General features: G+C 32.4%; 6 protein-coding genes and 1 long non-coding RNA gene across 8 annotated transcripts in view; 5 read left to right on the top strand and 2 right to left on the bottom strand.

The window, feature by feature from the left end:
- Positions 1-4,629: 4,629 nt before the first annotated feature.
- Positions 4,630-6,659, top strand: LOC18604850 (uncharacterized). The gene is made up of 3 exons (XR_001926945.2): positions 4,630-4,844; positions 4,920-4,981; positions 6,364-6,659. It is a non-coding gene; the product is annotated as an uncharacterized LOC18604850 (long non-coding RNA).
- A 5,417-nt stretch (positions 6,660-12,076) lies between these two features.
- On the top strand, positions 12,077-17,357 carry LOC18604848 (Nuclear transport factor 2 (NTF2) family protein with RNA binding (RRM-RBD-RNP motifs) domain-containing protein). Of its 2 annotated transcripts, none has more exons than XM_007037524.3 (9): positions 12,077-12,211; positions 12,916-13,101; positions 13,531-13,828; positions 13,916-14,142; positions 14,241-14,415; positions 14,662-14,783; positions 14,886-14,945; positions 16,191-16,254; positions 16,830-17,357. In XM_007037524.3, the coding sequence occupies exons 2-9, from the start codon at positions 12,916-12,918 to the stop codon at positions 17,054-17,056; spliced, it is 1,359 nt and encodes a 452-aa protein (XP_007037586.1). In that variant the 5' UTR covers positions 12,077-12,211; the 3' UTR covers positions 17,057-17,357. The 2 variants fall into 2 exon arrangements, with proteins under 2 accessions (XP_007037586.1, XP_017973494.1); XM_018118005.2 differs by having other exon boundaries at positions 14,883-14,945.
- Positions 17,358-17,734: 377 nt separating this feature from the next.
- LOC18604847 (wiskott-aldrich syndrome family protein, putative (DUF1118)) lies at positions 17,735-18,817 on the bottom strand. The gene is made up of 2 exons (XM_007037522.3): positions 18,544-18,817; positions 17,735-18,171 (listed from the first exon to the last, which is right to left on the bottom strand). The coding sequence occupies exons 1-2, from the start codon at positions 18,709-18,711 to the stop codon at positions 17,743-17,745; spliced, it is 597 nt and encodes a 198-aa protein (XP_007037584.1). The 5' UTR covers positions 18,712-18,817; the 3' UTR covers positions 17,735-17,742.
- Positions 18,818-19,219: 402 nt separating this feature from the next.
- On the top strand, positions 19,220-21,712 carry TOM5 (mitochondrial import receptor subunit TOM5-like protein). Its single transcript, XM_007037521.3, has 2 exons — positions 19,220-19,457; positions 21,355-21,712. The coding sequence occupies exons 1-2, from the start codon at positions 19,371-19,373 to the stop codon at positions 21,430-21,432; spliced, it is 165 nt and encodes a 54-aa protein (XP_007037583.1). The 5' UTR covers positions 19,220-19,370; the 3' UTR covers positions 21,433-21,712.
- Positions 21,713-36,403: 14,691 nt separating this feature from the next.
- Positions 36,404-40,138, top strand: LOC18604845 (ninja-family protein AFP3-like). Its single transcript, XM_018116968.2, has 3 exons — positions 36,404-36,500; positions 36,826-37,460; positions 39,519-40,138. The coding sequence occupies exons 2-3, from the start codon at positions 36,878-36,880 to the stop codon at positions 39,938-39,940; spliced, it is 1,005 nt and encodes a 334-aa protein (XP_017972457.2). The 5' UTR covers positions 36,404-36,500; positions 36,826-36,877; the 3' UTR covers positions 39,941-40,138.
- Positions 40,139-52,144: 12,006 nt separating this feature from the next.
- Positions 52,145-57,416, top strand: GDPD6 (PLC-like phosphodiesterases superfamily protein). Its single transcript, XM_007037518.3, has 8 exons — positions 52,145-52,397; positions 53,528-53,706; positions 54,504-54,687; positions 54,935-55,009; positions 55,498-55,607; positions 56,103-56,321; positions 56,809-56,964; positions 57,040-57,416. The coding sequence occupies exons 1-8, from the start codon at positions 52,361-52,363 to the stop codon at positions 57,289-57,291; spliced, it is 1,212 nt and encodes a 403-aa protein (XP_007037580.3). The 5' UTR covers positions 52,145-52,360; the 3' UTR covers positions 57,292-57,416.
- Positions 57,417-57,999: 583 nt separating this feature from the next.
- The window catches only part of RPA70B (RPA70-kDa subunit B), a 3,629-nt gene continuing 680 nt past the window's right edge, over positions 58,000-60,948 (bottom strand). Inside the window, exons 2-12 of the mRNA XM_007037517.3 lie at positions 60,882-60,948; positions 60,566-60,775; positions 60,280-60,457; positions 59,907-60,177; positions 59,706-59,808; positions 59,505-59,629; positions 59,332-59,410; positions 59,111-59,252; positions 58,627-58,787; positions 58,412-58,532; positions 58,000-58,314 (exon numbers count right to left, since the gene is read on the bottom strand). The exon at positions 60,882-60,948 is cut by the window's right edge and continues 80 nt beyond it. Of these exons, the coding sequence (XP_007037579.3) occupies positions 58,114-58,314; positions 58,412-58,532; positions 58,627-58,787; positions 59,111-59,252; positions 59,332-59,410; positions 59,505-59,629; positions 59,706-59,808; positions 59,907-60,177; positions 60,280-60,457; positions 60,566-60,775; positions 60,882-60,948 (1,658 nt within the window). The 3' untranslated portion in view covers positions 58,000-58,113. The remainder of the gene's footprint in view (positions 58,315-58,411; positions 58,533-58,626; positions 58,788-59,110; positions 59,253-59,331; positions 59,411-59,504; positions 59,630-59,705; positions 59,809-59,906; positions 60,178-60,279; positions 60,458-60,565; positions 60,776-60,881) is intronic.

The raw sequence follows: 60,948 nt of genomic DNA, 5'->3' as shown, positions 1-60,948 counted from the left end.
CGACAGATAAAGAACATCTATCGATAGTTGTTCATATTTACATATAGGCTTCAATGCCCAATGTCATCTAACAATAGATTCAAACTTGAGAGCTCTTGGAAAATCCCCTGACTTGCATCTACCGATAGATGAGAGCAAAAATTCCAAAAATAAAAGGTCATCTATCGATGGATCACAAAATTTATTGATAGATATAGTGGTTGTGGGAGCCTAAAATGAAGAGAAAAATGACTATTTTCGCATTAAATGTCCTTCCAACTACCTCAGAAGCTTCAACAATTATAAATACAAGCTCTCACCACATTTATGAATGTTGGAAGACTCTAAAACACAACTTTAAAAGAAGATTTCAGCTCAAATCATTCAATACTCTTTGTACTCTTCTTCTAGCATTTAAGCCTTTTATTGTATCATTTAGTGAGTCTTTACTTCTTATCATTTTCTCCTCCAAACATTATACTTAACTTACTACTTAGCCTTTAAGAGGCATTTTACCTGCACTTTTATTTCTGTCATTATATTCACTTGAGTGGTTAGACCTTAACCAAGATACAAGGTAGAATGGTTGTGCTTTAACCATAAAAGGCATTGTATTGAAAAGGTTGTGCTTATCCACTAAAGGCATTGTAGTGAATCTTATTTTTATAGTGGATTCTAAATTCCTTAGCGAATCTAAAGGAGAAGACGTAGGCAAGGAAGTAGACCCTTTATAAAAATTATTGTGTTGATTTTTTTCTCTCACTTTTTCAATCTCATTTGTGTTTATAATTTCTCTTATTTCATAAGAAATCAATCATCTCATTCATTCTCAAAAAAGGGATTTAACTTGAAAGAATTTTATTTTTTTGAAATTGAAAAGAAATTTTCAAAATATTTACCATAGTCCAATTCACTCCCTCTTGGAACTAATCACATTAAGCTTATTGAACTAACACATCTATTCATAGATAAAGGGGGTTGTGTTGGGTAGATTTTTGTTTGATCTTGTTTAATCTCCAGCAAACCTAGAATATGTGGACTTGCTAGGTATTGAAAGAAAGCTTGAGTTCTACCCATTTTTTGTGTGTTGCAAGTTGCTATACAAGTTGGGTAATTTTTGTAAACAACTTGCTACATTTATATTCCCATTTGATCTTGTTTAATCTCCAGCAAACCTAGAATATGTGGACTTGCTAGGTATTGAAAGAAAGCTTGAGTTCTACACATTTTTTGTGTGTTGCAAGTTGCTATACAAGTTGGGTAATTTTTGTAAACAACTTGCTACATTTATATTCCCATAAGGCAATTATATTTCTTTGGTGCGTTTTCCACCTTTTCCAATTGCTTTATTCATTTCATTTAACTTACTTCAAGGCAAGTCAACCATTGCTGAACAAATCAAAGATTTTACCTCATTATCTTTTACCATTTTTTGAATGTAATTTTAAAATAAAAGAATGATATAAATATTAAAAATTAAATTAGAAAGAAGAGTACAATAAATATTACTTTGAAGAATCAAAATTAAGAATTTAGGATTTTAGTTTTCAAAAAAAAAAAATAGGATTTTGAATCTATTATTGTTGAGGGGAAAAGAGGAAATGATTTACTAAGAGAGGTAAAGAGATAAAAAAAAATTGTTTATTTTTTAAATTTTTTTAAAAATTGATAATATTTATTTTTAAGTCCCTTAAAATTTTAAATTTATTTTTTAAGGAGGTGGCATGATCTTATGCCCTGACACTGTATATCCATACATTGTCAATGCATCAAATATAAACCAATTAAGAAAAAGATTAATATTTGATCCATTGACAGTGTATAGATTCTATACACTGTTAACCCACTAAATGTTGCCACTTCATTAATGAGACAACTAAAATTCTTCAAGAGCTTAAACTTAAATATTAACAAATTTTAAAAATTAATTAAATAAAAATTAAATAATTTCTTTTTTTCCCTAAATGTAATTCTCAAGTTTTTTTTTCTTGTTCTTCAAGAGTTGAGTCCCTAAGAGAGAGTATTATTGAAACCCTAAGAGAGAGAAAGTGAGAATTCTCATGTCCTTTTTTATTCTTCAATAAGCATATTGAATCCCTAAAAGAAAAAGTATTGCTAATGTAGTATTCGGCAATACAGAATTAGGATTCCGAAGAGAAGTGGAGATGTAATTGAAGGAATTAGGATCCCTAAGAGTAGTGGAGATGCAATTGAAGAGAAATTGGTGAATACAGGAAAAATTTCTGATCAAATGGTTGGGATGATATTGAATCCATACAAGATGATTAGGCATATCTATTACCTTAAAGTACTGATCAAAAGGAAGCTGCATCTCCTATAATAAATTCTTCAAAGAAAGAGATCATGGCTACAAAGGATGTAGGTGAAAAAATTCACAACAAACCCAGAGAATCGTTGAAAGCAATATTTTACGATTTGCAAATGCCATAAGCATGGAAAGTGAGGTTAAGGTGGGGGAAATTAAATACTTTTGGGTCTTATTAAAAAAACTTTTGAGTCTCAATTTTGAATAAGTCAACCCATTGAAAGGGCTTAACCAGTAAATTGGAATTGAAATACTTCCCAAGGTTATGTTTCGGGTTTTAAAATGTGCTACCAACGTTGCAACTTTTACCCAAGAACGACAAGGTAACAAGACATATGATCAATTAAACTCAAAGTTTGCAACTAAAGTAAAATCATAGGAAATATAACTCTAATAAAATTCTACTATAAAATTTATTTATTAAAAAAGCACAATTTTTTATCACATTGCAACCATAAAAGAGAAAAAAAATACTTTCAAATCTTTAGTTGCACAATTTTGTCAAACCTATTTTTAATTGAGGAAAAAAAGAGAAAAAGATGATGGAGTTGCAAAGAGATAAAAGAAGATGAGAACAAGAAAATGTCGAGAAGGAGTTGGAGAGAGAAAAAAGAAAATTATTATTTATGTATTTTTAAATAAAATTATTAGTATTTAGTTTTATTTTATATCTATTTTTTAAAAAATGTTTTAATATTTATTATTAAGTCTTTGTAAGTTTTGATTTGTTTTTTATTAATGAGGTGACAGTATTTGGTGAGTCGATAGTGTATCAAATATAAACTCTTAAAAAAATAGTCATTTTTTAAACACTTTTAAGGTGAGACAATTTTTTTAACGTTAATATTTGATGTATTGACAGTGTATAGTTTTTATACACTGTTAGCTCACTAAAATATGACACATCATTAATGAGATAAAATAAAAAATCTTTAAGGACTAAAAATTAAATGTTAAAAAGTTTAAAATAATTAATTAAACAAAAAAATATTTTCACTTTTCTATTTTTCTCAAATATTCTTTTTCATGTTCTCATCTTTTATCTCTTGCCAACCTCATCATCTTCTTCTCCTCTTCTTCCATTAAAATTAAGTTTTGCAAAATTCTACCACCTCAAGAGCAATTTGTAGATTGTTTTCTTATTCTTTTTATTCTTTTCTTATTCTTTTTTAAAGGAATTGAGAAAACATATCTTAAAAAAATGAGAAAACAAGATTTAAATATATAAATCTTATAAGCAACATTTTATTAAGTTAACAATTTTGCTTATAATTAACAAGATTAAGCCAAAACTTGTTCTTTTCTTAGAAGCCATATCTTTTTTGAGGAGCCATATCAAACCTTCCTTTCTCGTGGTGTTGCAAAGGGAATTCAAGTAGTTTATTTTGAAACTCCTGTAAAATGGTTAGTAACATCCCATCAAATACGATTGACTTTCATTTATAATCTTGAAAATGTGGGGTAGTTAAAAATTAAAATGCTTATATAACATATCATATGAACAATGATTTTGGTTTAAATACCAAAAAACATGTGATTTAGTTTAACATCTCATATTTAAATTTATTAGCATTTTGGGTTTTAGTACAGTGGTGAAGTAACACCTTAAAAAAATTTTGGTTTTGATAGGGATTAGGAGTTTTATGAGTGCATTCTAAGAAAAAAAACCCTAATGCTTATGGAAAGAGAACAATTTTGGACTTAATATGTTATTTATAAGCAAAATTGTTGACTAAATAAAATAATACTAATAAAATTTATTTATTTGAATCTTATTTTCTCAATTCCTAAAGAATAAGAAAAATTACTCTTGAAGTTACAGAATTTTACAAAACTTAATTTTAATGGAAGGAGAAGAAATAAAAAAGAAGATGATGAAGTTAGAGAGAAATAGAAAAGAGGAGAACAAGAAAAAGAATGGTTGAGAGAGATTAAAAAATAAAAATATTTTATTTTTATTTAATTAATCATTATAAATTTTTAATATTTAATTTTAAGTTTTTAAATTTTTTTTATTTTATCTCATTAATGAGGTGGTACATTTTGGTGACTTGACAATGTATAGAAATTATACATTGTCAGTGCATAAAAATTAAATTAAATTTTTTAAGTCCTACCAAATTGTTTTAAAGTGTTAAGAAATATTTTGAAGATTAATAGTTAATGCATTAATAATGTATAGCTTCTATACATGATCAGGTCACTAAATTTTGATACCTCATTAATGAGGTAAAAAGAAAGACTTAAAAAGGCATAACAATAAATATTAAACAGATTTTATTAATTAATTAAAAAATAAAATATTTTAATTGTTTCCTAAATCAGAGTCACGTTCTTTTCCCTCTTTCAGTTTCTTTTTCTTTTGCCTCTTTCAATTTCTTTGTTAAGCTCTCCCTTATTCTTACCAAAAAATGATTCCAAAGACGGAAAGGCATGGATTGACTGGCAAGTGCTCATACGTTCAGTTTAATATCCCGTCACTTATTTGGTCACTACTCTTGAGATCAATTTACCCAAACTCGACGGCAAGACTTAAAAGGTGAAATTTGATTTTGTTTTTTCTTTTCTATTAATTAGTTGGTTTGGTATTCATTTTTTGTTTTTTTTTTAGTAGGTGTATAAAGGATGGAAGATTTGGTAGACTCTGCATTTCAAGCAACTTTGGGCAAAATTTTGGTATGCTGAATTTTAGGGTTCATTTTGTTTGTTAATGTTGGTGGTTTAAATTCGATTTGTTGAATTTTATGTTCCCATTTTAATCCTTTGTAGTCTAGTTTACTTGACTACGTTGACATTTCAATTTTTTTTAATGCTTTCACATTGAGTTTCAATTCAAAGACATGAAAGCAATAAATAAAAATCCTTTGTAGTTGTAAGGGATTTGCTTTTCTTCTCCAAATTGTTGACTTATTAGATTGTTTACGATGAAGAAATAAGGTTGCTATGGTATAATGTCTTACCTACTTCTGTATTTTTTATATTGTCATCTTTTGAATCAACTATCTTTACTTTTTGTTACCTTCTTTTCAATAGTAAATGTTCAGTGCAAAAATTATTGCAAATGTTTGTTACATACTTGTGCATCTTGGTTGTTGACTTCAGATATTTCCTAGAGAATTCGTTAAGATTGAGACTTATGGTACTAGCTTGGTAAGATATTGTTGAAGGACTAAAGTCTTTACCAAGATTGTAGAGTTAGTTGTAAGTGACCAAAATGTCTTAGTAGGTATAAAAGTTTTCAAAGCTAGCAGCTTTGAAGGTAACCACTATGAAGTTAGCAATCACAAGGTCAAGTTTATGAATTTTTTATCCTACTTCATCTTTGATTGAGTTGTGATTTCAATTTCAGAAACACTAATAAGGGACTAGCTGTAAATGCACAATGGATCTATCACACACTAGTCCATTCTGATGTTGAGGCCAAGCTGAGGCAACTTTTAGTTGAGTTGGGAAATAATGATAAAATACTTTGGATTGAAGTCTACGCCACTATTATGTTATTAAATTATTGTTTGATGATTTGAGAAACCTCTATTTAAAACATCTATAGTATTTCTATTTCATGCATTTTAGCAGGATTACATACACCTTCATAAGTATCTTTGGAGAACAATTGAACATGCTGTATATGGTCCCAAAGTATGTTACTATCACTAATATATAAGTTTAACCTGAGTGCACTGTCCATAGTTTGTTTGCAAAAGCATTAAGGACTAAGTTCGTCTCTTAATGGATAAATCATTTAGGATCTGAAAGTGTCAAAGCAAAAATTAAAATTCCTTTTCTGGTGGACATTTTAGATTTTAGGAAAGAAAGAAATAAGGGCAATCTTTGTGTACTATACTTTGCACTGGTGGGCATAATTCATACTAATTGTAGTTTCAATATACAGCTAAGAGGTAAATTGCTTTTGGTATTTTAACATTTTTGTTAAAAATGTTAGTTTAGAATCATAAAAGATGGGCTTTGTATTTTATTTATATTTTTTTATGTCGGTGACTTGAAAAGCATATTGACTTTTATTGATTTTGATATATTTACAATTTTTTTATCTCAAGGTTAGCGTATACAAATATGGGAGGTTATTATTGACTCTGCTGCTAGTGTGCTTGGAATGTGTGATCTTCACCAGTTCAGCCTGATAACCTAATTAATGTTTTTGAACACTCGATGATTCAACTCCAAAAGTTTGATTTCCAAAACTCTTGCCTTGTTCATGTATGAAGACAACTAGTGGATAATATGTATTTTTTAGAGTTTTAGTTTGTATTACTACCCATGTTTTCTCTGTAAGTGTTTGCATCTGATGACTAATTCAAGATTATCTTTTTGAAGGAAAAAACAGTTTTAACATTGAAGTTAGACTTCTGTCCATTGTTGTTCTGTTGTCCTTTTTACTAAAAGGCTAGTAAACAAACTTGGAGATCTAATCCCCATTTTAGTCCTAATGGACTTTACAGAGAAATCCAAAGACATTAAAATATAAACCCCAGTGACTTCAAATACTTATTTACTATACTACCAAATTCAAGTCTTGTGCCTAGTTGTTTTGTTAACAGTACTAGATCAGAAAAATTTTAATAGCACATTGGAGCTCTTTCCAATTCACAATTGAGCTCACTTCTTTATCTTGACCTTAAATTGACAGAGAATAACACACTTACATACTTCCATTCACAAATTAAGTATTTAAAAAAAAAACGAAAATACAAAACACAAAATGCACATCCTTTTGCTACAAAAATAGCTATGCCTTAGTCCACTTCATTATCTGACACCGTAACAAGACCTAAATCCCAAATCTTAAAAAAGAACAAACCCTTCGTCTTACCTATACACAGATCAAATCAAAATCAATCCAAGAGACCAATCAAGGATACCAAATTCTTATTTGAAAATTGAACATTACTTATAAACAATATTTGGGTAGCATTAAGAAAAAAGTAAAAATGTTAAACAAATGAAAAACTTGAACATTACATAAGCATCAAATAGTTAAATCCATCAAGCATTAACGAACCATTTTTCCTTGATTTCAATTTTGAGGTGCACTCGAATCTTACATACATAAAAATATTGACATTATCCATATTTGTAATAAGATAAAGAAGGAATTAGTTACAAAAATTTAGTCTTTTAAATTTTAAAATAACTTAATTGACATGTCTAAACAAAGTAAAGAATAGGTAGAATTATTAAAGTAATGAATTACTTGATAAGCATAAATAGAATTAACATTTTTAGTAACATTAAAATTCAACATTATCTCTTGATTAGGACACCTTCAAAACAATTAAAGAAAAAAGTTATAAAATACTAAAGTTGTCTAAAAACAAAATACTTAGCACTTACAAACCATATTGAATTAATTAAAAAAAATATATACTAGATTTCAAAATAAAAGACATTACCTTGATTGTTTTAGTAATAGGCAAGTACATTTTTTGTATGACCTTTATGTTTGCATAATGAAAATTTTTTTGAACTATTTTTTTTTACTTTAAAGCTCCTTTCATTCTTAGAGATTGGGGACATCCTTTCGTAGTCACATGAGAAGGATTAAGCAATGTTATATTTTGACTCAAAAAATGTGACTCATGATCTTTTGAAGCAACATCTTCATGACCATTCTTGTTTGTCAATACATTGGTTCTACTAGTCTTCTCATCTTCAATCTTCAATGCATCAAGCTCTTCAAATAGTCATTGCAAACCTCTAATAGCCACATCATAATGTTTCTAAGATCTTAAAGCTTTTTCTAAAAGCTCCAAAGAATGAATCATGACACTATTAAACAACATCATTGAAGACTTAAAAGCATTATTTTTGAGTTTCTCATCCAAGATGCTTTCGACTTCTTCTCTTTTAACATCTCCACCGATTTAAAATGTAATAGTTAGGTAATGAGTGCACCTTCTTCTTAATGAGAACTGTCAATTGATGCCAACAAATGATACCTACAAACTCAAGCATGTGACATCAACAAGCTATTGATGAGCTAACAAATGTTATAATATTTTCTGGTTTCTTTTTGCCAAACTCATGCACTATATATTTGTACATGTCATCATTTATAACGATCTTTTCAGCAACATATTGTTGAAAATGAATCAACTCATCTTGAAATTTTCTGAACATATTTCTTGTGTATTTGTTTAAAGCTTCTTTCTCCATTGGATACAATGTCTTCAAAATTGGTTTTGAATTTATTGTTTTGAAATTTTTCTCCTATTCTTTATTGTATCTTTTCATCAAGGGTCGTCTCATATTGAATCACAAACTTACTCATTGGTGTGTGAGCTCGAATTGACATAATCTTTAAAATATTTGTTCATAGTTTCATTCCTCTTAGTAGTAGATATTCTAACACAAAAGCTACTTCGTACATAAGCAGGAATCCATTTTTCTTGAATAGCATACAACTTTTTGAACCAATTATTTTCCTACAAATTGTACTTCTCAATTATCTCTGCCCATTTTGATTTACATTCATTTGGAACTAATGCATAATGAATGCTCTGAAAAATTCTATTCTTGAAATCATCAAATTGGTGGTAAACGTGATTGAGATTTTCAAGAAATTTTTTTTCAATTTGCCACATGCAATAATGATGTGTAATATTCAGCAAAACCTTTGCAATTACATTAGCAATGGTTGTATCTTGATCTGTAATAATCGATTTTGGGGGATGTCCAAATATTACTTCTAACCAAGTATTTAATAACCAAATAAACGTTTCTTCTGTCTCATCCCATAACAAAACACAACTAAATAAAATGGATTGGTGGTGGTGATTAACTCCAGTAAAAGGAACAAATGGCATTTTATACATGTTTGTCATATAGGTTGGATCAAAAGCCACAACATCACCAAAATACTTATAGGTCATTCTCGACCTAAAATCAATCCAAAAATAATTCGCTAGTTGACCTTTCGCATCCATTTGTATTGCATAAAAAAATCCCAGACTCTTGGACTGACATTCTTTAAAGTAAGTAAGCATTAACTGTGCATTTCCTTTTTCAAACTGTTTCTGTCTTTTATTACTCAAATAACTTTGAACATCACGTTTAGTTAAACCAACCATATCAATGCCACCCAATTCATTAGCTAAAACAAAACATGATTTTATTAGAATGAATTCCTAAATCATCAAGCATACCAATCAAATTCCGTTGAGTTTATATCCTTTTTCTATGAACACATAAAAATTGAGCAATTTTTGGAATATCAAGCTTGTGAGTATGATCTCTTATGAATCTAGAAACTAACCATTTCTCTTCATTTTTTTGGAAACATAAATTATGGCTTTGCATCCAACTATTGTCTTGTCAGGAGGTGCTTGAATTCTATCTTCCCTTTCGAGATTTTTTTTTGCACGATAACCTTCCTACGAACAAACAAATTCTTGTCCGATGATCACTTATGTTTTCCAAGATTTTGTTATGCGATGCTTATGAATTCCAAATCTTGTACACTTTGCATACTTAGTACAGTACTCAAAAGCCTCTTCCAATTATTGAAACTCCATTCCGACAAGTGGTTCTAAAACCTCTTGAATATTTAATCTTTCATTCTCATGTTCATCATGATTTTTTCCACTCAAATCTAATAATTTTTCACAATCATAATCTTGATCAATCCCATCACATTGAATTCTTCATCAGTATGAGTTGCCATTATGAACCTATAACAAAAATTTAAAATTATATTTTAAGTAAAATTAAACCCAATCTCCACTAAGAACCACAAAGTTCATTTTATGTTCAAAAATTTCAGTCTAAACTTTATAAGTTCTCCAAAAGTTAAAATAACAATTTCTTGAATGAATATGTTTGCATAGCACAAAGAAAATTGTAAGAAACTTCAAACAAACCAATCATCATACGCTTCAAATTAAAAATGTCAATATATTCAAATGCAATTTAATGTCAACTCTAAACTATTGTTTGAAAAACAAAGCAATTTTAAATTCCATAAACATAATCAATTTTGTAATATTTATATCAAAACAAAGCCATTTTGAATTTCTATTTTAGTTGAATTAATCTATAAGTTTTATCTTTACTGAGTCTTCTTAATAGTTGATAGAAATTGTGCTTTAAATTGGTAAGGCTAACTGAAGAAGACAATGGATATTTTGTTTTGGAAGTCATTGGATTTCCAAATTACTTTTTGTTGATTGAATTTAGTTCATTCAAGTGAGAGGAAGAAGCTAAACAATTTAAAAAAGGAAACCTCATTTTATGGAAGCAAGTAAAACCAAAGGGGTGAAAAGATGAGGCTTTAGTTGCATAGAGAATGTGCACAAACTAGACAAAAGACCTAATCATCATTTCTTTAATGTAGAATTAAGCAAGTAGGAGATTATCTAGCTAGTTTATGACTTATCTTGGATGCACCGTAAACACACAAACCATGGAATTTCTTGAATATATTAGTATAAATTATGTTTTCTTATTAGGATGACCACTAACACACAAAATTTCATGATTGCAAGTACAAGTTAAGTTTTTATCCTAATGGTCCTAACTGCTAATAAAGGCATGCAAAGCTCCCAGAAAATAGCAGCTAAGATCTAAATAGTCTGGGCTATTAAAAGAAAAAGACAACTAAATAGGCTAAAATTATATCCCAGATGAACGCAAATATAGAATTATAAAATGCATTAAATACCTTACTTTATCGCTAAAACTTAAAACTTGACAGAAGTTGTAAGTGGTTTTAAGTAAGGATCATAAAAATATGCGATTTATGATGTACAACTAAGAATTAGGGATAAATGTTTCATCATGGGTGATCGTAAATTCATGAATAATGAAAGAACATGCTATGAGACAAAATCCATCAGCATTCCAACTCGATAACGATTCATATTAGTCAACAACCAAATAACACCCAACTAACAAACAAAAAAGAATGCATATAACCCTAAATTAAATGTAAAGTTCACTTGGAAAAATATATAACTAAAATCAACAAGTAAAAATTACTTTGATTATACTCTTACTCTTACTCTTAAAGTTGCACAATTTTATTAAATCTAATTTTATATCATTTTGGATAAGAAGAAAAAGAAAACATTTTAAATGGCTTGGTGAAGAAGAAGAAAAAAATGTGACTCTGATTTGAAAAAAAATCCAAATATTTTATTTTTAATTAATTAATAAAATCTTTTCAATATTTATTGTTAAGCTCTTTGAAGTTTTTCTTTTTACCTCATTAATAAAGTGTGAAAATTTGGTGGCTTAACAATGTATAGAAGTCAGTACATCAAATATTAATTCATATTTTGGTTAATTAAATTGAATCACTACATTTTTACTGTTATTTTATATAATGAAAAAAATTGAATATAAACATTTTGATGAATTAATTTGTATTTTAAAAGTAAAAAAAATTGAAGAAAATGGTGCTTCATAACGTGGGGATTTGTTAATAAAATTTCAACAATTTCTCCATAAATTTTAGGAAAACAATAACGATAGGTATTAAAGATTATCACTGATTATAATTAATTGTAAATTTATTATTCAAATTGAGGAATCATTCTTTAATTAATCTAATTTAGTTCATTATTATTGTCTTCAAAAGATTTAAAAAAAATTATGATTCACTTTAAAATTTTTCTTTTTAAAAAAAAAATACCTGCCGCAAAGCGGGGCACCATATTAGTTTCCGAAGAAAGGGAATCTATTTTCTGTTTTTGGTTTATAATTAAAAAGAGCATAAAGAGAAAAAAAAAAAACGATTTTAATATTTTTATTTCAGTATCATTGGCCTTGCTATTGTCACTTACATTTCCTGCTTCGCACGCCTACTGTCTCTACCTTTGGGCTTCTCTCTCTGCTTTTTTTCTAACCTCGCAGATCTCTCCTCTTAAGCTCCAATCACTCACGAATCAGGTGCTTCTGATCTTACTTTTCCCATATATTTTATTCCAATTGATCTCCGTTTGATCGTTATAGCTATAGGCACAGTATTTGATTGATCTGCTAATTACCCTCAAGATCGTGCCTTTCAGTTGAGTTTGGTTGTTAAATCTGCTTCGTAGTCTTCATTTCTATAAAGGGATTTTTTTGGGTTTTCCTTGTTTCTGTTTTTTGATTAAAGGGTTTGTTTTCACTGTCTTAATTGTATTTAGATATAAAGAGCTATGGCTTTTATTTAAAAGAATTTATTTTCAATTTTGGGTTTTTCTGGTTATTGTTAGTATAGTATTTAATGGTTGAACACTTACATAGAGAACTATTAAATTACTATATTCTTAATATAAACATTTCTTAGACTAATAAACCAGGCTTGATGGTGAAAAGCGTCTGTTTCTTCCATCTCTAGGTCTTCATGTTCTACCTTTTATCAGTCAAAGTTATGTAGGCGGTTGAATATCTTAGTTTCCATTCGTTTAGCTTTCTATGTTTTTGTGCTGTGTAAACGTTTTGTTGATCTTTACCTCTATGTGATCATTACTTACAAGAAGTATTTTTCTTTCATGTTTCTTTTGGTTCTCATGAAAGATGGGGCAGCAATCCTTATTTTTCATTGTAATCATGTAGCTGGTTGTCTCTATTTGCATTTCTATAAATTGATTTCTTGAAACTATTTGCAGATGGCCATGCAGGAAGGAAGTCCTGCCAATCCTCCCAGTGCTCAAGTTGTTGGAAATGCTTTTGTGGAGCAGTATTACCATATTCTTCACCATTCGCCGAATCTGGTGCATAGATTTTATCAAGATTCAAGTTGTTTAAGTCGGCCAGATAAGGATGGCAACATGACAACAGTAACAACCATGCAAGTAAGTTTGTTAGACATTAAAATTATTTCCAATATGTATACTTGAGTACATAGCCTCTTTCCTTTTGGACCTTGGTTATTCCTGTTGGCTTGAATCCTGTTTCATGCAGGAGATGGAGCAGTTAGACTAAGTTGATAACAAGTTGTTGAGGATAATTGCTGAGAATATTAATAATTTTTATTGGAAAGTTAACTTAGAAAGGTGCAGAAAACAAGGGAAACCTTGGGTGAAGCTTTGTATGTTTATGAGATGCATGCACGTAACTGTAGTAATGGAATTTTTTCAAGTGTATGTTTCTGGAGACTCTGATATTTGATGCAGTATAAGAATTATTAAATTTGATAGACTTGGATAGACATTTTCTTAAAACTATAACTTAGCTTGAAAATGGTTTAAGTGACTAGTGTGTTGATATTTGCTTTGGAGCAGGCAATCAATGAGAAGGTACTATCGCTGAATTATGAGGACTATACAGCAGAGATAAAAACTGCAGATGCTCAGGACTCGTTTGAGAAAGGGGTGATTGTATTGGTGACTGGATGCTTAACTGGGAAGGACAATGTGAGAAAGAAATTCACACAAACCTTCTTTCTAGCTCCACAAGACAAAGGCTACTTTGTCTTAAATGATGTTCTCAGATACGTTGAAGAGAAAGAGTTGCACAACTCTGTTCCAGTTAATGGCGTCAGTGAACAGGCTTCAACATCTGCCTTGACACCAGAACCAGGTTTGGCCTGGTTCTTTTCTTATCATGCATTATGGTTGTATTTGCTTTACACTCAAATCATGGAATTGCTTTAACTTTTGCTTTCAGAGCCCACTTATGATCCTCTTGTGGTGGACCCAGTGACTCACGAAGAAGTGGAAGATATTAGTAATGGTGCTGAAGTTTGTGACCCCTCAGATAAGGAGGAAGGATCAGTAATTGAGGAAGAGGTTTTTGTACCCCAAAACGTTGCGAGTCAGAATGAGAGTGTTGCCACTGTTGATTCAGTTCCTGTGGTTATAGAGGATGCTCCAAAGCAATCATATGCTTCAATTGTCAGTTAACATTAATATTTTTTCTTTTTCCATTCTTGTTTTGGTGGTTTTTTTTTTTTTTTTTTATGTTTTGCTGAACATACTGAATTACATATTAGGTCAAAGTAATGAAAAGTAATACAGCATCTACTCCAGTCTATGTTCCTAGCAATAATGTGAGGGCGGCACCTGCAGACCAACAGTCAATTGCTTCTGCAAAACCTGCTCCAGCACCAGAGGCAGCAGTACCTAACAGTGACAATGCACCTGAAAGTAGTAATGACAATGAGGAAGGTAATTGCTAACTTATTTACTGCATGCTTGCATGTTAATAGAAGCACATTTGTTCTCTTCATGGTGAAGTTAGATCCACATCGTTTATATTTTAACGAATAAACATATTGTTAAAACAGGTAAAGGAGGCATACATGGTTTGGCATGGTTAATGTTATGTCATCTGTATTTTCATCTCTGAGATATCTTGATGCATATTCTTTCTTGTTTTAAAATATAAGGCTCATTTATTTGTTCTTACCAAAGCTGAAGGACACTCCATATATGTACGAAATTTGCCTTACGCTGCAATGCCTGCACAACTTGAGGAGGCATTTAAAAAATTTGGGCCCATTAAGCGCAATGGCATCCAAGTCAGAACTAATAAGGTTTTGATTAACATATCAATTTGGCATCTCATTCTTAGTTGACATTTCTAGCTCAAGTTCTCAGTTCTTACTGTTTTGTGTATTTCTTGCCTCCTGCAGCAGGGATTCACTTTTGGTTTTGTTGAATTTGAGATGGCCAGTTCAGTGCAGAGTGCACTTGAGGTATTGTCTCGTACCTTTTATTTCCTGTTATGAATAAGGTGCAGTATTAACACCATCATGAGTCACTCTTCTATTCAATCACTAAATACATGCTATATGTCTGGCAAGTTCTGTTAAGTTATTCCTCTTAACAACTAGTGCAAGTTTACTCTAATGGTGAACTGAAACAAACTCTCTTCAAGTTTAGAATTATGTCACCACCCCTCCATCCTCTAATTAATAACAAATACTACTAAGTTAGAAAATAAGAAACAAGAAATAAAACCCAAAACAAGATCAATTTCTTTTAAGTGACAGTATAATTGGATGAGATTACCTGCATGTGGGTTTTTGGTCACTCAAACAGTATCTGATTAGAGGACTTTATCTAGAACCGTCTTCAAGAAAACCCTACCTTTTGTGTAGGTAATTAGGTCAGCTGGTCTGAAAGATTAATTCCACCATGTCTCCTTTCATTCTTCTGTTACTTTTGGACATTCTATAGACATGAAACAGGTACCTTGTATTGTTTTTTGTACATTTACATCTGATATTTTTCTTAACCTCATATTAATTCATTTTTCAGGTTGTAACAAATTCGTAGCCTTGTTGAATTAAGTTGGAAAATTGAAAGCTTAAACCAATTAAACTTTAACTTGTGTTTTATGGAGGTCATAAAAATTTCACATGAATGGATTTACACGGTCTACAGCTAGAAGGTCTTAAATCTTAATTACCCATGTCATCTCTTATTTTTTGCATCTCTCTCAACTGCATCAGAGTTTTTGTTGCAAAACTTAACCATGATATTAGTCAGGGTCCTCGATTTTACGTTGAAATTATGGAGATGTAATTGAAATTCAGATAACGCTTTCTATGTGAACTGTGTAATTAATATCAAGAATATCACAGTCAAGTTGAGACCAGATTCACTACTCATGGTTTCTCTTAAAGGTGGGGTGTTGTACTGAAAACTTAAAGAAATGACCATTTCTTTGACGGCTTCTCTGTTTAAACAGATTGTAGGTATTTTATTTTAATATGATTTTCATCTCATCTTGTTTCTTTATCTTCAATGTGATATCATTGTTTGTTAACAGCTTTTTGTATATCCAACCTCAAATTATCCTGGTAGAAGCTTAAGCATATTTCTTTGTCACCAACTGCATGATGATTTGAAATATTCTTCGTGTTAATTTCAATCTGCCTCATCAGTGTTTCTGTCAGCATATTTTTGAACTTATGGTTGTGCTAATTGCATCTCAGGCTTCACCAATCATAATTGGGGATCGTAAAGCTGATGTGGAAGAAAAGAGGACAAACACTCGAGGTAATTCAAATTTTAGTTGGGAGAATGCATTTTAGATGCTGAAATTTTATTAAAATTCCAGTTTTTTTCCTACATTGTTATTTTGCCCTAATTGAACTTTCAGTTTATCAAATATAGTCCTGAGCTGAGGAAAGATATGGTCTCAAATAGGTCACTATGGCTCAATATGATCCATAAAGCAGGCCAGACATAGTGAGAAAAGACTTAGTTTGTTGTAGTAATTTTAACCCTTGGTCACATTTGTTTGGTTACTAACAGAGATATGTAATGGTTATTTCTTATTGGGGAGGGGGGTGTTGTTCCTCATCTTTGTTCTTATCAAACTTTCTTGCAAATACTCCATATAATCAGGAATTTCCATCTAATAGTTTCAGCTAATTTGGATGGAAGTTTGAAACTTGAAAGTGATACTGTCTGAATATAATCAGGCTACCAATAAGCAAAAAAAATTGTTTCTTTTTAAATGCATTTTCTTCCAATAATTTTTTGTTATTCTCATTTCTTTCAAGTTGCGAGGACTTGAAGGCAAGTTTGACATTAGGATAATAACCTGAGAAAAGTGCTGCTTTTTGCAGTTGGTAGCAGTGGGAGAGCAAGGTATTCTTCAGGTAAAGGTGGCTTCCGGAGTGACAGTTTCAGGGTTCGAGGGAACCTTGGTGGTGGCCGAGGAGGCTATGGCAGGAATGAATTTAGAAACCAGGGTGAGTTTTCAGGACGACCTAAGGGTTCAGGTGGACGCAATGGAGATAATTATCAGCGGGCTAATCATAATGGAAGGGGTGGCCGTCAAGGTGGGGGGTGAAAGCATGATTCTGTTTCTACTTGGACGTTAGCTGAGAAAGTGACCGGATGATTTTTTTTTACAGTATAAACGAAGGGAACGAAGGGACTAAGGATTCAAGTTTTTAATTTTCATAAGTGCAACTGTTTATGAGGAGACCATTGGGATTTTATTTTCTTCTGAACTCTTTTTTCCTCCCTCCCTTTGAGGCATCTCATAAAGCTTACGTGACATAGGGAAAAGGTGTTTTGTTCAAGTATGTATTAAGGATTCTTTGATCAAAATTTTTGGTATTATCATGATGTGATCTTTCACCTCTAAACCTTTCCTCATTACGCACATTTACATGAAAAATTGAAATGACTGCTTCAGTGAATTAACCATAATCGCTGGAAGTTTGACCAGGCACGTTGGTGTTGCTAAACGTCGCATCTCTGGGAATTTCTTCAAGTTTTCAAGGTGTATCTGCGCATTTCTCATTGGTCTCATGACTTGGGAGTTTGATTAAGCATTCCTTTGTGATTTTGCTGCTCACTGACTAAGATCTAATAAAGAAGCATGAGTTTTTTGCAATTATATTCTGTTAGTCCCAAACGCAGAACTTGCAATGATATCACAGAACATGGAAGCCCCTACTCAAAGATTATACCATAAACCATTACTTTTATTGGGGAGTTTCCGTTATGTCTGCAAGTTGGATACCAAATTTAGTTTGATTTCTGCAAGTTAGATACAAGGTTCCATGCAGCAAAAGCTGCTGATCCACCGGCTACACAGATTAGAGCCACCACAACCTGCAACACCACTTCCCCGAGGTTGTCCTCAGGCACAAGGTAAACACATGAAGGACCCAAAAGCAGTAACCCCAAGCTGAGCGTCAAGAGTGCCCCTGGAGTTCCAGGGTCTGTTGCTGCCGACAACACTCCAAACTCTTCCGCCTTGGAGAGGAGACCTAGTTTCTCTATCGAAGATAGAGATAGCCCAAACTTCTCGGCCGCTGATAGCAGACCGGCTTTCTCAGCTTTGGTTAGCAGTTTCAGTTTCTCCACATTTGTCAGTAGCTTCACTGGTGGTGCGGCCACAGGGCTGTTCCGTGGCCCTGGCTCGCCAAGCGGGAAAACGGTTGAGTTCGAGCTCTGCATTCATCAACTTAGAAGCTTTGTGATTGTTGATAATTCTATTAGCTAGGGGACAGATTCATGGAATTCAGGTTTATTCCAACCTTATCATCAGTTCTCTCTTCTAAGGAAGTCATTACTAGCAATCATTAAGGTGTTACAAACAACTGAAAGCAATATATATAATTTAGCCACATTACTCTGACATTTAATCAGCTTAGAGAGACGAGAACAAGGAATTTAGGCAGGAGCAGTGACAGAAGTTACCATTTATTAAGCCATTACTCAAAACAGTAACTTGTTGAAGTCAAATTAAGCCATTGAAACTATCAGGAGTGAAGCCAGGAAACAGTAATATCCAAAAGCATATGGGGATTGAAAGGAACTGACCTTTCTAGAGCCAACTGTTTTGGCAACAGAAGGCAAGGGTTTCTGTGTTGCCATGGATTGAATGCGAAAGGGTGAGGAAGTAGCAGAATTTTGTGGTTTGGGCTTTGCTATCCTGGAGGAACAGACAAATGGACTTCCTTTGCTGCTATAAACAGCTGTGGCCTCCATGTCAGTTTTTCTTCTGAAAGTCTTTCTCTCTGTGTCTCTGGGGATTTTTGCTTGGAAAAAGAGGCCTTGTTTCCTGAAAGCACCAGCCCCTGAAATGAATGGACACAGAGGATCATGGATTGGCTTTGGGAGGTTGGGTATCCATGTGGCAGTCAATGGTTGGCTACTCTATTTGCATGTTGCTGAATCAGGAGGCTATTTGGAACTCTGGTAGGACGTAGGAGTCATTTTCCAATTTTCTTATGGCCATGGTTTGGTGGAAATCTGTTCTTCAGTCAAGGAGGCCATTCCTATCCCCCTATTTTCTTTTAAAAAAAAAATCAATAATACTATTATAAATGAAATTCCACTAAAAAAAAAAGGTTGATTTTAAATTCAAAAAAATATTTTAAAAAAAGGTTTTTTGTCCTATTAAAATTGAAAATAGAAAAAATGGAAATTATTTTCATTTATAACTTTAGCAAATATAGTAATTTGTTGAAATTATAATTAAGAACTGAACTAATTGCTTTCCCCACGTGTTAATTAGAGTTAAAAAAGGGCTGCTCCGTTCTCTGTACAACGAAACCCTAAACCCCAACAAAGAGGAACACACGACACCCCTCGGATTTCAAAGGCCAAACCAAAAAAAAAAAAAAAACATTTTCTTCAAAGCATCAATGGCGGATCCCGTGATCTCTATCGATAAGGTCAAAGCCTTCTGGCACTCTCAGGTCCACGATGAAGAAAAGTGGGCTCTCAACATGGTATTTCATTATATTTCTCTTTTATTTTTTTCCTTTCATGGTTTTCAGCTTTTTTTTTTTTGGGGGTCTGTCGTTTGATTTAGTTGGATTATATTATGATTTTGATCATGATTCTGTTTTTCTGGTTTTTGGTTTATGGGCGTTTGTTTAGAAATTGGATTGTTACTCCATTGATCTAGGAAACGAAACAAAGAGAAGAAAGGAAAGAAACGGGGAAGAATATGAATATTTTGGTTTTGAAGAATTTAACTTATTGGCATCCATAAAAGGATCACAAAGCTAGAATTAATTCTTAGTTTATGGAAAGTTTGGAATATTTCATTATTTGGGACCTTGGAAAATATAATAATCTGTGCACAAAAAATGTATAGAACATGAGCTCTTGGGACACTAGAGTGTTAGTGTTCGATTTAGTTAGCTATCAGTGTCTTAGCTGTTTAGGCATGACCCTCATCCAAATGAATTGCTATGACTTAACCCAGTTATGGTTAGTTGATTATATGAATGTATCTGTCACTGTTGTATCTTAGTTCTTTATTGAAGTCGTGGATTGGTTGAAGAAGTAGAGAGGAGTGGAAAGTGTTCCCAAAGGTGCAAATTGTTGGTGAATATTGCATGCAACAACAGATGAAACTAAGACAATTTTATAGACGCTGGAGAAAAGTCTTTGGGCATGAACAAAATGAGGAGAGAAGTTTTGTGGAGGATAACTAATGCCTCCATTCGTTGGTTTTGTTGTTTGCATAATTTTTCTTTATTTTCCATTCATGGGGCAAGCAATGGGTTTTGTGGCTGACTGATGTATCCAGTTGATTATCATCTCAGGCCTCATTGGTTTTGTTGGACACTTTCCTTGAAGTTATTTGAAAGAAAGTGATCTCCAAGCTTTACAAGCTGGAAAGTTTTCAGAAGATGGTTTTGAGTGAAAAGCTTTAACAGATGCTATCTTCTCTCCCAAATTGATTACAAACATTCTGAGAAAATTTACATAAAGCAAAATGGATGTCATTTGATTTTCTCTTCATTTTCTCTCAAATATGCTAGAAGGTGTAAAGAATATTAAATAGGAGAAAGGGTCCTATGAAAGGCTTGAGGAATAGACATCAGACATCAAGAATGTAGCATTGCAGAATGATAGGTCAATTTACATTTATCTGTTGGTGAATGAGCAGCCTATTGGCTGTAGCATTTGAATTTCTTCCTTTTTCCCTTCTGAAGTTTTGACCCTTAACCAGCCTTTCCTGTTCTAATGGTCAATGTTATGGCGTTCGTCCTCCATACTTCTGACTTCTATGGGCTTGGTGGGGGGGTGATCAAATATGTGTGGAGAGCTTATGGGCAGTGCTATAGGCTCATAGCTTATTGGCACCAGCATGATCAGACTTAAATTACTGTTCATTTAAGATGGGCATTATTTGTTGTGGTCAATTTTGACTGCAGAAAAAATGTTGCTCAAATTGCTTGAAGGAGTTTAGACTTTTGCTGTAAGGATTAAGTTATTGATTTCTTTTTTGTTGACCCAATCACTTAGGTTTTAAAAACAAGAATTTGATTGTTTAGGGATTTATGAGTGACATCAAGAGAATAGGTCCCTTATACATCTGAAATGTGTAACAGTTCAACTCTTATTCTATGACACTTGTAATGTGCCTACACTTTTGCCTTTTATTCACAATATTCTTTAGAGAAAAAGTACTCTTCAGGGCAGTAGTGGAACTTGAACATGCTTTAAAAGGTTTCTGTTACCAACTCATTTTATTAGTTGCTTTTACCTGAAATGTAAGTTCTCTTCACAAGTTGCTGTGTACAATCACTTGTTTGATCTGTACTTTCATGTATGTTAACAGATTGATTTGTATCCTGAAAAATAAAGTATGTTTTTCACCCCCATATGCAGAAACTGCTGCGAGCTGCTGGGCTCTTTGCTGGATCCATTTTTCTAATGCGCAATTATGGTGATCTTATGGCGATATAAGGAATTAAAGGATGGATTAAGATCTGATTAATCTCATATTCTGTTACTGTGATGGCATGCCATAGTCTTCTACGCCACAGCTATTTGGAAATGCATGCATTTGTTACTTTTGTGGATGAAATTTAGGAAACCACTTGACAATCTCCCCTCTGATATGCTCAGTTGATGATTTCAAACATTTTTAGTAACTTTTATTTAGCATGGTAATATATGCTTCTAAATGTTGTGGAATTGAATGAAATGCGCTGATTCTGATGAATGCTGAAATTGCTTTGGATGATTTGTTATAGACCTCTGATGCATGTATGCCTGTTAATTCGTCATAGAAGATTAGATAGCTTCCCTAAGATGTCAGTTGTTGTGTTCTAAGTCTAATCCAACAATGTTGGTGGATGAAGCAGCAACATTTATTTCTCAATTTGTTTGGTTTTTTGGTACTTTATAAAGTATAAATCTGAGGGAAGCTTATGGTTATGTCCGACCGAAATTTTACTCCACTGTTTATTTCCCCACTTGGCTTGAAACATTTGAAGTGACTAGTTGAGGCCAACCAAAATCGACAAATCTGCCCACACAACTTAAACTTTACTTCAACTTAGCTATCAAATGCATGCTTTACACGTCGGAAATATCTAAAGCAGGATTCTCCCTCCACAGCACTAGTTCCCAGCTCATGCACAACTTGCGTCTATAGTACACTCGTGTGTTCTGTCCTTTAGTCCATATGAAAGTTCATTAGGTTTTTTAATTTATTAAATCATATTATGAACTATAATGCTGTCTCATTATTCAAACCAAACCAACTTAGCTTGATTTTGACAAAACAAAAAATGTAACTCAATACTTATATACAGAAAAATCTAACAAGAATCAAGTAGAAAAAGAAAAAGAAAAACCTACGTTTCAAGAAGCCTATACTTGATTTCTTACGTACATTAATGAAGTTAAATTGAGATAAAGGTTCATGTAAGTCGAAAAATGTAGATTTTTGAACATTGGTATTTTAAGTAATTCGCAAGCAATGTTCATTTGCTTTGGTACCCCCAATTTGGGAGCAGCATGCCTTATTCACACAAGTAAGAACAAGGCTATAAATCAAAGTGTACTAGCTGGGAAGAGTACGTATTGGGCAAAAGCATTAATGCATTACTTAAATAAGTTTTTAATTAAATAATAATTAATTAAAATATTATGATACATTTAAATATTTATTCATTGGTTGGTATGTTATTTCCTATCTAAAGAGCAAGATCCAAATTCCTCTTCTTTCAATTAAAAAAATAATAAAAAAATTAAAGCATTATGATGAAATAAAATAACCCAAAAATGAGTGTATGTTATTGGAAAAAAAAAAGGTACTTAACGGATTAATTAATTAATTAAGACAATTACTAGCAAGTTGAACCACAATTATATATGCATTTGGTATTGCATTTATAACCTAAAACACAATAAAACATAACTCTACTACTCCAGCAATCCTAAAATATTTTATTTATTTATTTATAGTGAAACAATAATGAGATTGCTAGGTTTGGACAAAAGTGAATTTGTTAAGCAGTGAAAGTAGGAGTTATGAAGTCAACCATACCAAAGTTGCATCATTTTGTTAAAAACGTGACACTCTGAAAAATTTAATTTATACTCAAATTTGATTATAATCAGAATTCATAATGATTAATTTTTAAATCTTAGAACGTTAATTAGTTTAAAATTTTAAATAGTAATTTAAATTTAATCTAAGTTTTCATACTATTTGTAAAAACAAAGAAATTTATTGCACAAAGACATTCTAATTCAGATACTTTAGCAGTTCATAACTTAAAATCTTTCAATTATTGATAAAAGATAAATAAATTAGGGTAAATTACAAAAAATAAAGGTCACTTACAATTTTCAATTTGGCACCTACTGATCCTTTAAACATTTAAGTCCTCTTTTCTTAATTATCATATATTATGCTAAAAATAAGAAAGCAAAGAGGCTGGCTGGCAGAGATTTGTTGTTGGGTGACATAATCCGCGCGTGGGCATAGCAACAAAAACTTTTCCCCCACTCTTTCTGACAGGCAACCACTTTGGGAGACAGCTGGATGATGTCATCAACTCGCGGCCGCTGTTCCAACGCGTTTGCATGCAACTTGACAAACTTGCCTTAGCTGTTTTGGCCTCTTATCTTTTCTCCACGTGTACTTCTCAAGTTTGTCCATTACACGTGGCGTCTTCCGTTACGTCCGTACTTCCTCTATTTGTAGACTCTGCAACTTGGGTTCCTCGTTCGGGCCCCTACACAGCTCTCTAACGTTTCCTACTTTCCCTCTCTCTTTTTTTTTTTTTGTTTTTCCATTTCCTCGCGACGGTTTTTCAAAGGATCGCCGTAAGCCTCGAATTTAACGGCGCCAAACTTTGTTGGCTGCTTTCTGGTGTGGTTGGCCACATCGAAAATGTGGATGCTGTCATTCGATTGCTTATGTAAAACAAAATAATTCCCGTATTCAAGTCCACTATTATTGTTTTGGTATAATACGTGTAAAAGGTGTTCTTGTGATAAGGAGAGAAAACGTTACAAATAAGTAAAAAAATATATTAGTAGCGACGGAGAGAAAAATTGAAATAATTTTAAAGTACTGAATGTCTAAGAAATAATAAGAAAAAAATTAAATAAATAATTTAGAGAGAGGAGTTCTGAAGGAGAATATGTTAGCTCTCCGAGCATAACCCTTGTGAGGCTCTATATATAGTGCTAAAAATGACAATTATTCAAGAATAAATTTTAATGCATCTAATGAATGCCATTATTATAAAGAACTTTAGTATGAGTAATTGTTATTGTAATTGAGTATAATAAGACTTATTCTCGAGTAAAAGATAATAAAGAAGAAGTATATTGAAAAGGTATAAAACAAGAAGCTGTACATGAATAGATATACGAGAATAAGTTAGGAGAGTAAAATATTTGTACTTCAGGAAAAAGTTAAGAAGAAGACTTTTTAACTATCTCCGCAACTGAGCCACTAAGCTAAACTCTCCGAAACATCCCAAGATAAAAGTAACTATAAATCCTTTTAGTTATACTGGGTTGCTTTCATTACTATCTGTGTGAAGTGATTATTCTATGCGACGTAGTTGTTTTGTGTGAAACAGTACTTCACTTGTTCTAGTTATTCTTCGTTAAATAATGCTTCACTTGCTAAAATGGTTTTACATGAAGTAATGCTTCACTTGTTCTCATTATTTTTTGTATAGTACTACGTTGTAAAACAATTCTTTAAGAAAACAAATAGTAACCAAAATTTACTATCTACATTTTACCCCCTGCATAAAATTTTTTTTTAAAAAAAATAATTCTTATGTATTAATTTAGAGAAAAGTTTTGTTTTGTATTATAACAAATTGTACTGTAACACCTTAGGCAACACGTAGTAACACCTCAGCCAATAATGCCTAAGGCAATAACACCTTAGCCAATAATGTCTTAGGTAGTAACATGTTACTATCTTGTATAAAGTGTAATGTCAATATCTTGTGTAATATTTGTTTGATTATGCAATAATATATTTTTCATAGAAAATAAGATTTTTAAAATAAAAATCATAAGAGGAAAGTTAATCTTTTTCATAAAAACATTGATTTTATGTGGCTTATAAATATGAAGTTACTATGAATAATTTTTTCATTCTAATTCAAAGTAAAACAAATTTCCAAGCAAAACAAAATTTAGAGTAAGGTCTATTCATCAAATCTTTTTTTTTAGCAAGTAAGTTTTTCTTTCTTCTCCTTGTAATTTCTTACTTGTATTTTTTTTCTCTTTGTGATTTCTTACTTGTATTTTCAAAAAAAAATTGTATTTTTCTTGCTTGTTGCCCCTGCATTAAATTTTTTTTAAAATTAAAATAGGAGAAAAGAAATTTTTCATACATGAGATGAGACTTTTTGATTGAAAGAGACTTGCAAACAAACAAATTGTTTGATTTTAGATATACAGTAGGGCTTTAGATAAAGAATTTTGTATAAATCTTAATTGTGTTGAGCAATTTAAATTTTTTTGTTATATTTGTCTCAAGAATATTCTAAACCCAAAAATAGTGTTTATCAAATAAAAATTATTTAGAAAAATATTTGTATGTATATCTTGGATGGGAGCCTTTTAAAACCTAAGAGAAGAGAAAAATAAAGGAGACTTAAGCATCTTTTAATGGGAGCCTTTTAATACATCAGAGAAGAAAAAGATAAAGAAGATTTAGCTATGTAACCTAAAGTGCAAAAAGATAAAAAAAAAGTTAGCATACAAACACTAGAGCTTCATAAGGCGTACACTAGAGTTTTCAAAACACTAAAAATTTTATGATTTTTTTTTAATTGATGCTTTTCTTAATATTGAAGCTCACAATACTCTGTAAGTTTTGTTATTTTGAGAGCCACGAGCTCTTTTAATTGAAGCTCGCATTTTTGCCGCGAGCTATTTTAAGGGGATCTCGTGGCACATGCCACGGTGTTCTTTTAATTGGAGCTTGCGATAACCGCAAGCTCTTTTTTTTTTAAAAATATTGTATTATTTATTTATTATGATTATTTTTTATTATATATAATAATAACAATAAAATCTATTTTGTTGTTTTGTTATGATTATTTTGTTGTTTTTTTTTGTTGGTGTTTATATGTTTTTCTTAACACTTCATAAATAAATAAAATTATTACAAACATGTATGTTTATTTCTTTTTCCATGATCATGTTTGTAGGCTTCTTTTTTTCTCTTCCTCTATATCTAAGACGCATTTTTGTGAGACCTTGTCAAACTCGATTAAAAAATGGTATTGTATCGAGTGGTACAACTAAGTTAAATCGAGTTTTGAACTAGTTCAAATAGAAATTTTAAGAGAAATTTTTATAAAACGATTTTGGCCCCATTTGGTTAATATTAATCAATATTAGTGTTATTTGAGGTTGAAAAGTAGAAATAATGTGATTTTAGTACATTTCGGAGTATAGGGGTAAAATCATAATTTTTTCATCTCGAGGGTAAATCGGTAAATTTTTCCCTTCAGCACTTGTCAAGACCAAAGGATTTTAATTGTGGTAGGATTGGATAAATACCAGAATATTTGTGGTGGAAAATTAAGAAGAAAAAGTCAAAAAGTTAAAAAATTGGGCCAATAAGCATGTGGCACGTGGCATGCTTGATTATTTTATTATTTTCTATAGAAATCAGCCCATTAAATCTCCAATTCTCTCACCATATTCGGCCTAGCCAACCAGCAACAAGAACAAAGGAAGAACAAAGGGAAAAACAAGAAAAACCTAGGTGAAAATTCAAAGAAAAAGTGAAGAAATCAAGGAAACAAGCTAAGTAAGTTAGAATTTCTTTAGTTCTCCTTGATACCTAGCTTACCCATGCTTTTGTTCTTGATTTTTATGGTTGAATATTGAGTTATCATGATGAATTCAATTCTGAAAAATGGGTATGGAAGAGGAATTGTTGTTGGAATAATTTGATTTTAGATTATGTTAGTGTTTAGGGATAGTTAAGCATGGTTATGAACAAAAATATAAAAAAAATATTCAATTTCTCTAGGGTTCCTTGTTGGTAAAGCCATGAGGACTGAATATCAATGGGGGATTGTTTTTATTTCAAGGAAAATGGCTTGGAAAATGATGAATTAAGGTGAAACGGTTATGTAAAAAAAATTTTGGTGCTAGTGCACCAAATGATCGAATTTTTCTATAAGGAACTGTGAGGGTTCTAATGCTGAATTTGGCTTTATTTAAATGGTATGTGGTAAATTAAGGTATTAGAGGGAAAATGGATTAATTTGGAGGTGATTTGGACACAATCGCCAATTAATCGATGATCAGTCGAATTTAATCGATATCGCGATTAAGCGATAATCGGACGTATTTTTGCATTTGCATATCAAGCATTAGTAATTTAAATTAGTTTATATCAATTTAGGGACAATATAGTAAATTCCTTGACTTTGTTATTTGTCAAGGTAGTGAGACGTCCGAAAAAGGCAAAGGAATTGCGCTTAAGGACTATTAGTCCGAGTGCACCCAGAATCCGGATTTTTGATATCGGTGAGTGGACTTGCATTTCAAACTTGTTTTGGAGAATATGAAAGATTCTATTCAACTTGTCTTAGAAAATGTATCTTGGAAACAAGCTTTTGTTAAATGGTTTGATGTTGTGATATGTGATTGCTATGGATTCATGCAGTATTGCAATATGATGATATATATATATATATATATATATGTGTGTGTGTGTGTGTGTGTGTGTGTGTGTGTGTGTGTGTGTGTGTGTGTGTTGTGCATGATGAATGATATTGTGTATAATGACTGTAACCGTGTGTGTGCAAGATGTGGGGGGATGCACATGCTGGTGATGATGGTGGCGTGAGAGATAGATGATGATAGTGCCCGTGTGCACGATGTGGGGGGATGTACACGATGGCACTGATTGTGCACGATGTGGGGGGATGCACACGATGGTGCCGACTATGTGCACGATGTGGGGGGATGTACATGAGCCGGGTGTGATTATGATGATATTGATGTTTATCTATCAAATTATGCATATCTAGACTTATGAAATGAAAGTTCATGAATGTGATATATGGTTGACATATATGTGAAATTTAATACATTGCACTTTGAGAATTTTCATGAGTTTTATGTTGATTTTGTTGGTTTAGTAGGATGGCCTTTTTGTTGAATGAAGGGAAACTTTTCTCTTGTTGTTCTGTTTTGCTACAGCGAGAACCTTTCTGTCCATTTTGCTAACTTGTGGGTTTTTGCCATATTTCCCATTTCTTTGGTACCATAGTTGAGCATGAATTTTTGTAAAGTGATTTACTCATGTGGGGTTTACATGAGGGGTTTAAAAGAGCTAAAATAATTGCATAATTTTGAGAAAATGAATGCATCATGATTTCGATAAACATTCCTTATAGTATGCTTGTTCCCTTCTTGTTCACTCACTGAGTATTGTACTCACGTTTTATAAAAATTCATGTTTTCAGATCAGGTGACTGTTGGACGCTAGATTAAAGAGTCCCCGTAGTGCATCTCCTGGGTATGTGTCTAGCATTCGATAGTAATCCCTTTTATTATAAATGTCTCCGCTAGAAGTCATGGGTCCTTTTGTATTGTGAATACAATCTAACAATGTGAATATGTGTATGCAATATAAATTGCTAAATACATGACTGGTATAGTGCATGTATATTATTATTACCATTGTGTTTTGGCTATGTTCACACTGGGAAAAGGTGTGTGTGTGTGTATGCATGATATGATAAATTTGTTAAGCAAAGGTAAATGGATAGGCTTGCTTGGGCTTAGTGAGCTATGCTCATTGAGCTCATGCATCGGTCATGGCCCGGGAAATTGGGTCGTGATAGTTTTTCTCTAAAGATCCATTATGATGAGTTAGAAAGTGCTGCAACAAGGAAAAAAACCATTGCACATAAAAGGAAGAATAATAATTTTGAAGTAATTCTTCTAAGAAAATTATAGTAGGAAAGAGTGGTGAAGTTCCTCCTGTCCCTGAAAACTAAGAAGATGAAATTATTAAACAAAGAAGAGAAAATCATTTTTGGGAAGAAGTCTATGCCAAACAAGCTGATGAACATCCTTCTGAGACTATTGGATATGATTGGAATAGTTTATACTAAAGAGCACCTCCTTATAAAAGAAGTGGTATTCCAGGACTATCCATTCTGAAGTTCAGGTTTGAACATAGTGAGTTTTCACTTTTTGTAACTAAGTTAGGCTCTAATTCTGAATTTGTTCATGGCTAGAATGAGTGAATAAATAAGGTGTTGAAGAATCCTACTTATGTTAAACTTCTCTAATCTGTTGGAATACTTGAGGCTATACGTGTCACCTCCAAACTCAATATTTGTAGAGAAAAAAAAATGGATGTATGGTGTGCTATTCTTGCAAGGTGAAACACCTTTTCTCATACTATGATTACAGCATGGGAGGAATTTACCTTTACTCTAGAAGATGTGTGTGTTCTCTTAGAACTTCCTTGCATGGGGAAGCATGATTTTCACTCTATCAAGCTTTCTGAAGAAAAGATATGTATTCAAGACTTTTTCTTTGATCTACTCAAGGGTCTGAGTAAAACTTCAAAGGTTGCATGGTTCTCCAATTGGGTAGGGGTTTTTTTATAAAAAGTTCAGTGTTAAGGGAATTGAAATTGGTATTCCTGAGTACCCAAACCATGAGCACGAGCTAGTGGCTTTAACAATCTTTTGGTTGGCATGACACATACTCCCATGGTGTCTTGATAATGGTATTCCTCTAGCAGTTATTCCTTTAGCAATAAAAATTATCAAGGGAATACGTTTTCCTCTTACTCTACTATATTTAGGATCTCTATATAAGAGACTAGACTTGTACCAACTAAAAACTGTCGAGTCAGCTAGATGTTACAAAGTTTTAACTTATGTGGATGCCTCTTTCATTCAGATATACCTATGGGAAAGGTTTGTTATTTGCACTCCTGTGTCCAATGCATATCCTTGTGCATCTTTTTTTGTAAATAACCCTTTATCCATGAACAACTATAGAGCTTGGGCGTGGCATGATCAACTCTCGAAAGGTAATGTTCTTGAAGTGATGGATGTGACAAAAAAATTCAATCCCAAACCTTATGTGCAACCTATAAATGGATTTAGTGGTCCTGAAATTTATTATGATTGTCACCTTCTACAATCTGGAAGAATGAATTCACAAGGTATTAACTTTTGTACATGGGTTCACAGTTCCCAATTTCCTTCTATGATTGAGAGTTCCAGTTTAGGTAGAGATAGAGATTTTCTTTCTATCGAGGTATATTCTCATTATAGAGTGGCACGACAATTTGGGTTTGACCAACCAGCTCCGCTTGACTTTTTTTCATCTATTAGTTTTTCTTCTTGTATTTCTACATTTCTCATGACAAGACTTCAACTCCATTTAGATAAACTTAGGAGTTGTACTATCCCAGCTTTTGATAGAGTTTATATCCACACTTTTGGCTAGTTTGCTTATTGAAATGAGTGTCTTGAAGAATAAAGATATTTTATTATGCCTTTAGCTAATCTCAAAGCTTGTTTTTACACTCCTCCTATAAGTAATACCGATGTATCATTGCACTTGATTTCTCTTAAAAAGATAAGAAATGTAAATGAAGAAGATAATGATGTTTTTCACGCTCTTACTCATCAAACAAAATATGTGCATCGAAAGTAAGTTCATCATTTACTTCTTCTTCTATTTTTTTTTAAATTCAGTTCCTAATTATATATATATTTTTTTATAGAGAGAAATAACTACAAGAGTAGAACTTAACTTGATTGAAGAGGAAGAGACTTTTGAAGCTGAGACTGAGGAAGAAACTGTGACTCTAAACGTAATGATGAAACAGATGACGAGTCTATTGATGTCGTTGAAGCTGAAGTTGAGGGTGTTGCTACTTATTTTAAAATACCAAATGTATTGACAGACCCCTTTGATGTTTCCATTGATTTGGATGCTCTATTCCCCTCTCACATTAAAAGTTCCAATATAAACCAAGTAAGAACAATATTAAAATGTTACTTTAGTTGATGTTGTTTCATTTTTTTTTTAAATTGAGATTATTCTTACACCATAGGCTACTCAAGATAAGGCTATTCCTGATACTAAGGTTATTCTCAACACTGACGTTAGTCTTGCTATTGAGGTTGTTCCTGATGTTACGGTTGATGCTGGAGCTATTCTTGATGTTGTCATCGATAATGTTGGAGCAACTCCGAATGTTAAGGTTGTTCATGATGTTTGAGTTGTTACTAATGATGCTAGAGTTACTTCGATTAATTCTCATGCTTCTTCTTCCCCAATGTTAGCACACAAAGATGCCAATAGTGTTTCTAGTACTCAAGTAGCACATACTAAACAGAGTGGTAGGAAAGTTGACTTTCATGATTTTCAAATTTCATCAGAGTTCGTGGAATACTTGGAGCATATTTTTAATATAGAAGGGAAATTTTGGAGTATCTCTTTTTTTAAGAACATGGATGTCATTTGTTTAATAATGGAGGTGTTGGGTAGAGTTTTAATGATTTCCTATTCTCCTAATGAATACTTCACCAAAAAAATTGCAACTAATGTTACACGATTTTGATGACGCTTGTAATATTGGATTCAAACTTGAATGCCTTAATGATTGTAGATCTAGAGCCAAAGCTTTTCTCAACAAGTCTTCCTTGGAAAAAGAGTTAGAAGACATTGCAACAAAGATAGCTTCAATAAAAAAGCATAAAGCTGAAGTACAAGAATAACTAAATATCTTTGTCAATAGTAGCTCTTTTTTATAGAATATGTAATTGGTTAATCTTTTGAAAGCTTATTTGAGCTAGTACTTTGTCATTACTATATCGTATCTCTTTTTCTTTTTGTAATAATAATAATAATGTTATACGCCTGTTGTATACTTATTCATATGTCACATTGTATGTGGCCAAAGGGAACTCTCAAATTTACATCAAGAAGGTTAACCCTAACCTGACGTGAGGGAGATTAATTTAACCCTTTAAATAAGTAATCATAAAAGCTATAGCTAATTTGTGAGTGATAAGTTAAAGCCAAGAAATGAGCAATAAAGCATGCGGCTAATAGCATGACATCATTACAGCTAAATTATAAGTGATAAATCTAGTGGTTGGAATATGAATAATAAATTATAGTCAAAAAATGAGAGATAAAGCTTGCTACCAATAGAAAAATATCCTTGCAGCCAAAATACGAGTGATAAAGCTTGCGACTGAAGTAAGAGTGATAAACTATGGTCAAAGAATGAGTGATAAAGCTTGCAACCAATAATATAATATAATTACAACCAAAATATAAGCAATAAAGATAGGCTAAATATGATTTTTTTTAATGTCAAATTGCAATTCATAAAGCAATGAAGAGTTAAAGTCATAGAAATATCATACATGAGCGGGAAATGGGTTGTTCTAGACTCTATTATTCTCAATCGATAATTCTCCTGCTTGCATCTTCTTGTGGAATAATTGATGCAAGCCTCTATATTCCAGAAGTGATAGTAGAACTGTGCATTTCTTCTGGTAACATAAAGTTTTTCCTAGTAAGGTTTTACCTAATGCAATCATTCTTCCCTAGTGGAGTTGCCAAAATGTAAAAAAGGTTCTTGTGATAGAGAGAGGAAGTGTTGCAAACAAGTAAAAGATGCATCAGAGGCAACAGAGAGGAAGATCGAAGTAGTTCTTGAAGTACTGAATGTCATAGCAAGTAGAAGAGAATTAGAGAGATAATTTACAAGAAGAAGATCTAGAGCAAAATGTGTTAGCTCTCCGAGGTAGAGCCCCTCTAAATGAATTGTGAGGCTTTTATATATAGTGCTAAAAGTAGTGGTTACTCAAGAATAGGTTTTAATGCACCTAATGCATGACATTATTATGAAAAGTTTTAATGCGAGTAACCATTACTATAATTGGGTGTAATAAGACTTATTTTTTAGTAAAAGGTAATAGAGAAGAGGTATACGTAAAAAGATATAAAAGAATGAGCTATACGTGAATAGTTATATGAGAATAAGATAGGAAGGTGAAACACTTTTATTTTAAGAAAAAGTTTAAAGGAAGACCTCTTAACTAGCTCTACATTTGAGCCATCAAGCCAAACTCTCCGAAATATGCTAATATGAGAATAACTCATGTACTCTGACACTTATTTTGGATTGCTTTTATTGTTATCAATGTGAAGTAGTTATTTTATGCGAAATAGTTATTCGGCGTGAAATAGTACTTCACTTGCTCTAGTGGTTCTGCTTGTAGTAGTATTTCACTTGTTCTCGTCATTCTTTGTATAGCATTACATTGTAAAACAATTTTTTAAGAGAATGAATTGTAAGCAAAATCTAATATTTACAATATGTAAAAAAAATTTAAATTATTCATGAATATTTAAATAAATTTTTATACTTTCATTGTCTTCAAAATATCTATTATCATATTATATTATGTGATATTGACATAACATACAAATATATTATAATTGATATTGATATAGTATGTTAATATATCATAATTGATGATAACGTAACATAAATTTGTCACAATAACATGATCATGTGGTTCTTTTACCTCCACATCAATATCATGTCAATATTATGTAGATATAAAATGACAAGTGGCATTTTGACAAATAATAATTGCTTAATCATTAGTTATAAAGGTTTATTTGACCCAAAATAAAAATACATGAACTTGATTGAATATAATAAAAAAATAAAAACTTATTTGAATTAATTTAATAGTTTAGAAGCTTACTTAAGCATTTTGTCTTTTTTTTTTTATAATTTTCGATCCATGTGACTGGTTAATTATAATTTTCAAAAAATATTTTAGTAATTAAGGACCGAATCTTAATTTGAAAACTTTACATTCGAATATTGAGAATAGAAAAATAAGATTTATTAAATAAATAATCATATAAATATCAAATTTGTCTTTAAAAAAGCTTTAATAATTAAAAGCTGAAAAAAAAATTGCCACCCACACAAATACTTTAATACAAGATCTTATTTGAGAAAACAGAAAACAAACCTCACATTTGAGGAATGGTAAAATTGTGTAGTTGTAGAGGGACAAACGACATCTATAATAACTATATTTAAAGGAAGCCCAAAGGGCTCCCTTGCTTGACACTTGGCTCCGTCTAAGCAAATCTGTCTAACCAACATTTTTACAAGGAAAGGGAGTAAGGATCATGCTATTGGTCATTGCCACTCCTCTCCCCCTACGCGTCATCTTCACGCTCCCCTACCACCACAATTGCCACCTCTCAATTACAAATCTCATGTTGTTTCGATTCAACTTTTTCCTTTTCTTTTTTCTCCATCCATATTTTCTTTTCCCTTTCCCAGCATCCAATTTAAATCTTAACACATCTACATAAAGTTTATTACAATTATTAACATATGCAAAATTTTAACATTTTAAAAGACTAAAAATAAAGCCCAAATCCAAAAGTCAATTACTTTGTAAGAGGTTCACTTCTAGGTGAAATAGCATTTGTATTGGTTTAACTATTTGACAAGGCCAATTGCTCTGTCAATCTCATTTCATAAATTTTTTAATAATATAAAAAAATTCTTGACAACTTAATAAATGAAAATCAACTAAATTCAAAACATGAGTTTACTTACTTTCATTTCAGTATTTTTTTTATAATAACCATATAAAGGTACACGAATCTCATAAAATTTTCAAAGTGAGTGTTTTCAACAGCTAAAAAATGTATTTTCTCTTAAACACACATAAAATTTGACATTACTAGAATATCCCATTTCAAGTCTATCTTATCATCTAAAATTTATAAGCACAAACAAGAGAAATAAGTTAAAAAAAAAGAGTTGTAAAAAGAAGTAATATATTTGTACGGTTATACTATTTTGCTTCATCATTAGCAAACAAGCACATAGCTTATTATACAACTTCAAATCACTAAATCAACTTGACTATGAAAATAAAAGAAAATACTTGCATGCATGTAGGCGCTCTATTTAAGCTAATAAATAATCTCAAGTGAGCTTTTTATAGCAAATTGAGAATTGAAAATTACGAATATCTAAAAAGAGTTTGTTATGTTTAAAGAAAGTTTTAAAGGGTTTTTGGCTTGACACTTCACCGTGTTCTTAGTTTGACATGTGGTAGTTGGGGCGTGAGCTTGAGGTCAATGAGATTGGTTTGTGGTTGGTTGGGCTTTTGGGCATGAGTTTAAGGTTTGGGGTTGGATTTGGATTAGATTTTTTTTTTCTCACAATTGATGTTCTAGATTTTTCTTTAACTTTTTACATGTGATTATTTATAAAAAATAATTTTTCTTTATTCTATTATTTATTACTCTCATATCATTTTTCAGTGTTAAATGTAACTAATGAAATGGGGTGTATATAAGCTAACTAAAGATACGGTTTTGAGAGAGTTTGAGTTACTACATATTCTATTTTTTAAATATTAAATATAACTAATGGAAAGTGGTGTATATCAGCTAGTTAAAGATAAAATTTTGAGAGAAATTGAATTACTACATATTATATTTTTCAATGGTAAATGTAACTAATGAAAAGTGATGCTAACTAAAGATAGAATTTTAAGAAAAACAAGTTACTACATATTCTATCGTAAATTTAGAGATTTTATTTAAAATTTTGTTTTAACATGAAATTGTTTATAGGAGTATTTTTATATAAAAATACCACCACAAATATCATAATAATAACTACAAATAACAACAGTTATATATTTTATACATATCAATATATTAATAATTAAATATAATAATATAATTATTATTATATATCTATTTTATAAAATATTTTCAACTCAATTAAAAAAAATTTTACATCCTAAACGCATCGCAAGCTAAACAGGCTAGTGGTCCCGTTGTAACCGGCTTCCAAGTTATTGAATGATAACTTGCGAGGCAAAAATGCATAGGTGTAGCACCATAGCTGCTTAGGATACCATAGTAGAGAAGCAGCCAAACCCAACCTAATGTACTTTGCTGCATTACAAGGTGTGGCATGCTTTTGACACGTGTCTCATGCTTTTGAAATCATAAGACTTAGTAATACTTTGACTTGATTGTCCTACAATTGTAGTTGAAATTACAAACAAACCCCAGACAATGAGGGAGGTTCTGAGCAAGTGTCTTGCTTGAAGTCCCTTTTGAAACAAGAGTCGGTGCTACTTGCAACACCGAGAGACAGAGAAAGACAAGAGAGACAGAAGCAGGGGGAAGAGTAACCGTACTTGACATCCTCCTTTTCCTTTCTCTCTCTCCACTGATTACCACGTGTGGTCTCTCTGAGCTGTGCTGTCCTTTTTATTTGTCTATATAATAATCACAACAAAAGTGCTCCCCATTTGGTTATCCAAGAAAACAATCACTCTTCTCTTTCTTCTCAATTTAATCTCTCTCTCTCTCCAATCAACTCTTCCATACTCAGTCGCATTCAACTCCTTGCAGTATATAGCAGTTGCTGCATTTTCATCACTTACATTCCCCATGTAAGCTTGTCTGGGTTTGCCACCTTTCTTACTGTTTCTCTCATTATCTTCCTATCCTTTTTTATATTGTTATTATTTTCAGCTACTGTATAGTTTTTCAGCTTTGTATGCTCATTTCTACTGATATTTCAGCCTGCTTTTCTTTGTCAATTTTACTCTAGTTTAATGGCTTGCCCTTTAGTATTCATCTTGTTAGCTTTTAGTTGGTTCCTCTTAAATTATCAGTCTTTCACCTTTTGATTTTGGCCTTTCTGCTGAAATTTATGAATCTATCCTTTCACTGATCATTTCTCTTCCTTTTTCTTTTTATGTTTCCTTTTGATAGAAGGTGGAACCCAAGAGTACTTATTTCAAGTTCAGTTCTTTAACTTTTTCTAATGGGAGAAGCAAAAGTAATACGAGACAAGGTTGATCAAACCAACTTTTCATTTCAAGACAAACAACAACCAAGGAACTTTCTTCAAAGATTTTCACCAGACCAAATTAGTCGGAAACAAACCCAATCCAACCCCAACAAGAGACCCCCAGAACTAGACCTCAATCTAAGGCTCTCACTTGGAGGAATCTACAGTGGCAACACCAAAGAAAAGCCTTTAACTAGATCATCTTCCATGGCAGGAGTGGTAACCCTTAATAAAAGTTCTAGTGAGTTCCAAAAGTCATTGCCAAAAAGTTTTCTTTCATTGGCAAGGTCTTGTTCATTGCCTGCACAAGTAGAAAGGAGTAAGAGACCGGTGAATGTGAAGGAGCTAAGGATAATGAGGAGAGTTGAGGCCAAGAAAAGGGTTGTAGAGAAGCAGAGGAATGCCAAGAAAGCCAGTGAGAAAGACAAGTTGGTAACAGAGGGACCACCATCTTCACCTTCTAAAATTCCTGCTTGGGCAGCAGCTTCTGCGGCTAAAAGTCCTGCACTCAATAGGGCCATTGATAAGATAAAGGAAGGTTTCCGAAAATTGGAAGGTATCATATTCTCCTTACCCTCTCTTTCTTAGTTTCTAGGAGTTAGTGGTGATGATGGTTTTTATTTTGTATGCTATAATTCTGGCATTTTGTAGGCTTGGAAATTGTAATGTTGGATTACTGTGGGATTCTAGCTGTTTAGAGACTTAAGTTGCTTTGTTCTTTTGTTATATGTAGAGAAATTTGACCTATAATAATGGTTGGCAATTTCCTTTTGGTTAAAAGATTTTGAAATTTCATTTCTTATTTTGACCAATTTATATAGATTTTTTAGCCAAAATATATGTATTACCTTCCTATTGAATTTTGTTTGAACAGATAGCTGATAAGAAAGGAGTAGGCAACTATTTGTTTTAGCTAAAATTAAATACAATATAACTAAGATAGGCAACAATCAGTACTTTAAGAATTTATGAAATAATACTTGGTATCTTGTTTGTTATGCACTTGACAAATTCACTGTTATTCTGCACATATAGTTTTGGACATAAAACTAAAAGGAAACTTTTAATGAACCTCGAGGGAATTTCTGTGCATTGACATGCAAGATGATCCAAGAATCTAAATCCTTTTAGTGGCGAACAGAAGAAATGTTTGACTCTGATCTTAAGTTTATATGCAAGCCAGCAAAAACAAGAAAGAATCTGAATCTAACAATGAATTGATCATAAAAGAATGACCAAAGAATCTTCATCTTAGTGACATTAAAGAGTACAAATTGATGAAATCAGATGTTGAATTCTTCTAAAAGCCAACAAATTATAAGAAAGAGGTCTTAAGGTTTATATCATGTATCTACAGAAACAGAAACTGGTAATATGTAATAGACTATTTAAACCCTATCACGTGTTGGTGAAAGAGAATAAATACATTATATTAATGGTCCGATCCTAAAATCCTAATTGCCTAAGTGTTGCAAGTATCTCATGTGATATTCACATAATAGGGGGTCAAAGTCTTCTACCATTGCAGGATCTCAAGCGTTTTGAATAGAATTTTAGGTACTGTAACATGTTCTATGAATTGGACAGACACTTTGTTTCAAATGAGAGTATGTATTCATTAAAATTATGAATCACTTTTGGTGATTTTCTTAGAACATATTGATTGATTCAGAAGCGATGGTACTGAAACCCTTAAAGCAGAAATAGATGATGTAAGAAGTTTCTATCTACAATGCTTATGAATCAGCTCTAGGTCTCTGATGTATTTACTTTCCTAGACATTTGAACCCCAATTCTTTGCCAGTATGATCAATTTGACATACCGTAAAAGTTTATAGACCTTAATGGTGCTTGCTTTTTTGTCATTCCCTCCTAATCCTGTATACGTGCTGCACTATTTTTTTACATCTCTACCTTGTATTTCAGATAATGCTCTTGTACACCCAAGGCAGAAGTCTTGATTTCTCTTCATAATTGTTCTTTGAACATTTCTATTTTCTTTTCTTATGATGTTCTTTTGTTGTTTTTCAAGAGTCCATTTTAAGATATGGTTTTAAAATTCAGAAAAGCACATTATGTCCATATATAGAGATGAAGTACTGCCATCAGTGCATTAGCAAAACTGCTGAAATATGGCAGACAAATAAAGTAAATGCTGGATGAGAAAGAAGAGAATCTTCATTGCCTGTCCTTGCAAATATAATTGAGGAGCTCTATTATGAGAATTGAATCTATATATAAACCTCTCATAGTGACAGGTGGCCAAAAGGTAGCAATCAGCAGTTCTGTCTTCTTAGATTCAGATGGAACCTACAAAACAAGGTTTTCACATGAACAATAGTTATGTATTGCTTTTTGTCCCTTCAGATATATGTTGTCCTTGTCCTTTTTAGTCTGATCACCATCAGTAAAATGCTGATTCAAGTTACATCTTTATAGCGTGTGTGTTCTCATGTAGCTTACTCTGTGGAATGGACTTGGCAGTGAAATTTCCCTGCTTTCAAAGCATCGACATGCCTTTTTATTTTCTTGTCACGTATCACTTAGTTTTTCACCATCTTTGGATATTTTTCCCTAAATGATATCTAAATTAGATTGCATAAATTGAATGCAGGACTAGAAGGCTCGGGTACATCTAACGGTCCAAGCGAATACAAATCAACCTCCAAGCCAATAAAGGCAGAACCAGCGATCACTTTTGAGACAACATCTGATGAAAAATCTGTCAAGCTCAAGCCTGCTGAAACTAAGTCTGAGAATCCAACAAAGAAGGCTGAACTTTCTAATGGTTACATTCAAGATTATGGGATGAATGTGATGAAAAAAATGCCTAGTGTAACTACTACTGGAGATGGTCCCAATGGGAGGAAAATTGAAGGCTTTCTATACAAATACATGAAAGGACAGGTGAGTATAGTTTGTGTTTGCCATGGCAACTTTCTTTCCCCAGAAGAATTCGTCAAGCACGCCGGCGGCAAGGATGTTACAAACCCCATGAAGCATATTAATGTTTGCTCAACTTCTTTTTCCTTCTAAGATTAATGGTGGTGGCTTTTGTCACCCCTACTTAAGATAGGAACCAATACCTTGAGAAGTTGGCCTCTTTTCTTATTTTTGTTCTTTCTCCTCTTTTTGTTTGGAGAGAAGGAAAATAAGCTTTCCTTTTCTTTCTCCTTGTTTAAGGACTCTTAAGTAATAACTTTCTTAGAATGAAAGCTTAGGCAGCTTTATTCATCTTGGCTTGGCGATAAGTGGGTAGTGTTATGGGTAGCATAGCTTTTGCTTCGGAAGTTTGTGAAATCTGAAGAAGGAAAGAAACACAAAACAGGAATTCTTAATAATTTACAACAGAAATAATTATTTTTTGTCTGATTGCATTTGGACAAAAGTGAAATTGACCCAGCTTGATTGACTTTAAAAAATTCAACAACTCAAGACTTAAAACTAAAATCCAAAACTCATTTGAACTTGAAGAATATGATTGCCACCTTAGCATCTAATGAAGGTGACCCAAATTCATCCAAATCAAAGGTGATCCAATTTTGTTAAAAGTCCAACTCAACAGGATTGGCAATAGTAAGAAGCAAGGTGAAAATTTGATAAGTGTTTTTATGTAGATCCAGGAGGTATAACTGGTGGAACGAGAAAGTTCAATTGAAAGTGAGGGATGCTTCAAAAAAAAAAAAAAAACCCTTGATTGACTCTCTGCTAACAATGGAGGGTGCTGGAGTTGTGTGCAAGATGTGCTGGATTCCAGATTCTGAGGAAAGAAGAGAGTTGTGGGAAAGCATTAAGAGGAAGGCTAATCTACCGGATGTTCCATGGACGTGCATAGGAGACTCCAATGATGTCAAGGATAATATGGAAATAGATGGGAGGCAAGTTCCAAGGCAGAAAGGAAAATTGATTGCTTTCAGGATTTTATAAATGACTGTAAACCAATTGATCTCCCTTTTTAAGGATAAATGTTTATCTAGTATAACACAGTTACTGTTTATTGTGTGGATCTTATCTTGGTTTTAACCTGGACGACATTGCAAACTCTATTTCTTATCTTAAACTACTAGCGGTTTATATCTTATCATTACTCCGCCTTCACTAGTGCCGAAGGCAATTACTCTGTGAGTGAGCCAATCTTAAACCTATTGACATACTTTTTTTAAATTATTTAAAAAAAAATCAAATAAGTTTTTATTTTTTTATTACGTTTAATCAAATTCTTATACTTTTATTTTGAGTCAAATATGTTTTTATATTTTTATTTAAGCTAAATTAACTCTTATAATTAATGGTTAACTTAGTTGAAATATCATTTGTTATTTTATATCACGTGGTATATCGACATATCATAATTGATGATGATGTGGCATGATAATATGATCATGTGATATTTTTTTGCCTCCTACATGAGTGTCATATAAGTATAAAATGACAAATGACATTTTAACTAATGACAATTAATTAATCATTATTCATAAAGGTTTATTTGATTCAAAATAAAAAAATATAAGTGCTTAATTGAACGTAATAAAAGAATAAAGATTTAGTTGAATTTTCTTGAATAATTCAAAAGTTTTATTGAACATTATGTCTAATGTTTATATCTTATGTACCAATTACTATATATAGACATATATGATATTACAATGGAATAAAAATGCATAAATACTATTAATCTCCCCAAAATTTGACACAAATGATCAAATAAAACAATCACCATCTATGAAGTCCTAAATACCTAACATGAGTCATACGTGCATCCCTTGGAATGAGTTTAGCCAAAAGATTTGCAATCATACGACTAGTTGAAACATCTTTCAAAAAAAAAAAAGATGACTAATTGAAAAACGCTGTAGGATAACTTCTTCTTGCGCAAATAAATCTCTAATGAAGCTATTTTGCATGCTAATGTGTTTCCATTCTATTATGATATTCGAGATCTTTAATTAAAATAATTACAGTCATATTATCATAATGAATGGTCACTCGAATTGAGGTGTAACAAGTTACATCAAGATTTTGAAAAAAAATGCCTCAACCAAACAGTTTCTTGTTTGGTCATTGAACAAGCTATAAAATCTACTTCTGTAGTGGATAAAGTAGTGCAAGATTGTTTCTTGTTGCTCCATGAGATAGAATCACCACTGAGCAAGAATGCATACCCTAAGGTTGATTTGTGCTCATCTAAACCACATCCTGAATCAGCATCACTATAGTCATTTAAATTTGGTTTGAACCTTGATAGCATAATATGTAATTCATACTTCTTTTAAGACGGCGTAATGTCATTTTGATTGCTTTCTAAGAGCAACTCAAAAGGATTGATTAGAATTTACTAACCAAACAAACTGCAAAGCTAATATAGGTCTAGTACACGTCACGAAGAACATGAGGCTGCCAATAACACTTAAATAAGGAACAAGAGCAATTGTTTTTGTTCTTCTAGAGTCTTAGGTGCCATATCACGACTCACTCAAGGTTTTGCCTTTTATGATAAAAAGTATCGGTTGATTTGCAGTTATGCATCTGGAAACGTCAAGAAATATGTCACTTAAGACAAACCAAGAATTCTCTTTTAACAATCCTTTAGGATCTTAGCTTTGAGCGTATAATTTGTTTCACCCTGGTCTTTTATCTCCAAATATGACAACATTTACTTTTTAGCTACAACAATCATCTCCTACCAATAATACGTCATAAATATGTAATGACAAGATGATAAAACTTCCTTTGGACCATTTAATATACACATAATAATCTTCTTCAATCATCATAAATCTATTATGAATAATGACATGATTTAATTTGATATAACATCATTTGAATGATTACTTTATGCCACAAATAGGTTGTTTGAGTCTACAAATTGTAAAGGGGTTTTTTTGTGAAAAGGAGAAGAAGCTTTGCCAACAAGTAAAATGGATGTATTAAAGGCAGCAAAGAGAAAGATTAAAGCAGGTCCTAAAGTACTAATTGTTGTGGTAAGTGGAAAAGATTAGATGAATAGTAAAGTAATGATTGAGGATAAGAAAAGAATTGGCAAGTGATGGAGTGAAACTAAGAAGCACCAAATAGAAAAAGGCTAGAGAAAGAAGCTCTGGTGAGAATGTTTAAGCTTTGGAGCCAAGAAGGTCTTTTCGATAAATTGTGAAAGCTTTATATGTTGGGAACGATATGAAAACAAAATAATTGATCATATCATACACAGTGGAAATGAAAACTATAAATTGACCTAGATCAGGCCATCTACCATGGATCTCCTTGGTGGTTTTAATATAAACAAAAACATTAAGGATGTGGTCTAAAAATTTTACTTAACGAAGTGATGTAGCAATCACGATGGCAAAAACCACTTCAAAAAACACTAAACAACACAAATAAGTGGAAAAAGCAAAGCCACCAAAGTGTTTGGCTTCTAATGATCTCACACACGATTGCACTTGAACCTTCACCAAGTGAGAGCTTTCAACTACGCCTTGTGCTAGCAAAGTAAACAACAACTTGTCCTTTTTTCCCACTTACTTTTTGGCTAAATCACAAGAGGATTTCTACTCAAGGAATTCTCTCTTAAGGAGCGGTAGTTAGAGAGGTTTTTCTTTGTTAGTTTTTTTAACAAAACTAAAAAAAAAACTATGTATGAGGAGTAGTTAAAAATGACTTTTATACCTAGGTCAAATTAACTCCTTTAATTATGATTAAGGTCTTAGTATTATAACTATTTATAATATTGGCCCAATACTTAATTAAACTCTTTTAATTAAGTCCTTGGAGATTAAAATTCAAACTAACCTCTTTTGTTTGTTTGCAATTAAGGCTTCAATATTATAACTATTTATAATATTGGCCTAACACTTAATTACATTATTTTAATTAAGTCCTTTGGAGATTAAAACCTAGTGTATGATTTAAGTCCAACATAAATCGTCACACTCCCAATTTAATCCAAATGCAATTTATTGTGTGTGACCTATTAAGTTTCTAACATATTAGCAATAAAATTGAATTATAATATTTATTAATTAAATTTAAATGAATCATATTCATTATATATTAATTAAATCAATTTCATAAACTAAAATTGGCATCTAGCAATGCATCATGGCTACCCAATTATTAGGAGAGTCACAAAGTTTTTTGACAACTTTTCAGTGTACAATCTATCAGTGTAATTAATTCCTCATTATATATCCTAGAGATAATAAGAGCATGGTGCAATGTCTACTATCATTGATCTCCATATTCGTTCTTGAAATTAGGTCATTAGTTTTGTAGAGACTCATTAAACTTCTTCATAATTTTAAAGTCGCCTTGGCCAAGGACTTCAATAAGTTAATACCAACCAAAAAACATTAGGATATGTACCCCGAATCACTTGGGATAATGATTCTTCTCTTAACCACTCATTTGCCTTCACATGCATCATGCTATAACCTACTATATCTTGATTTGGCATCATTGGTAGGACCTGTAAAGATATGATCAAATATATAGCACTCCGCATATAAGACAACCTAATGTCTTAAGTCTAAGAAATATTTATACGACTGATACATGAAAAATATTTGCATAAACACTAAAATGAGATATCAAATGCATTTCTCATGTCGGGTCATATTCAGTGAACTTGTTCCAAGAACAAGCACCTACATTTAGTTTCAAGTTTCTCTATACTTCAACTTATGAGATCGGTTACTTACATCTAAGTAAGGAATATAGCATATACTAGTCTTTAAGCATCATCGATATCTAGTCTCAATGATACATCGACTAGGAACATTTAGAGATTATATTTTAATGCATAAGGATCTCATAATTATAATCCATTACAATTCTTTTGCAAGGCATATTAATCTCATGGACTTCATTCAATAAATTTATGATGATAATAATCAATGTCTTATTGATTAATGAAAACCTCTAATCATTCAATATGAATGAAATGATTACATGGTTGGAACTAAGTCTTGACCAATCCAATTAGTTGCAAGGCTCATTCCAACATTTTCCCATTAGCACAAAGCCAATTGCAATCTCATCATATATGGATCCAATCCATCTAGTAATCATGTCTCTAAGAAGACTCGTTTATGCCCTTCAATGTGGTTAATTACTTTTATATATCTGTGTGATGTCCAAACATCTTATCATACTAATATATTTAGATCCAATGAGACCCGAGTTCTATTAGTATGACTCTATTGTTACATTAACAATGTTTAAAACCCTTTATTAGTTCCATGAACTAATGATCTAAATATCTTTTTATTGGAGCCCTTTTAATAGAATGTATATGACTTTACTTATATACACTTATAGTCCGTTTTTGCTCCTTGTATGCATCATATGCATATGTCACATTGTGTTGTGCCATTTGGCGTTGTAAAATTTTACAGTTTCTTTGTATACATAGTGCATCCTATGCAATTGTATCACCAACGAATCAGATTCATTCCCACTAACCTTTTTATGTGTATTAGATAAATACACTTGTACATTCTACACCGATGCTTCTTCTTCCTCAGTGCCAAAACACGGAGATACCAATAGTGCTTCTAGCGCTCAAGTAACACGTACTAAACATAGTGGTAGGAAAGTTAACTTCCATGATGTTCAAGTTTTATCGGAGTATGTGGAGTACTTATAGCATATTTTCAATATAAAAAGGGATTTTTGGAGTACCTCTTTTTTTAAGAATGTAAATGTAATTTGCTTAATGATTGAGGCGTTGGGTAGAGCTTTAGTGATTTCAATGACGCCTGTAACATTGGATCTAAACCTAATTACCTCAATGATTGTAGATCTATAACTAAAGCTTTTCTTAACAAGTCTTCTTTGGAAAATGAGTTAGAAGACAATGCAACGAAGATAGCTTCATTGAGAAAACATGATGCTGAAGTGTAAGAACAATTAAATGCCTTTGCCAATGACTCTTCTCTATGGAATATGTAATTGGCTAATCTTTTGCTTTGCTTTTCTTTTCTTTTTTTTTTTAAAAAAACTTATTGAGCTAGTATTTTACTAATCTTATCCTTTTTTCTTTTTGCAATAATAAGAATGTTATACGCACATGTTGCGTACTTATTCACATTTCTCATTATTGTATGCACCCAAACGGGAACTCTGAACTTTACATCAAGGAGGTTAACCCGAACCTAACGTGAAGGAGATTAATTCAACCCTTTCAATACATAAGCGTAAGAGTTGAGACCAATTTGTGAGTAATAGGTTAAGGCTAAGAAATTAGCAATAAAGTGTAACGCCCCAACCTATGTAAAGGAATTCAAGCATGAAAACAAGGTTTGCCTAAAGGTAAATAGAAATACATATGGTTGATGAGTGATTTCATCTATACATATATGTCGTGAACTATTATTGCAATTGTGATTGAAATATGCTGAATTTATTGAGTATATGTTATGACGCCATATGTGCACATGAGTTAATGCATGAAAAATCGTGTCATAAGAACTTGTAAAGCATAAGAATGTTTAATGGCAAAGAGGCAGAAACTAAATAACCATATGTGAATATGTAAATATGTATTCATATGCATGATAAAATAAGGTAAAGTATGTTGTCAGTCATTAGAACATGAGATGTGAGATGTAAACATATGCACACTTGAGCTTGTTCATATTGAGTATGACTTGTGCATATTGGACATGAATAGAAAATGAATGAATGAATATACGCATGATGAGAGTTTGCATGCAGTAAAATAGAAACAGACCATAGTGGGGCTTAACTTGATTGAAATTAAATGTCCAAAGGATTGACAAGGAATTGATTATCCTTGGAGATGTATTTTGATGAGTTTAAAGGTATCTTTGATGATTAAACTATGTAAGGTCAAGTGGAAATGTTCTTGGCATTTGAAATCCTTGAGTTTATAATGCTAAGTTTCCAAGGATAATAAGCAGAATCCTTGGAACTGTGATTTTAAGTTTCCAAGGATAATAGGCAGAATCTTTGAATTTGTGGTACCAAGATAATACCCAATATCCTTGTGTTGTGGTTTTAAGTTACCAACGATAATATTCAATATCCTTGAGCTGTAGCTTCCGAGGTTATGACTTAATATGTTTGGTTTGTGATTCTAAGTTTTCAAGGATAACAAGTAATATCCTTGAACTGTTGTGTATGTCTTGAACAAACTTTGGAAGAAAGACTAAATTGAAAAGCATGAAAATGTTGAGGGACCAAACTGAAAATAAAAAAATTAGAAGACCAAATTGAAAATAAAAAAAAGTTAGATGACCAAATTAAAACTAAAAAAAATATTTGAGAGAATAAATTAAAAAGAAAAATAAGGTAGAGAGTGAATTATGTAAATAAAGTAAAAAAAGTAAGGGCTAATGGGTAATTAGCCTAACTTGGGTGGACAAACCAAGGTTACCCACTTTATTATTCACACCTAAGTATAGAAGGGAGGCTATTACAAGGCTTTCATTCTTTTATTCCACTTTGTTATTCATGCCCCTTAAGTTGTTGCAAGCTAACTTGTTTTCCTCCTGCCCGAATGTTCTTTAGGTTTCTTTCTTGATGTTTGAACTCTAAAAACCAATAATTTAAGGCTAGAAAATGGATAATTGATGTAAGAACAAGCTCCCTTAGTGCATGAGCTCTAGTTTGAGCGGTTGAAAATTTTACTTTGGTTATGTTGTAGCAAGTTATTTTCCTTGGTTGGAGAAATTCTAGAGGTTTTGTTTAGCTAATTTAAGCCACCAAGGTAAAGGTTAGAATGCTTGAATGTTAGGCATAAATTGTGGTTTAAAGATGATAGTTGAAATATAAGAAATTAGTTTAATTTAGTAAATCAATGCTGAAAATTTATGAATGTTTATGAATGCCAGTGAAGTGCTAGAAAGCATTAAGAAGCTCAAGGAGTAAGCTGGAAAAGAGGTAAGCCTTATGTGAATTGTGTTCCCAGCAACATAATTGAACTAAGTTAGAGTTGAGATGTAGCAAGAATGTGTTAACAAAATTTCAAGTAAAAATGAGCTTGAGAAATGTTGAGTACTTGAATATGTATTGATTATTATATGATGGTTTAATGCTAGATTGCATTAGAGCTTAAAGTCTAGTAGTTAAAGAGCTTGAATAGTTGTTGTGATAAGCATGATTGGCTAAACTACTATGCAAACAGCCATTAGGTGAGTGGGTATTACATCCAAATAGTTTTGGAAAAGTATGAAAGAAGGTTTTCAAAGTATGATGTTATGTAAATAATTTTATAGAAAAATGCATGGGAACAAGCTATTTTAAATTGAATTCTATGTTGTTATGTGAACCCAAGGTGAGGGTGAATGTTTATACACCTAAGCATATGTGTTTAGCCATATAAGTATATGCTAAGTTATTATTGGTTATGAATTGATGTGCACTGAAGGGCATGGTAGCTTAGCTACATGTCATGTGGATATAATGATTGATGACTAAATGCTAAGTTATGTAGACATGATGTTATGTTTTGTTCGATGTGAATGATATATTATGTGATTGTTATGTTTGATGATACATTGCATGGCCGCAATGGGGCCACATATAAAACTGGGATTATGTAATCAATGGTGAGGCATTGAAAGATGCCACTGGTGTACAAAAGGGGTCAGAGTACTTGATTAAAGTGAGGGTTGAAGTACCCTAAATGCGCATTTAGCCTTGGTGGAGCCAATAATATCATAGGAAATGCATGCATAATGATGAAAGTTAAGTATGCATTTTGCTATAATTTTAAATGATGTATATAATGTTTATGTATGTGTTGATGGGTAAGACCTAATTATTTTAAGGTTTATGTAATGTTTATGCACGTTTGATGAGTAATACCCAATTGTTTAAGGTTTACGTATTCAAGTAGAAAACCAAGAAAGGTAAATGATAGTTAAGGCTATAAGTGCAAAAAATAAATATAAGAAAGGCTTGGATAGCCCTGAAATGTATACATATGCATAAGATTTCGCACTTTAGATTGAGATATTGAGCTAAGCTAGGTAAAATTTAAAAGCCTCCTAGGAAGTCTGCCCATTTATTATCTTTTAGCACATTATAGTTCATTATTGTTGAATTTGCATGTAAGTTACGAGCTTGACACCAACAGATGAGTTAAGGTTAGACAAGTAAGTTATATTAGGTGGAAACCTAAATGCATCACGGTTTTGTTTAGGAAAGATGTGCATGTTTTCAGGAAAATGTACATTATTTATAAACTTTTAAAGCTGTTGCTTATTCCCCTCTATATCCTTCATTAAGTAATTGTACTCAAGTTTTTTTTTTAACTTTCATGTTTTGTAGATTCAAAGCTACTCGAGATATAGACGCGTGAGGGATCCATGTGCGTAACGTGATAGGCTCGATGACCAAGGCATTCAATAGTATCATTCTCATCTCAAAGTCACTCTGCTGATAGCCAATCTTAGTTAAGTCATTTGATTGGCTATGTGGCCTTATATGTATAGATGTCAGTGTATTCGGGGCATAAATGAAATGTCCATCATATGATGATGTAGCCACGCGGTGCAAATGATAGTTAACTTAATGAAATGTCGGTTATAAGTAATGACACATCCTTTTTCAAAATGTAGTGCTTTGTGTACATAAATAATAGTGTTATGAATTTTAAGTATAATTCATGTGAACCATTTAATGATCCAATGATAGATGATATGATGAATAATGAAATGAGGCTTATGTGGGCTTGGTGGATTACCTCCATTGAGTCCTCATGCCAGCCATTACCCGAAACAAGGTTTCACATAAAGCTTGCGGCTAATAACATAATATCATTACAGCCAAATTATGAGCGATAAAGTTAGCGACTGGAATATGAATGATGAAGTATAGTCAAAGAATGAACAATAAAGCTTGCGACTTATAAAAAAATATCATTGCACCCAAAATATAAATGGTAAAGTTTGCAACTGAAGTAAGAATGTCAAGCTATGGTAAAAAAATAAATGATAAAGCTTGCAGCCAATAATATAATATAATTACAGTTAAAGTATAAGCGATAAAACTAGCGGCTAAATATGAATTTCTTTCTTTTCAAATGTTGAATTGCAATTTATAAAGCAATGAAGAATCAAAGTCATAAAAATATCATACATGAGCAGGAAGCAGGTTTTTCTGGACCATGTTGTTCTCAATCAGTAACTCTTCTGCTTGCGTCTTTTTGTGAAATATTCTACACAAGCCTCTATATTCAAAAAGTGATAGGGAACTATCCATCTCTTCCTATAACACAAAGTTTTTCTAGTTAGCTTTTACCTAATACAACCACTTTTCCCCAATAGAATCGTCAAAATGCAAAGGGTTTTTTGTGAAAAAGAGAAAAAGCGTTGCAAACAAGTAAAAAGGATGGACTGGAGGCGGCGAAGAGGAAGATTGAAGTAGTTTCTAAAGTACTGAGTGTTATAGTAGGTTAAAGAGACTAAATGAAAAGTAAAGTAATGACTAAGGATAAGTAAAGACTAAGCAAGCAGTAGAATGAAACTAAAATGCACTAATTAGAAGAAAGCTAGAGAAAAAAGCTCTGGGTAAAAATGTTTAAGCTTTAAAGTCGAGAAAGTCCCTCCAACGAATTGTGAAGGCTATATATGTAGTGTCAGAAGTGGCGATTATTCAAGTATAAGCTTTAATGTGCGTAATGAATGACTTACTATGAAGAACTTTAATATGAGTAATCGTTACTGTAACTCATTATGTAGATATTAAAATGGTGATTTCATTGCATATAATGAGTAACAGCTAGAAACTCATTATATAACCTTTGAAGTAATTAGGCGTAATAAGACTTATTCTTGAGTAAAAGGTAATAGAAAAGAGGTATATGTAAAAAGCTATACAAGAATAAGTTAGGAGAAAAAAGTGTACGTGAACATATACAAGAGAAGAATGGGAATGTGAATAGGTACACGAAAATAAGTAAGAGGAAGAAACACTCGTTCTTCTGGAAAAGGTTAAGAGGAAAACCTCTTAACTATCTCCATATATGAGCTACCAAGCCAAACTCTTCGAAACATCTTAAGATGAAAGTAACTCATGAATCCTACTACTTATTCCGGATTACTTTCACTATCATCCGTGTAAAGTGGTTATTTTATGCAAAATAATTGTCATACTTGTATTTATTGCTCCACATAGAGTAATGCTCTACTTATTCTAATTGTTTTGTGTGAAGTAGCACTTTACTTATTTTAGTTATTTACGTGAAGTAGTATTTCACTTATTCTAATTGTTTTGCATGAAGTAATGTTTCACTTTCTCTAGTTGTTCTCATTATTCTCTATACAACGTTACATTGTTAAACAATTCTTTTAAGAATAAATAATGATCAAAATCAACTATCTACACAAACTTTACGCTATTAACCTTTTGCCACAAAGTCATCAAGTTGATCCATATAGATCTCTTTATCTAGCTTTTTTATTGAAAAATGCTATTTTAACGTCCATTTGGTAGTTTATGCGAATGGTTAATTTACTTAAATTAATCAAATTGAACGAAAATCAAACATTAACTAATTAATGAAATTGGATCGATTAATTCAATTGATAATCGAACTAACCAAAATTTTAAGATTAAAGTCCAATTCTTTTAGTTTCATTTGTTCTATGCTAGTTATAAAGTAAATAAAATTTAATTATGAAATCTTAACGATACAATAAGTTTAATAACACTAAAATATTTTTTAAAAAAAACATGGTTAAAAATATTAAAATATTTCAATAAATATAATTGAAAATAATATATATATATATATATATATATATATGCTTATAATCATAAATCAATTAATTCAATTTAACTAGAAAAAAATCAAAACTGAATCCAATCAAATTAATCGTTTTAATCACATTTACTTTTGATCTAACTAAAAAATCAAATTAATCAAACTATTTTAATTAAATTTATTGGGTCAATTTAATTAATTTAATTTTAAACAAAAATAGCCTAATTATATCGAACAACTCATAAATGTAATTATATTAGTATATAGTAAAATATATTTTGTTACAAAACTAAGGGTAACACTTAGATTTTTAACAAACAAAACAGACAAGATTCTAAAAAGATAAAAACGGATCCAACTCATCAGTAGTCAACCAATTTATCTACCAATCAAAGAGATGACTTTAGTTTCCAAAATTAATTTTTTAAAAAAATTAAAATTATATCCCTTAAACAACAACAACCACAACAACCATCATCATCCAGGGCAACCACAATCTCCATCACCATTGGATTGTCATAATCAGATAAACAATGGGACTTTGAAAAAGATACATTTACAAGGAATATTCTCAGATAATACGTTGATCCACGGCACCGGATGCTATGAGATAACGTAATATAATGAAACCAGAAACACCTTGCTGTGAATTATTAGATGACTTGTACTTAGAACCCATTACGTGGGACAAAACACGAGTACTTCAAAATTTTATCCATTGAGGGATGGACTGTTTAAGGGTAAACGCAACGACTTCAAAATGTAAGCTTTTGAGCTTTTCCATCGTTTACTATGTTGGATTTTCTTTAACTTTTCTGGGTTAATGTTGTTTTTTTTTATGGTATTGTTCCTAGGCTTTGCTTTTTGTTCTGCTAAGATTGCTTCCTTTCAGCCGTTGTTTAATGAATTCTTTTTCTTGTCTTTTCTGGGTTTTTCAGTTCATTGTTCAATATGTTCAGTTAGATTAATTCTTAGTCTTTGTATTTATTCATTTACATGCAAGAGTTTTTCTTTCTCAAGTTTTCTATTGTATTTTTTCCATTACTATACTGTTGGATGTTTGAGACAGAATTTTGATTCAATAACCTGTTCTGTTTTCGTTTTTAACCCTTCTTCCTGTCTCAATAATGGGAAATAATTTTTCCACCTTTTGTTTTTTAGAAGATAAGCATGAGGGCATGAGATTATAGCATTTTGATTTTGTGTTACTGTTTTCCATTAAGATGCATACATATGGAGAACTTAAAACATAATTGAGAGTTACAATTCAATATTATTGCCTAAAACATAATTGAGAGCTAAAATTCAATATTATTGCCGAAAGCCTTAAGATTGTAAATGGGGTAAATATATATAATGTATTGCTGCTTGCATGTGTTGTCTCTTCATCTTCTACTGGTTATATGATGTGGTCTATTATAATGCCACTAGATATAGCAAACCACTGCCCCAAATTCAGATTGAGAACTGATTAGCAGAGGAGATATGTAGCCATCAGCTAAAGATAAGAATCATCCTCAATTTCAGTTCTATGACATATTCCAAAATCAAAACTACCTAGCAGATTTTGCTTCTTTAGATTATGGCGGTCTTTCTTCCAATTCTAATGAATTATCAAGTGAGTTGCTCATGTTCAACCTTTGCTGCTGCAGGGGCCTTGCTCGATGAACATTTTATTTAGTTTTATCTGAATCTCTTACCATTACTTTTTTGAATTGTATCCTTATTTAGTCTTATTTGAATCTCTTACAATTACTTTTAATGAGTGTGTTTACCTATTTGCTGCATAGATTTCTTTCATATGTGCACAATTGCTGGATTATTATATTAAGAATTAAATCTCTTTCTTGAGTAAATAATTTGGACTCATTTGATATTGTGACGAATGGCAGGCTTTGTCCCTTTTTTGTTTCTGTCACTCATTGCTGGATGTGCTGCAAGGCCTTTCTATCCCCTTCCTAGTAAAACATCCAATGAAAATAGACAGCCTATACAAACCTCACGTCCATATAATATTGCACATCGAGGTTCAAATGGAGAGATCCCTGAAGAAACTGCTGCTGCATACATGGTATGTATGAGTACGTGCATTCTGCAAATCTGTATGCTTTCCCCTTTCCGTTTGTTATTTGACATGTAAATCATCAACATAGGGCAATGGAATGAATTATTTGGTAACATCTTGCTTACATTACTTAGGTTAATGGCTTATATTAGTAGCTGAAGCTAAATTTCTTGGAGCATAAGGGAAAATTGTAGAAAAAAACGAGGGATTTTCCTTAATTTATCTGCTGTGGAGTTTCTATTTTTATTTGTTCTTTTTTTTTCTTCTTGTGGATTGATGTGTGGGGGGGGGGGGGGGGGGGGGAAGGATCATGAGGTTTGAATTTGAAATTATATTTTGATTATCATGATAGAATTTTTTATTTTGTGTAAATTACTGAAAGTACCTTGTGGTTTGAGGTAGAACAAAATTTGCTCCTTGAGGTTTAGAATTTTACATTTAACTACCTTGTGTTTATTTCCGTAACTTTTCTACTTAACATCATTAATTTTATTTTCAAGTTTTTTTAGTTTTTATTTTATTATTAATATTAATTTAATGAAATATGGGATATTTTAGTCATTCGATTTTTAACTGTTTTAAGAAAATTCTTAGAGAAATAAAAACAAACCTCAGGGGGCAGATTTATTCTGCCTTTTTTGTTATTTACCATTTTTTTTCTTTTACCCCCTCAAACATGAAAATTTATATGCTTAGATTACATAATCACTTTTAGGTATTGAAAAATTCACTTGTTACATCATGAAAAGTTTTTAAAATCACCATAAGTTATATGTACATTGACCATAAACTGCTTATTCCAGAGAGCTATCGAAGAGGGTGCAGACTTTATAGAAACGGATATCTTATCATCCAAAGATGGTGTTCTTATATGTTTTCATGATGTCACCCTTGATGAGACAACTGATGTCACAAAACACAAAGACTTTGCAAACCGTAAAAGGACCTATGAGGTTCAAGGGGTAAACACCACAGGCTTTTTTACTGGTAAGGAAGCATACGATTTTCTGCCCCCTTTTTCCCCTTATAATAATGCTATGAAGATGTTCAAATCCTGTGAATGTGCACCATGATTAGTCTTGCACCATAAGCACTCTGCAAATTGTGAATTTGTACTTTTTTGTGTTTATGTATACTGTAACCTTGTAATCTTAGATGCCTTAATGGAACTTCCAACTAGTATGCTTCTATGACAGGGATCTAACTGAAAATACCAAAATATTCTTCTATGCAGTTGACTTCACTCTAGAAGAATTAAAGAAGTTACGGGTGAAGCAAAGATACATATTTCGGGATCAACGGTATAATGGTTAGTTCCTCTTTGATTTCTATATGTTTGGATTTATTTAAATTCCCTGCTCTAATATATCACATCATTATCTGCTCTTTGCCACCATTTGTATTTGCTGAGTTCCATGGTGAAACTAACATGAAATCTTGAATTTTCCTTGATTTTGTGTGCACAAATCTAGGCACACTGTCTGAAAAGGGGAAAAAAACCAAAAATCAGAAAAATAAAAATAAAAAGTCAGGAACCCTTAGATAATGCAATATGGAGCTAGCTGACCACTTTCATTAGCTGACCGTTTTTGCAAGGTTTCATATTTTACACTAGGTTGAATTTCCACAACTTCATATCATCTAGTTAAATTGCTAAGAATTTGGCTGATTTCATTGATCTAGCTCATTCATTACCAACTTTATAGCATTTGTATTCTAGAATTATGAAAGACACCTGTCACCTTTCAGGGCTAATTTGACTGGATTCAACTATTTTCTTTGTTGTATATTCCTCAGGAAAGTTTCCGATTATTACTTTTGAAGAGTTTATTTCAATTGCACTGGATGCACCAAGAGTTGTCGGAATCTATCCTGAGATTAAAAATCCAGTGTTTATCAACCAGAGAGTAAGTAGTTTTTTGCATAAGCTATTACTAAAGATGGCCATCCAGAGAAGAATGTGGTTGCACCATAATTGATTGAGTTTAAACAGAGTGGACTACTTTTTTTCTTCTCTCCAAAAAATATATGTTTCAGAACCCACTTCAGATGATTTCTATAATACCTCTGACATCCCTTGGGCTGTGGCATTAATTGTGTTAGTGAAAATGCTAAAGAACTTCTCTCCTTTGATTATAATTCTAATTCTATTTTGGGAGGTCAGTGACTGTTGATATAGTTTGAACTGTTTGAAAAAGAAATTTACATTAAAACTCCATTAGTTACATTTGTTCTGTATTCTCCCATTTTCCATTAGAAAACCTTGTGAAACTACTATGCAGATTTGTAAAAACAAAAATTTAGATAAGTAGGGGATCTTTTTACAATCCAGTGAGCTGTCTATAGATTTATATTTCCTAGCAACTTAGATTCCCATGATTTTAACATAATGCCTTTGACAGGTAAAATGGCCAGATGGAAAGAGATTTGAGGACAAGTTTGTGGAGACACTTAAGAAGTATGGATATAGAGGTTCATACATGTCAAAAGATTGGTTCAAACAACCTCTATTTATCCAGTCCTTTGCCCCTACTTCTCTTGTGTACATATCAAATCTGACAGACTCGCCAAAAATCTTCTTGATTGATGATGTTACGATTCCGACTCAGGACACTAATCAGGTTTGTGCAAAATGCACCCTTCTGTCTTTCCCTTTTAGTCTTTATAGAATGCTCATAAGACAGCCATCCATAATAGAGTTCATGAGTTATGCAATCATTTCAATTCTCTACTTCCAGAAAAGAGACAAAAAAAGTTTAAATTGTGATAAAGCTGTTTGGTGTTTCAAAGATGTATGCCAGCATTCAATTTTTCTGGATCAGATTGTTTCCATATTATGTTGTCCATTTCTTTCCTTAGAGCATACCTGCCACATGAGTATACGGTCAATTGGAAGAACTTTTCACCCTGATCGGTCAACTTTTCTCAATTGAAACATAACAGATATTGGTGAATTATGTGTCATTTAGAACTATGGCCTATAGATTAAAACATAAACTAAATGCAGTGCTGCCTCACTGTCTTGTTTCACTATGCAACTATTTCTTAATTTAATTCTTTGAATTTTTTAGAATTCTAATGGAAGAAAATTCAATTGACTTTGTGCAGTCATATTGGGAAATTACGTCAGATGATTATCTTGACTTCATTAAGGAATATGTGGTTGGTATTGGACCCTGGAAAGATACAGTGGTTCCTGTAAAAGACAATTATTTGCAGACACCAACAGATCTTGTTGCCAGAGCACACAGCCATAATCTACAGGTAATCCCTATCATAGGTTTTCCGATTGTTGGATGTGTAAAATGGCAGTGATGTGCAATGTTGGTTTTGATACAGGTGCATCCATACACTTATCGGGATGAAAACATGTTCTTGCACTTCAACTTCCATCAAGACGCATACCAGGAATATGATTACTGGTTAACCAAGATAGGAGTTGACGGACTTTTTACAGACTTCACAGGTAGCCTCCACAAGTTCCAGGAGTGGACCTCTCCTCTCTCTCAAAATGATGGCAGCGATAAGGGTAGTGCATCTAAATTATTGGACAAAATTGAGTTGTTGATTACTTCATATAAAAATGGGTAAGACAATAGATTGTATCATATCTGTGTCATCCTAAGTACAGCTTGTATGCCAAAAATATTGGAATTCCTTCAATGAAGGTGATTCAGGTCATCTGATAAAACTTTTATGCATAGCCAAATTCCACCCCTCGAATGTGTGTTTAGCAAGCTTTCACTCAAGTTTTGCTGTTTTCAGCATTTTAATTATTATGTGAGCCCAGGGAAAATCTTGAAATTCATGTAGGATTTTCCAGAACCTAAACAGTAGAAACATTTCAAACTTGTACATCTTTAGAGGTAGATCAACGGGGCTGTAAAAGGTGAAGCAAAATAAGTTGAAAACAATCAAAGGCCGGGTCCTTTACATGGAAGTTACAAAGGTCAATGTAGCTTTTCAATGGTGCAATCCATGTCGTTGGAATAAAGCAGGACCCCCTTGCTCTTTAAAGGGTCTGGTACCCAGAGAAACTGATGAGCCCCAGATGAATTTCATGGAAGGTGAATGGTATCATGGGTGAGAGACAATGTCTTCGAACAAAAAGAAACTTGTTTATTTATCAATAATCAAAGTCTTCTGGAAATGAAATGGACTTGGATGTACTTTAATTTTCTAAAGAGCCGACAGATAATAGGAAAATGCAAGAGGACTCTGAGCAGAAGAGTGCAACAAAAAAAAATTCTAAATGGTTAGCTAAAAAGCATATTACAAACATGGGTTAGAATGAAGTCACAATCTAAATGAGTTATAACCCCTTAATCCGTCATTTACAATCAAAAACTGAACCATAATCCATGGAGTGAATTCACATTACGTCGCCAAAATAATTCTTTAAAAAGGGTATAACTACTGAGAATTTCTCATCTTCTTGATCTCTTCTAGCAAAAATCTGGATTCCTCAGCAAAGTCAATTGGAGCAACAGCCCTGACTGTTATCCTTTGCCTCTTCTCATTGTTATACTCATTCTGAGTAACGCTGACTCGAAAAAGATGAGGAACCCAAGTAGCTTCCTTCAACTTTTGTTGGTATGCATTCATTTCTCCTTCCTAAAAATGGCAACATCATGAGGAGCGGTGAGGCAATATTCTACATCTTATATGCATGCACATATACATCAAACTCATCAGCACAGCAATACTTTACCTTGGATTTTAGTTTATCCAGTTCATCAGCAGGGCATCCAACAATCCTCTCTGCTTCTTCATTGAAGCCAGAAACCCAAGCTTCACCACTTGCATCAGAGATCTTCGACACCATTATGTATCTAAGAAATGCAGAAGTTATTAGCAATTTGCCAGCTAACTTGAACTCTATATACCATGCAATTTATCATTACTAAAAATTTCCAAATCTTTCACCTTAAACTGCACTCTTCATCATTTTTCTGGCATCCTTCACACCAATAACCCGATCCAACAGCTTCAGTTACTTTCTTGTTGCAAGATTTGCAAGCGCGGTACCACATTGCCTGTTCAGGCCTGATCAAGCTGATAAATGCTTTAATGCTGAAAAATGCAGGCTGGACAAGAAAGAAATTTGATTATCAAGACTGATTTTATTTACAATTTGAAGTCACTGGTATTCATCAATGAAATCTAATGCAGCATCATAAATGTGATATTACAATCAACTGCAACAGCAATAGCATGTCTAACTACCTCACATCTTTTACAGATTAAAACACACCAATAATTTATATTGCTTTTCTCAAATTGTTCTAAATAAAGCAGAATAGCATGCTATGATCCAGGCAGCCAAGTCCAAGAAGGGAAAAAAAGCTTTGTTGTTATTCACAACTTAATTTAAAGATGCTTCTTCTGCGTGAATGAGTAAGAGCACTACCTTTTCCTCACCCAAAGATGGGTTGCCAGTAATATGAGAAAGGGAAACCCTATCCGTGTACATAGACCTTGCTCCACTCTTGGATGGACTTAAACCTGAGCCAACAGAGGCCATGGAACTCCCTTTCCCTTCAGAATCATACCTGCACGGAAATAAGCCTGTGTGTGAATATGCTACTTGAAAGGGAATAAACCATTAGTTTTTTGGCAACAATAGCTTACCAAGATCTCAAATTCTTTGCTTCAGGCATATCTGGATTAATCAACAGTGTACTTTTGCCCAATGTTGACAAAGATACACCTGAAATATTAACACCAAGATTCAGGATAACTAATTTTATTGTAAGATTTCTAGCCTATTCTTTCTTAGAACACATACTCCAACACTAGAATACCTTGAAAATCACTAACTTTGAGTGATTTAATTGCAACTATGGGGGATTTATCGGCAATGTCAAACAATTCCTGGCCCGCATTATTTGCAAGCTCATTCCACAGAGAAACTACCACTGTCCTCTTCCTGGCATCCAGAAATCCATAGCTTCAATAAAACATAATACTGACAAAACAAACACAGTGAACAAGTGGCCACTTACGTCTCATCTGCAACAGTCATATCTCGCTTTGAGATATTCTCATTGTCAATCTTCCTTTTAATATTTGATACAGAAGTAACACTTTGAACAACCCCAATAATATCTGGAATTCAGTGCAATAAAAGCAACACTAAGTGAGCACGTAAAGCATAAAAAAGACTAAATTACACTTGTCCATAAATTATGGGAAAGAGTCCTTACCAACAAGTTCCCTTCCATTGACGTAAGGCCCCAACTGATCAATAGGGATAAAGTTGAATTTAGTTTCAGGAATAAACGTTTCTTCATTAACGGCCTCTTCCACCACAGAACTCTCATTCAATGTCATTTCATAATCATTTTGCAGAGTCTTAAACTGCTTGTTTGCAACTTTGAGTGTCCCTTTTGATATGTAATAGACTTTCCCTAGTTGAAATTTTTCATAGAACTTCCTAGCAGCTTCATTAAACATTGTGGCTTGTATTTGTGTACCCTACAATAGATCAATCATTCAATCAATTAGAACCAATCTTTCTACAAGATAAGAGGTTTCTTCACAACAAGTATAAGAAAGACACAGGTTACAGCAGCTTACATCTTCATCTGTCAACTCCACATTGAAAACACAACCTTCTCCTCTAGCATTCTTGTAGGTACGCATATTTCCCTTGCTTGTAAGGCGAACTTTAATCGTCCAATTGCCTTGGTAAGGATTCAATGAAACAAGGGGATGCACCCTTCTTGTCATTGCCATCCGGGCCGATGGAGCCATACTGAAAATTTCAGAAAAATACAACACATTAATAAAAATTCAACCAACTCTAACGCACTATAACCAAAGTAGATTGAACTTATAAAAGGAAAAACAAGAGGAAACTCACTTGTCACGCTGTTCATATACAATTTGAGCAGCAGATTTAGAAACCATTTCTTGCTTTGGCTTCAAAATAATACCGGCGCCTTCCGTTTTAGCGTCATTTTCAAGCTTTGGCTTCTTAGATGCGATTTCAGATTCCTCAGTTTTTACCTCAGCCTTGATTTCTGTATCAAGTGCAGGGGATACTGTCTCGCATTTTTTTACAATTAAATACCTGAAACCCATTTTCAATTTTGAGCATTAAGTTTAAGAAACCATATATTATATCTTTACCCCGCAAAAAAAAAAATGAAAACAGTGCAAGGATAATTAGTAGGTACTTTTCTGACTTGTTGGGGATGTCATTGAGGGTATAATCGAGAATTTTGACAAGACCCTTGTTCTGGA

The sequence above is a fragment of the Theobroma cacao genome, chromosome 3, assembly GCF_053813885.1.
Source record: "Theobroma cacao isolate CCN51 chromosome 3, ASM5381388v1, whole genome shotgun sequence".
NCBI classification, from domain to species: Eukaryota; Viridiplantae; Streptophyta; class Magnoliopsida; order Malvales; family Malvaceae; genus Theobroma; species Theobroma cacao.
Note: the sequence above shows the minus strand (reverse complement) of the source record. Positions and strands in the feature narration are given on the sequence as shown.

Bases quoted from the DNA above. Each gene is read 5' to 3' on its own strand.
- LOC18604848 (XM_018118005.2), top strand. From the start codon at position 12,916: ATGGCCATGCAGGAAGGAAGTCCTGCCAATCCTCCCAGTGCTCAAGTT. The intron at 13,102-13,530 runs GTAAGTTTGTTA...GCTTTGGAGCAG, and splicing joins CAACAGTAACAACCATGCAA to GCAATCAATGAGAAGGTACT. The intron at 16,255-16,829 runs GTAATTCAAATT...TGCTTTTTGCAG, and splicing joins AAAGAGGACAAACACTCGAG to TTGGTAGCAGTGGGAGAGCA.
- LOC18604847 (XM_007037522.3), bottom strand. From the start codon at position 18,711: ATGGAGGCCACAGCTGTTTATAGCAGCAAAGGAAGTCCATTTGTCTGT. The intron at 18,172-18,543 runs GTCAGTTCCTTT...TGATGAATGCAG, and splicing joins AAACAGTTGGCTCTAGAAAG to AGCTCGAACTCAACCGTTTT.
- TOM5 (XM_007037521.3), top strand. From the start codon at position 19,371: ATGGCGGATCCCGTGATCTCTATCGATAAGGTCAAAGCCTTCTGGCAC. The intron at 19,458-21,354 runs GTATTTCATTAT...CCCCATATGCAG, and splicing joins AAAAGTGGGCTCTCAACATG to AAACTGCTGCGAGCTGCTGG.
- LOC18604845 (XM_018116968.2), top strand. From the start codon at position 36,878: ATGGGAGAAGCAAAAGTAATACGAGACAAGGTTGATCAAACCAACTTT. The intron at 37,461-39,518 runs GTATCATATTCT...AATTGAATGCAG, and splicing joins AGGTTTCCGAAAATTGGAAG to GACTAGAAGGCTCGGGTACA.
- GDPD6 (XM_007037518.3), top strand. From the start codon at position 52,361: ATGGACTGTTTAAGGGTAAACGCAACGACTTCAAAAT. The intron at 54,688-54,934 runs GTAAGGAAGCAT...TCTTCTATGCAG, and splicing joins CACCACAGGCTTTTTTACTG to TTGACTTCACTCTAGAAGAA. The intron at 56,322-56,808 runs GTTTGTGCAAAA...GACTTTGTGCAG, and splicing joins CGACTCAGGACACTAATCAG to TCATATTGGGAAATTACGTC.